General features: G+C 42.6%; 1 pseudogene; it reads right to left on the reverse strand.

The window, feature by feature from the left end:
- Positions 1 to 37,090: 37,090 nt before the first annotated feature.
- On the reverse strand, positions 37,091 to 49,425 carry LOC118089133 (acyl-CoA-binding protein-like; annotated as a pseudogene).
- Between the last annotated feature and the right edge of the window lie 22,664 nt (positions 49,426 to 72,089).

Here is a 72,089-nt window from a genome sequence, read left to right on the forward strand (position 1 = left end):
TAGGGTTGACATACGCAGGTTTCGGCCGTCGGAAACTGTGTTTGGGTGGGAATTGCTGAAATGTCTGGGAAAATCTGGATGTATTGCAACCCATGCTGCAAGTGTAGATTTTGGCGAACTTCCTTAAAAAATAGCTCTAAAACTTTTGTCCCCCCCCCCCTCAAATAATATTTATTGATTTTCAAACTTTACAAATTACAAAAATTCACACACAAAAACACACACACACACACACACACACACAAAACCAAGAATAAAAACATAAAAAACATATCAATTCTAACATTTTAATTAACATTGTAGACTTCCTCGATTCCCCTCGCATTGGGTCCATTTTTACGGTAACTCCAAATTATGCAATTTTCATTTATTGTCTTAAATCATCCTAACACATTTTTTTCATTATCTCACAACTATTTCTATTCTTAAAAGCATTGACTATCTTCCACCCATAATTCATCTTAGTCCAAATCTAAATTTATTTTCCCATCCATCTATCCTCTATTTCTCCCCTTAGCCTCAAATTTATACCCCAAAATTTTCCATACATTCAAATATTATTTCTTTTATCATAATAACATTTAAACACTTAAATCTAATTTAGGCCCCCCCCCCCCCCAGTTCCATAGGTCATTCAGCCAGTTCCATAGGTCATTCCAGTTTCGGTCAATAGCTCTAAAACTTTTGCATCCGGATTTTCACTTTTTGAAATATGGCAACCCTAAATATAATTCCCAGCAATTCTCAGCACCCTTAACAACTACATTTCACAGGATTTCTGGGTGGAAGCCTGCTTAAAGTGGCCCGATAACCTCTTTAAATGTTTAGTGCAGATGGGGCAGTAGAATGCCTCCCAGTTCCAACATAATAATTGAAAGTTAGTTTGATGCCAGCCAGGCATGTGTCTCTACCAGGGTCCTACTCGAGAGTAGGAGATCCTGACAGATAACTGGTGCTGATTTTGCTAGTCTGCATTTGAAAAAAAGGTAGGTTGCAATTCAATGCACACTTACCTGGGAGTAAGCCTCGTGTTGGGCACAGTGGGGCTTAATTCTGATTAAGCGTGCATAGGACTTTGCTGCGGAAAAGTGACGTTGGATGAATGCTGAAATAGGTAGAAACTTGATTTTAAAAAAGCTCATGAAAATGCACAAATAATTGATAACCACAAATAAATAAATCCAGTATATTTTTGTGAGGGATGGTTACTGTTGCTGCAGGTGACTAGAACGTGTCCCACAGGAATCTTCTATATTCATCTCTCCATTAAACAACCAGTGTTTGGAGATAAACTTTAAATCTGTTTCATTTTTCAAGACAACATATAAATTAATTACTCTGGTTCATGACACGTCCTGATGTGGCGGTGAATTCAGCTCAGTGAAGTCCTTAGGCATCTAGGGGCAGATTGTTTCTTCGGCTACATCTCTCCGAGTCCATTGATGGCAATACCAATGGACAGGTGTTAACTGAGGGGAGAATTTAGCTCTAGGCATTTTCTGTAAATGGGCTACCTGGTGAAATGCACTTAACACTGATCAACATGGGCTTATTCATTAGCATAAAGAAAAAAAGCACCCATGGATATTTGGTGCAACAAATAGGCATAATGCATGGACTGAGTTTTGGTTGATAACACATCAAACCCAAGGGCCCTGGTTATATGAGAAAGGAGGATTTATTTGTATAACTAACCTACTTTTAATGTGGCAACGCCATCTGGTGAAGAGGGCTGACCAATGGAATGTGTCTAAGCACATGTTAGAACCAGGAGTTGGCAAGTTGTAGATCAAAGACTTTACCATGCCACTAAAGGTCAACTCATGCTATGAAAAATGTGTGAACTGGCTCCCAGCCATGGGAGAAGGGGAAAAAATTCTTAATACAGCCATAATATATACTAAAATGACTTAGAAACCCAACCCTTCATCCCATATTCTCTTTTCTCTTTTACCTCCTATGTGTTCCTAGTAGTTGCTTCTCAGCTGCTTCCTGAATCATTGATCCGTTATGACAGTGGTTCCCAATTAGGGATCTGGGGACCCCTGGGGTCCACGGAACTCACCCAGGAGGTCCACAGCCCCATCCCTTGCCTCCCCCCAATGACTTTTTTTTGTCATTTTTGCATGGTAATATCACAAATTTTATGGTCTTTTTTTAGTGGACCTAAAATCATTTGCCTCTAAGGGGTTAAAGGTAAAGGTAAAGGGACCCCTGACCATTAGGTCCAGTCGTGACCAACTCTGGGGTTGCGGCGCTCATCTCACTTTATTGGCCGAGGGAGCCGGTGTACAGATTCCAGGTCATGTGGCCAGCATGACAAAGCCGCTTCTGGTGAACCAGAGCAGCACACGGAAACACCGTTTACCTTCCTATTTATCTACTTGCACTCTGACATGCTTTCGAACTGCTAGGTTGGCAGGAGCTGGGACCGAGCAACGAGAGCTCACCCCATCTCAGGGATTCGAACCACCGACCTTCTGATCGGCAAGCCCTAGGCGCAGTGGTTTAACCCACAGCACCACCCGCGCCCCCACATTTGGTTCAGAAAATTGCTTTGCAGAGGTAACCACCAAAGAGTTATCAAAATTTTCAAAAGTACGGGGTCCGTGGCTTGGCTTTTAAAAAATAGGGGGTCCTCAGTAATTAGCTAATTGGGAATTATGCATTATGTCATAGGTACACCTTGTTCCACCGTGTTCCTGAAGTCCTGAACCTCCGTTGCAGGCAGACATTTTAATGTGCCACTTCCGGGAGCACAGTAACAATGAAATCATTACACCCAGACCCGGAATTGGGCACATTTTGAAGCAATCAACTTGAATACGGGGTGAAGCAGTCACAAAAGCCATTCCACTGGATGGCCGCACTAAATCAGCATTCTTTAAAAACCACTTTGGTCTTGATTAGCAGGTCTTGTGGCTGACAATGAGAACCAGCTTGGGCCCTTTTGGAAAGTGCGGCATGCATTAAGCAGGAGGGAATAGAAAAGGTGTGAGAGAGGAAGAGCTTGGTATTGATTAAACCAGAACAAGCTTAGATAGGACAGGTGTTTAAAAATCCTTTAAACCAGGAATAAGGAAGTTGTTACCCCTAAGTCACATCCTCACCATACATTGAAAACACATGGCTTCCCCCCCAAAGAATCCTGGGAACTGTTGTTTAGCTCCCAAAGGGCTACAATTTCCAGTACGGTGTTGAGGTAATCCAGATGTTGTTGATGACTCATCTCCTCTCAGTTCCAGCCAGCATGGTGGATGGCCAGGAATGATCGGAGTTGTAGTCCAACAACTTTGGCAATGCCAAAGGTTCCACATCGCTTCTTTAAAGTGTGACATACTTAGGCTTTGTACACCCAACATTTTATTCTACAGTCGTACCTCGGGTTACGAACACCTCGGTTTGCGAACAGTTCGGGTTACGAACTGTGCAAACCCGGAAGTGTTTTCGCCGCGCACGCGGTCTGCGCATGTGCAAAGCGCGAAAATTGCGAAAATCGCGCATGCGCAAAATGGCGCTTCGGGTCGCGTTCGGTTTACAAACTTTTCGGGTTACGAACTGCGATCTGGAATGGATCGCGTTCGTAACCCGAGGTATTACTGTAGAATCAAAGGAGAGTGAGCAGTTGTTTTTCCTACATAGTCCACACACAGCCTAGATCGATTGCATATCTTTTGCCTCTGAAAAATGCTGATTGAGAAATTAGCTTCGTTCCAAAAATGAAAGCCAACTCCTTTTGAAAACAGATAAAAATAGATGTCGAAGGTCCAGGCAATGGCAGTGTGTGTGTTTATTCACACCTGCCCAATGACCACACTCACCACTCCCTCATTCATTCATTTGCAGGAAGGAAAAGACATGGGTAACCTAATCAAGATGAGAGTTTGCAAATGCATATTAGGTAACCACACACACCCTTGTGGATGGCAGGTTCTAGAATCAATCTAGATTGAAAGTAGCATGTTGAGGATAAGCATGAATAATTCTGGATTGAGAATAAGCCTAAGTTTTTGTGTAGGAGTGCCAACTTGGCCCTGCAACTATGGGTGCCCGGGGCTGTGGGTGCCGTGCAGCGTGCATGGCCCTGGAACTGAAATTTCTGGGTACCCAGCCCCTTCATGGGGAATTTTGTGGGTGCTCGGGCACCTGGGGCCCCAGGGAGTTGGCACCTATGTTTTTGTTTGTGCTGCAAGCAGGGGCGTGGGTATTCAGCCTGAATGGACGGTAACGCTGGCATAGCAGGGTCTCAATGCCATCGCATGAAAGGTTTTCCCCTCCCACTATGTGGAACATTCCTATGCTGTCCTAGATTGGCTGAAATTAAGAAGTGGCCCCCGGAGAGATGAGATGCTGATATGGGATGTTCCATGAGGCAGGAGCAAAGTGATATAATAAACAACATATGAATTCCTGGCAGCAGTGCGATGCCCCATCGCTACCTGCCTCAGTTGTGTTTGATGGCTGTCAGGGTATGGTCTGAAGATGAGGACTGGGGAATGCAGTCTATGGCAGACCAGCTTCTCTCCAATGGAGAGTTGGAGGGGGAAGAATCGCCCCCCCTTGTCTACAGTGTGATCAGAAGCAGAGAGAGACAGAAGCTGAACAGCTTAGGGGGGAGTTACCTAGTTATGAGTTAATGACGACAGAACCAGAAGAGAGGGGGCAGCTAGTTGAGACGTCTCTTGAGTGTGTCCCCGCGGACTTGGTTATCCAAATGTATCAGAGTACAAAGCAGAGGGACTGAGGAACTTCCCGTTGGTGCCCAAAATGCTGCAGAATCCGGAAGAATGATTAGACTAGGCAACTGCGCCCTTGCAGAGAGCTGTGTATTTGTGCTTGTAACATGACGCTGTAATAAAAGGACTATAAATCGATCAACTGCTCGTTAATTCTTATCTGTGAAGTTACCGAAGGGAGGGGAGGACTCTCCAAGCCTGACAATGGCAGTTACACACCTATATCTCAAGGAGATATAGATAGATAGATAGATAGATAGATAGATAGATAGATAGATAGATGATAGATACCGTAGATAGATAGATAGCCTGGGGTTCCTAAACTGTGATCTGTGGTCCACCATTGGTGCATGAGATTTACTCAGGTGCTCCACATCATATCCGTGACAAATGGTGGAAACAGTCACTGTGAATGATGGGCAGAGCAGCTGCTCCATTCTAAAAACCCAGCGATCTACCTGCCAGGCGAGCAGGATGGAGTAGAAATGATAGAGGGGTGGGCAGGGAAGGCATTTGAGAGGAACAGAGAGATCAGGAGCGTGAAAGACAGAGAGAGAAGAAGCCGATACATAAAAATAAGTTTTAAAATCAATAACAGATAGCAACCAGCACAGTGCATTATAATTGTCGCAAGAGGCAGAACAGTCATTAGGTGGGTCCACCAAGACTCTCGGCAACTTTCAGTTGGTCCATGGGAGGGGAGCACTGCATTAAGCCAAATCTCCTTTCCTTCTCCATCTCCCTTCCATTGCCAGCTACCCACAGCAGAGACTGCCGTTTACGTTTCAATAGCATGTGTAATTTATTTGAAGAACCAGGGCACCACTTTTTATTTACCTATGTGCCAGAAGCGGTTTAGTCATGCTAGCCACATGACCTGGAAAGCTGTCTGCGGACAAACGCCGGCTCCCTCGACCTGAAGCGAGATGAACGCCATACCCCATAGTCACCTTTGACTGCAATTAACTGTCCAGGGGTCCTTCACCTTTATATTACCTACCATAGGAACCCGCTTAATCCCAGGTCAGACTGTTTCTTCACCCGACACCCGATCTCCTCTGACCACCAGCAGGTCTCCAGTGTTAGAAACTGAGAGATGGAAGCTAAGAGATCAATGGCACCTTAAACCGAGTTTATGGGTGCAACAACAGAATGCCTGGGCATACTTTTTTTTCATAACAAGAATACAAAGCTGTAAATGAATGAACTGCAGCTAAATTATTATGTTCATTTCCCACATGGTCCAGCCCTTCCTGTGCCCACATCCCTAATATTCTTAAGAGGGTCCTTTCTCCAGTCTTCAGAGAGTAGGTGGAAGTGGGGAGGCAGAAAAAGGTCCTCCTCTCCTTCCACCCTGCAGTTTTAATTGGAAATCTTAGGCGTACCACTGTGCCCAGTGCTCAGAAATGGCTTGCACTAATGAAATTTCCTGTCGCAAAATGCGCCTAGAACAATGGGAGTTTTGGACACCACAGGTCTGCCAGGATCTTGAGCCACATCATCTGCTACCTGATCCTATTTAAAACAAATAAACCTGAAATATTCTGCATGCAAAGTTCCCGGCATCCACATTTGAAGCCTACATTGCTTGCCTAGCTTTATATAGTGACAGTAGCTAACTCTGGCTCTTAATAATGAATAGTGTTGTTTCATTAAAGGACTAAATGCCAAAACCACTCAACTTGGTGGCTCTGCCGCCAATATAGCTTGTTGAACTCTACTACCTTAAGAGTTTTTGGTGTTTTTTTAAAAGAACACACCTTATCTATGGGTACGCCTTTTCATTTATGATTTAAATCTGAGGTTACCAAGGTAACAGGCAGGTTAATTGTCTGTACCCACGGTTTCCTTAATTGAGGAAGAACACTTCATCTCTCCACTTCATCCAAGCGAGAACGGCCCTCATTTCAGCTGGCACTTTCTAGACAGTTTCAGATCCACTTGACTTAGGAACTGTCCCCCTCTCATGATGGGAAGCAACACCTTGCACGGTACAGTAATGACAAACGTGACTGAATTGCTGAACACCTGCCCAATCGGCTCTTGCTGATATACATTGTGCCAGAATGCGGTGGTGAATGGAGCAGGCTCAAAACTCGCAACTTTAGGCCGTGCCTGAGATGTCTGTGATATTACACTGGCTGTGTAAGGTGTCCACTAAGCTAGTCCAGCAGTCTGATCATTTCCCCGGGTACAGCAACCTGAGCACTCCCAGGAATAGAGCCATGTAGCCTGTTATGTTGGTCACAGTTCCTATTTCCTAGCAGTGACGAACAGGAGCACAGTATCTGAAAAATGTGCTGCCACACCCATGAAAATAGCAAAGCAGCAAATTCCACAGTAGGGGGATTCCGCTTAGATACCAGTACTCCCCAGCTTTCCTACCTAACAGCTCCTGAATAAGATGCCCTGGGAGCTTCACATCTTGCTAATAAGCATGTATTTCAATAGTAGCAGGAATTCATACATTCTTGTTCCACTTTATCTACTGTCAGGGACCATGCGGAGGAGGGCTGCATTGAGGAGGAATGGCGAGGGCCTCCCCCTCCCCCTGCTCCTGCTCCGGATCCTGAATCTTCCCAGAAGCAGGAGGACAGTATAGATTTGGAACAGTGGTTTGCAGAGGGACATAGTTCAGAAGGCAGAAACTAGGAAATACTGGATGGGGAACAGCTAGTAGAAGTGACGTGGATCAATAAGGACGTAAGGGGGTGGGATTCGTAATTGGGAACACCGCCATTTCTAGGAGATGGGTTCTTTGTTCTCTCGCTGTGATTATTAAAGTTTCTAACTGGTAAGAAGACTCCTTTTCCTTTGTTCTGCTTATCTACTGCCACGGGAGGCGGGGGCGGGGGGAGCCGATTCCCTGAAGCCTGACACCTACATACTTCAAGCCTAATGTCAGTGATTTAGACTTTGGACCAGTGTTCCCCAAACCTGGGCCTCCAATTGTTTTTGACCACTGGTCAGTCTGCTTGATTCCCAATGCTGCCCAGAGGTGGATCTACACACAGGGGAAAAACACGCTATAAATAAGTCAGAAATTAATCGTTATAACAAAAGAAGAAGAAAGCTGCTATGGAAAATCGCATAGAATTTTTTTCTTACTCTTCAGTGCCATCTGGTGTTGCATGTTTATAATGCATTCAAAACGTCGGTTTTTTACTAATGTAGCAGAGTCCCAGATTTCCTTCAAGTTCTGCTGCTGGTGTTCATTCCAAACCCTGGCCCTGTTCTGCTGTTATTATTTATTAAATTTGTCTAATGCCCTTCACCCACAGATCTCAGGGCAGTTCACAACATAAAGATAGGAAATAAACAAAAAAATACATAATAAAAACATGAACAAGAACAAAAGAAACCAATAACCCCCTTCCCACATTATAGGGCTGCCATATTTTGAAGAGCAAAAGAGAGGACACATTTGCTGACTTCTAACTACTTCTAACTAAGTTGTGACGCAGGTGGCGCTATGGGTTAAACCACAGAGCCTAGGGCTTACTGATCAGAAGGTCGGCAGTTCAAATCCCCATGACGGGGTGAGCTCCCGTTGGTCGGTCCGTGCTCCTGTCAACCTAGCAGTTCGAAAGCATGTCAAAGTGCAAGTAGATAAATAGGTAAGGTAAACGGCGTTTCAGTGTGCTGCTCTGGTTCACCAGAAGAGGCTTCGTCATGCTGGCCACATGACCTGGAAGCTGTACCCTGGCTCTCTCGGCCAATAACGCGAGATGAGCGCTGCAACCCCTGGACCTAATGGTCAGGGGTCCCTTTACCTTTTACCTTTACTTCTAATTATGGACTGCTATGATGACTCTCATTTTACATACCCATGAAAAAGAGGATGTGTCCTGGAAAAAGAGGACATATGGCAACCCTATATGTTAATCAACCAAAGGCCTGGTTGAAGAGGAACATTTTTGCCTCGTGCCTAAAGATGTATAATGAAGGTGCCAGACGAACTTCCCTGGGGAGAGCATTCCACAGACAGGGGGCCACTGCAGAGAAGACCCATTCTCGTGTTGCTACCCTTCAGACCTCTCATGTAGGAGGCACACAAAGAAGGGCCTCAGATGATGATTACAAGGTCTGGGTCGGTTCCTATGGGAAGAGGTCCTTGAGGTACTACAATGACCTAAATCTCCTACATCCTGTTTTTCTTGTCATCTCTGTCCAAAAATCACCCACAGGCCCCAAAAGGCAACTAACCCCTGGTATATACGATTTCTCTTTCAGAAATCAAACTTCTCAGACAAAGCTATCCCCTCCCTGAGATGCACTTTGCTCCTTCTGTAACTCCCTCCTCATATTTTCTGCTGCTGGCTGTCCTCCAGATTCCTTTATTATAGGATACGGCCCTGCTGCAGATATCTTTTTTTCCTGTGGCCCATCATCAAAGCCGGAAAGGCTCACCTTTTGTAACACAATCCGATAGCAGCAATTTGATTCAACGTGAGTGAGGAAATCACGGGACCTTTGAGGGGAGTATATGCCTGGAATGCCTCATATTTTTTAAGAGATACTCTCCTGACAACTATCCAATTCATTACTTATCAGTAAGAATTTCTGCCAAGTAAGGTAGGGACAGACTCCTTACTGAAGTGCAAACTCCAATCCCAGGTTGGTATTTTAGAAGCAGATTTTTGACCCCCCCCCCCGGCTAGGTTTCACATATTGCATAGAGGCCGAGGTCCACGGTATAACTAGTTCTTTGTGAATTTTCGGAACATCTCCCATTGCCTGCCTGTGAAATTGTGACCAAGCTAAGTGGCCCAGGAAGAGCTTGCTTCCTCCAGCATGTAAAATAAACGCGGAACACCTCACCACAACTCACAGATTTATAATATTATATCCTGCCCTCCTGGAAAAAAGAAAATCCTCAGTATATATTTGCTTTGGCTCTATGTGCCGCATAAAAAACAGCTCCTGGTGTTAAGATCATCCCTTTGTTACCAAACAGGAAGCTCATAATAGGCTTAATGCTGAAGTCTAGAGCAAAAAACGAAAATGAAAACAGAATAAGACAGGTCCCCTGTGTGAAGGACATGATGTGAACTTTTCTTTTAGATTTGCTCATATGATGCATTTAATCCTTACCGAGTCAGATCATTGGTCCATGTAGCTCAGTCCCATTTACACTGACTGGCAGCGGCAATCTAGAATTCTGATTTGTGGTGGCTTCACTGCTTCTAGTGAGAACCTGTAACCTCAAAAAGCCCTTCATGGCCTGAGACCAACAGCTCTAACTTCCATACACTCTTTCCACCACCCTAATTGTTACGATAAAAGAGAAAGGATCTACTTACAGTCCCTTCAACTTATAACTCCGCTATACAGCACACACACACACTCCTTTTTTTTCTGGGGGATGCAGGGGTAAGCATACCTCTAAACATTTTGTGAATCTAACGGGAGAAGAAACTATTTTTTTAAAAAAATAGTTTCTTCTCTAGCACGGTGAATCGTCAGTTCCGTTGCTACCCCCGGTGGTGGCTTCATTTCCTTTCCCAGTGTTTCCTGAGTCTCAGACAGAAGCGAGCGTTTAATGTGTGAAGCAGTGTGGAATGTGGATGTGTGGTGTTTTACTGATGGAAGTTTGGCCTCAATGAGGAGCAGTATTTCAATATGAGTAGGAAAATTACTAACTATTTTTCATCATCACAACCAGCAAAGAAGTGTAAAGTTAATGATGACTCTATAATAACAAAATATGGGACAACGGTGCATGTTCTTTGTACTTTTGTCCATTTACTGTATATTCCCCACCCCCTGTGATTTGAACTATAAAATGGTGATTTTCTTGAGTCAAAATGAGAGGACCCCTAAACATATTTTTTTAACAAAAAAACCCCTGTGTGTGTGTGTTCATTTTCAATAAAAGCAACATTTTTTTTCAGATCTAAGACTAATCTGGAAATGGGAATCACAATCATTTTTTAAAAGGTATGTTCTTTATTCTCCTTTTGCCTTTCTTTTTCCACTCTCCTCTTGCTTAACCCCCCTTCTCTCTCTCTCTCTCTCTCTCTCTCTCTCTCTCTCTCTCTCTCTCTCTCTCTCTCTCTCTCTCTCTCTCCTTATCAGCTGCTACTTTAGATGCCAGATGCCAGATGCCAGTGCTTGGGTCATGACTCACCAGTTGACAATCAGCATGGTAGAGTTTATCAAAATCATCACGGTATATATATATATATATATATGCTGCTATATGCTTCTGTTGTTTGATGCCTCTGCTATGGAAGCACAGGATACGAATTGAGATGAAATCAAGAGATTTTCATTACCTGGGATCCTTTTCACCTCTGCTGACCACTTGCTCACCTGCAGAAGATGGGAACAGCAATGCTTCTTTCACAATCTAAGGTGTAATGTTGACAATGGATTGTGTTGTGCCGTTTTAATACTCTTTCAGGCTGTTCTCTCGAAACTTCCAGACTGATGCCAAAGTACTGCATTGCAAGTGGGAAAACCGCCTTGGAGACTCAACCCTAATTTATGATTCTGTTCTAATTTCGACTTAGAATACCCCCAGTCTCTTTACATCTGTGTAAGGGGCAAGGAGTTGTTACCTCCTGTCTTCACAAAGTTGTCTTCATTTTATATAATCATATATATAATCTTTTAAAAGAGGAAGCTTTTATGGAGAAAAAAATCAGAAGAGTTATAAAAATAAACAAGGAATTAATATTTTAGATCTATGGGGTATGCACCAAAATACAATAATGAGCATCTGTGGGATGATGGATTTAGCCCACTTGTGACAAACACCTTCATCATTCATTCTGGTCTGAAGCAGCCTTTGAGTTATGAGATGTGTCGTTCACTCATGGGATAAATTACACAGTCCTTGGCTAACCATTATGTATCTGAAAATGTCTGTGTTGTTCATTGTAGCTTTGGGGAACAGTCAGAGGCTGTGCTTTCCTACTGCTAGAGCTGAACATGCTTGTCTGATGTTTATTGTGCACTGCTTGTTGCAGAGAGGAAATAACATCTAGCAGGGAACCAAATTTACATGATAAGTTGATTATGCTGCTCAGGAGTGAGCTTTTTGGTTTTTTTCTTTTTAATTTCAGAAGCATCTCTCTCAAAATGAAAGATTTTGAACAAGATTTAATCTCTCTCCTTCTCTCCCTCTCTCTGGCAACGTTTCATGTCCAAAGAACTGGCGTTTAATCTCTGTTTAACTGAAATTTAGTCGGCAGTGTTGACACCTCTGCATCTGAGCGCTGGGATTTCTTTGTGGGATGCAATCCTTTTCATTCTACTTAATATCCCATCTTGGTCTCTAAGGGAAAATAATTGAGTTTAGGCTAGTTTTAAATAGCGATAAGGACAGGGAACACAGATGGGTATTTCATTGATTAACACTAACACTGGCCTAAGGCCTCGGTGTCAGGCATTAGATTAGGACATTACAGAGAGAATGACAGAGTTTTGGCACTTTCTTCCTCCTCAATAACATTCTTTCACATATTAGGTTTATCCCACCCTAGGTAGCTACTTTATCATGCAGAAGGCCTTAATCCACTGATCTGACTCTATGTGCTCTCACTTTGATGCTGCCTCTGTTTACAAGAGTAATACAGCCAGTGTCAGACAAAGTACTCGTGACAAGAACAACTGAATAAGGCTTTTAGATGCACAGTGGCTTGACCTAAAAAAAGGGGGGAAGATGAAGAAGGAGAAGGAGAAGACGGAGGAGGGGGAGACCTGAAGTTTTTTTTTGTTAAAAAAAAATGAAGTTATGTTGTTTGCATCATGAAGAAACAGACACCAGTTTTTTCATCAAGAAGACTCAGCTTTGCTGATCTTCTTGTACGGCACTTTATTTCTTTCTTCACCTCTGACCTTCCTTTCAGTGCCTCCTCAAGGCATTGCAAACGTAAGCCTTGTGGTCTTCTTTCAGAAGCAGAAATGCTGCTCTCCCCTCCGGTGAATTTAAGGCAGCTGTTGGAGTCAGCGACAAGGTTGGCTTCGGAATCGGGCGGCTGGCTGGGAAAGAGATTATGGGTCAGTCCCCAGTGCCGGGAGACAAAAGATTCAAGCAGTTCAGGATTTTTTGGATATCCGAAAAAGATTTCATGATATTTGTAAAGATCTAACAGTGTATTGCAGGTTTCATGTGGCCTTAACAGCTTATAGCAAGTAAAACTCTAGGCAGTCAGTAAGTGGTGTTTTAGCTATGCCGTCCCGTCTCCCGTCTGTCCAGCATTGCCAGATCTTTTTTGGATAATGCAATTCCTTAAAACTGTGGCTGACTTGGAGAACAGGTGGCTTCTGGGCCTCGCAGGAATTACACATGGCTTCAGAGCCAAAACATGGTTTTAAATTTTTTACCTAGGCAATAAATAAATAAATAAATAGGGCTTGGTTAGGGCTACAGTCAATGAAGATGTGGCCCCAGCGGCACAGCATCCCCTTGTGCAGCAGAACCTACTGCCTTCTCCTCCCCCCAACCTGCCCCCCGACCTGCCCCCCCTCCAATCAGTTCTGGGGATTCCTCCAAACCTCTGGAGCAGAATTGGAGTGGTGAAGCAGGTGCAACAAAGGGTGGGCGATGGGAGAGGGAGGGGACGTTCCGTCGCATGCGTGGGAGCTGTTCTGCGTATGCAATGACTTCACCGGATTCAACCTCATCGACATTCTGTATGGAAAATGCTGGCCTGCCTTCAGAAACGTCAAAAAAGCACATCTCAAGTTTTGTTTCAACTCTCAATCAAAGCCATGAGCAACCGGGCCACACTCCTGCCTACATTCCTCATGAAAACAGGGGCGTTCTATTGCTTTAGAAGACAATATATAGTTTTAGTTTCTTCTCTAGCACGGTGAATCGTCAGTTCCATTGCTATCCCCGATGGCTTCATTTCCTGTCATGGTGTTTCCTGAGTCTCAGATGGAAGCGAGCGTTTAATGTGTGAAGTAGGAGTTGGAATCTAGTACAGTGATTGGTCAGTTTTGTTGTTACCACCTCCGATGGCGGCTTCGTTTCCTGAGTCTCAGACAACCTCATGCCCATGTGGAAGTTACTGTGAGCTATCAGCTGTGCAATATGAGGCAATGTATGTTCTTTGCACTTTTGCCCATTTACTGCATTTATTTTTCCCAATTTGAACTATAAAATGATGATTTTCTTGAGTCAAAGTGAGAGTACCCCTAAGCATTTTGTAAAGAAAAAAAAAGTAATGATTAAGGGTGATTACTTGCAAGAGTACCAGCTGATTTACAAAGGAGTTTAATGGAGTGCAGTTTAGGCTCTAAAACAAATTGATTCCAGGTTAAAGAAGGTGTAATTGTGGAACCTGTGTCTTCCTTTCTTCCTAGGGAGAAACAATGCAAACAGAAGCACTATGACTTTAAAAGCTCCACAGCATTGAGTTGAGTTAGTCATTCTCTTTATCTGATGCATTCTTTCTGCCAGAGAGAAATATTTGCAGTTGGGTACTCATGATGCCCAAAGCAGGGTGAAACTGCTTTGGAGTCTTTCCTGACTAAAGGGAGAAATGAACAAACCAGGGAAACAGATTCAAAGCATTCACTAATTCAGGTCCTGAGACAAAGAGCAGGATGTGTGGGAAGCATCTTACTACAATATTTTCTACTTTTAGGTTTGCTAACTTAATGCCAGTGTCGACACATTTAATCCCAGCAAATCATAGGTTTCGTGTGTTTCTAAAGATTTTGGCCGCACAGCATTTAATTTGCTCTCCCGCCCATGCTTAATTGCAAGTGTGTGAGAACCGCAAAGCTTGGTTGAGTAAAGGAAATGGGATTCTGTTCCCACTTGGAAGCGAAATGTGGACCAGGTACTACAAGCTGTGAAGAATCCTTGTCTCCCCAAGTCCCCAAGCAAGGGACTTAAGTCATCCTCTCTGGGTCAGAACTTTGCCTCCCATGATTTGGAAGGTGATGGAAGGGATGTGGAGCTAATATTCTCATTCCCACTGCCGCCCTTGCATTTTTACCTTACCCTAATTGTTATGCCTTAAGAGGATGCTGGAATCCAAAGAAGAGGTCCAGTCTCGAGATTCCCGTGTAACTGCTTTCTTTTGATTCTTTCTGAGCAACAGGTTAGACTTCTTTTTTAAAAATAAAAAAACTGCTTTTCATCTATCCTTTATCTCCTTTGATTGTTTAAATCTTGGCTTGAAACTGGTTGGAAGATGAAGAATGGCGATATGGTGGCCAATTTGGGGGAAGGGAGTCTCACCCTTTACACAGGAGGCAGTATTCCACCACCGCTACCACCACCCTGAAGGACTTAGGTTTGGGATCTCTGGTCTCCCAAGGAATGAAGATCAGGTTGGTAAATAATAATAATGATAAGACATTAAACTACAATGATTTATTAAACATTAAAAGCTTCCCTAAACAGGGCTGCCTTCAGATGTCTCCTAAAAGTCTGGTAGTTGTTTTTCTCTTTGACATCTGGTGGGAGGGCGTTCCACAGGGCAGGTGCCACTACTGAGAAGGCCCTCTGCTTGGTTCCCTGTAACCTGGCTTCTCGCAACGAAGGAACTGCCAGAAGGCCCTCGGTACTGGACTCAGTGTCCGGGAAGAATGATGGGGGTGGAGACGCTCCTTCAGGTATACTGGAACAAGGCCGTTTGGGGCTTTAAAGGTCAGCACCAACACTTTGAATTGTGCTCGGACACGTACTGGGAGCCAATGTAGGTCTTTCAAGACCGGTGTTACGTGGTCTCGGCGGCCGCTCCCAGTCACCAGTCTAGCTGCCACATTCTGAAAGGAGCTGGTTGTGCTTTGAAGTGCCAAGATAAGGACAGATAGAAGCTCAGGGAGCAATAAGACTCATTTGCATGCAGGGCTTCATGAGGTCATGTTATACCATCTTGCTCAGGATGTGACTGTCCCTGGAGAATGGAATGGTTAGAGCCATTTGGTTACATATGTAACCCATCTTTCTATAAAATGCTCAGAACATAGCTGCCAAGTTATCCCTTTTTAAAAGGGATTTTCCCTTATGCTGAATAGGCTTCCTCGCGAGAAAAGGGAAAACTTGGCAGATATGGCTCAGAATGGGGTGTTGAACACTGAACATCTGAACACAGCCCATTGCCCCTGCTGTGATTGACAAAAGAAGATGAAAATTCACATACCACACTTGCAGCTATACCCCGCCCCCCAATTTTAGGCGTTCCGCTGAAATGGACTATCTGAAAGCCCTATGAGAAAGGAGTTTGAAGAGGTGGTATAATGCCTACAGCCATTGCTTTGCACTGGAAGGAGTAACAAGCTACCATATTGGAGAACGTTAAAGAGGTTTTCCTGCTGGGTTTGAAGCATGGCTCATGCACTAAAACAACCCTGTTGCTGATCTGGAAAGCAATGCAAATTTGAAACGAGTAGGTATGCCGCATATATTCAAGTTTATCCAACTTGGCAGGACCTAGAGTAAGTGGTGGTGGTGTAATTTTTGCCGAAATGTATATCACATATACTGAATAATAAGAAAATTCCTTCAGTAGCACCTTAAAGACCAGCTAAGTTTTTATTTTGGTATGAGCTTTCGTGTGCATGCACACTTTGTCATACCAAAATAAAAACTTAGCTGGTCTTTAAGGTGCTACTGAAGGTTTTTTTTATTTTGCTTCGACTCAGACCAACACGGCTACCTACCTGTAACTTGAATAATAAGAGATAGGGTATGGAACCAAAATTGTCAGTTGCTTATCTCACTGACCTGGTTTGCACATAACACTAAACCATGGCTTACTAAACTATGGCTTGTTAAAACCTGCCTTGGCATTATTGCATTACCCATGCCAGCATCTTAACTATGGTTTGTTGACTTGAAGATTGCTTGTTAATCAAGATTTGTAGCTGGTTTATAAAACTTAGTCAACATTAATCACAGCTTAGCATTATGTGCAAACCCTGCTCAAAAAGGCTGTACAGCTGAGTGGCAAAATATCTGAACCACCCTCAAGGCTCAGCCGCTCTTGCTGGTGCTTTAAAGTATTCTGTGATGTCATAAACCAAGGCTTAAGTGATTGTTTGTCATATGCCCCAACTTTAACTGTGCATAATTAACTAAAGTTACCCTTAACCACGGTTTAGTGTTATGTGTGAACCAGCCAATGTGCTAAACTTTAATCAGAATACTATTCTTGGTCTTAATCAGGCCCTCATAGCAAATGGTTGTTTTTCTTTTTCTTTAAAGCTTTCACCTTACTTCTTAGAAGTGCTGTTGTCTGACATCAATTCTAAAAATAGCAGAAATGTCGGGATTTTCCATTTTTGGCTACCTGGCATGCGTTAACATATGGGTCAATTTTTGGGGGGCAGATCATGGGGAAAGGTTAAAGAGTAAAAAAACAGAAAAGGCCGCGATCCTAATGCAAATGGATGCCAGGGCTGATGGAATGGTTTGAGAATTGGGTTGACAGTTCCTTAATCTGATTGTACGTGCCTGTATAATTTGGACAAATTGGAGAACAATGTACCTGTATCTTAAAGTAGAAGAGCTGTTTTTGAAATTACAGTCCCCCTTTCGTGGTTTGTGATATGTTCCCTGCAACCGAATTAAACTCTAGGAAATCCCCGGGGCCTCTGTGTGGTGCTGACCGGTTAAATTCCCGGCAAGGGTACGATTTTAACAAACTCCTTTTTGATGCCTTTTGGCAATTGGCAGATGTTCTCTATATCGAGGGATAAGCTGGGACTATGACTTAGGCCACTTGCAAAGGGTGTGGGACACTCCCCTGTGGGTATCTTTAAAAGGCCATAAGCTTGAGTAGCAAAAATGAAAAGGTCCAGGGCTGGTGTTAATTACTCAGAAACCACACAGAAAGTGCTCACTGTCACGGAGTTGAGAGGTTGTGCATCTCTTCTTCCACAGATAAAAGACCTGGTATGAAAACATTTTGCAGTGGACAATGAAGACGGGATTAGCATAATCTTTTGCAGGATCCCTAGTAAGCTATCCAAGAGTGAGCTGCTTTTTTCTCATTGCTTTCCCCCTTCTCCCCCTCCACCCGCCTTCTTCTCTAATATCTGGATTTAAGGAACGGCATTGTAAGAATGGACTTTGTCCTGTTTGAAGCCGAACTGTTGTGTTTTCCCGCCTTCATCTGATCATTCCAGTTGCTCGTATGCTACTTTTCAGGGTGCCAACAAAGGAGGGAAAATGAAGTGTCAGTTCATTGACAGAACCATAGTCTTCTCCCCCACCCCATCCCTTTTTTGGGGGGGTCTTAATCCAGACTTATCAGGTCTCTCTCATCCCCATCTATTATTTCTTCTAAGGAAGAATTGAACAAGACACTTTGGGGGAGGGGGCGGCGCAAGCCTTTGTGAACTTTGAAATTCAGAATCCAGAAGTCTTCTTCCACCTCAAAATAAATTTCGTTACCTTGTGGTAAATTAAATATGCGGTACAAATCGGTATGACACATATGGGACATGTGGGGTGTGTAAAGGTGAAAAATGGTGGTCTTTTGCTCCAGACAATTTGCACATTGTATTGTCCTCACCATCATATGGATCTCCTCAAGTCACTGAGATTATGTGGAGAGGCCTTGTTCCGTGTTCCTCCTTTACTCCGGCTAGAAGAACTGAAGAACCAAGCACAGTTTCTCCTGCTTGACACCCACTTTTTGGGACTCCTCCACCCCCTCGGCAGAGTGGTTCCTTCTTTATATGGTTTTCACTTTCAGTTTGCAGAGACCTAGAAAGCCACATTATAGGTAAAGGTAAAGGACCCCTGGACGGTTAAGTCCAGTCAAAGGCGACTATGGGGTGTGGCGCTCATTTCGCTTTTCAGGCCGAGGGAGCTGGTGTTTGTCCACAGACAGCTTTCTGGGTCATGTGGCCAGCATGACTAAACCGCTTCTGGCACAATGGGACATGGTGACGGAAACCAAAGTGCATGGAAACGCCGTTTACCTTCCCGCCTTAGCGGTACCTATTTATCTGCTTGCACTGGTGTGCTTTTGAACTACTAGGTTGGCAGGAGCTGGGACAGAGCAACGGGAGCTCACCCTGTGCGGGGATTCGAACCGCCAACCTTTCGATCGGCAAGCCCAAGAGGCTCAGTAGTTTAGACCACAGCATCACCCGTGTCATTATACCTGATGGCAAAGGCACTCAGAAAATGCAGACAGAATTCAAAGAGAAAAATAAATCCTAATAACACTTCACTGAAGACAGGTGAGGGGGAAAACAGTGCATAATTAGAGGAGAAAGGAACAGAGAGGTTTGTCGTTCTTAGTTCAGGCCTTGTACACAGCAGGCAGACATTCAATCATATACACAGAGGAAAACTCCACCAGAACTGCATAGCCAATATTGGCATGTGCTGCCTCAGCATCTCTGATTGCTAAGCAACACTTCCACCCGCCCTACTCATGGCTGTTGGCTTCAACACTAACAGAAATAACCCTTAAGTTGCAAAGTGTGATATCCCTGCTGCTGCACTTCCAACAAGGCTATGTCAGACCACTGGTCCATGTAGCTTAGTATTGTCTACAGTGCCTGGTAGTAGTTCTCCAGAGTTTCAGGCAAGGGTGTCTCTTCCAATTCTACCTAGAGATGCCAGGGTTTGAACCTGGGATCTTTTGCATGAAAAAAAAAGGGTTCTACCACAGAACTATGGGCCCCTTCTAGCATTTGCTGGGCTTGATGGTACTGTGTTGCGGTGAATGTTTTGACTGGTTTTTAGCTTGTTGGGTTTAAAAGTTTATTTTTCTATTACTTTGGACATTTTTAACAGACAGGATATGCAACTCACATGCTGCTCATGTTCTCAGTTTGGTAGTTATAACCTCCAACCTTGTTGCACAGTTATTTGGGAAAAGGAGGCACGTTTCCTACCACTAGATGTTTAGAAATGTGTCCTGTGAATGGCAAGGCTGGTGTTGGCCCTGAAAGTGATAATAGTGGGAGGTGGAAAAGTACCCAGCCTTACAGAGGACCATCCTCTATTGGAAGTCACCTTCTGTTGGAAGTCATTTTTCCATTGTGATAGCTCAGTGGGCACAGCATGAAACCCTTAATCTCAGGGTTGTGGGTTTGAGCCCCACGTTGGGCAAAAGAGTCCTGCATTGCAGGAGGTTGGCCTAGATGACCCTCATGGTCCCTTCCAACTCTACAATTCTATGATTTTATTACCTACTTGAAATCTGGTTTAAGGATGAAAAACCTTAAGAAGGGAAGAAAGAGCAAGGACCCTGAAGTTGCCCGTGAGCACAGATAGTACCGGCATACATCTCACCTGGTTATTCTTTCACACCATGGTGAGGTGTGCAAATATATCTGTTTAAATTATAGTAACGAACTGTAAGTGTGAATGTGTGTTATGCACACGCAACACACATAAAAGTATGCAAATTACGTTAAATAAATAATAAAAATACAAACATTACGCAAAGCAATAACCCTCTTTTTCTTTGGCTAAGTATGGGATTACATCTATTTTCCCCTTCATATTATACCTAAACGCTGTTAAGTGGTGAATGTGTAGTTTTCCTCCTATTCTATCATGTGTTCCCATCCTTAGTGTTTTCTCCATACCTATTTCTGCTCCTGCTATTTCCCTGCAGTGTGGCTGGCCAGGGGACCAGCAAGGTCCAAAACCTGAAATGGTTGTGGGAGCAGTCAAATACAACATTCCTTGTTTTCCTAGAGTGGACATGGAGGGAGGTGTTGGTTCAGCTAGTCGAACTTCCTGTTACACTTGGCTGGAGCGTCCTTCCTTGCATGTGACTAGTGGGTGAGTGTGACCTTTCCAGACCTGGTGAAAGGCCAAGGCAAGCTGCCACACTTTCTCTTTTCCATCTTCCTTTCGTCCTGCGAACTTCCTGGACTGAACTGCTGGCTCGGAAACGTCCTGGGAGCCAATGTAGCCCATCATCCCTCAACATTGGCCATGCCGACTGAAGCTGATTGGGCATTGCGGTCCAGCAGAATCTGGAGGCCACTCCGTTGGCCACCCCTTCCTTAACCATTCTTATGGAGGTCGCCACATCAGCATCATTGCACGTGATGCTTCCCCTGGACACTGCAGCGGTCGCAAAATGACAGGCTACGAAAACGTCTCTAACATCTGGACAGGCCGCATTACAAAAGTATGCAACGGTGAGCCCGAGGACAGGCTGCATGGAGAAAAAGCTGCTCCCACGTAGAGGGAGAGTGACAATTGGCCCTGGGTCAAAAGGGTAAAAGCTCTGGAGGCAGCTCTGTAGAACAATTCAAAGGGGTTGAAGGCGGGGGGGGGGGGGACCCCCACCCATCCTTGCTGGAAGCTGTTCTGTATTTATCAATTCGGAACAGCCTCCTTTATTAACATTTTAAACAAGCCATCTTTTTTCAGCTGGGGTGAGGAGCGGGGAAGCCCTATAGGTTCAGTTATCTTGCTCCCAAAGAACCTGGATGTTTAGATCTGGTGTTTTGTTTTTGTTTTTAAAAAAGTGGGCGAACACTGCTATATTCCTGGTGCAGTTTAATGTGGCTCTCTCTGGGCTGACACAATGGCTAATGCTCTATTTTGTTAGGCACTTTGATCCTGAGTGCCCTGTTTTAAGTCTTGCTACTACCGGTTAAGCTAGTGCTTTGTTACCGCAGGGATAACTGGAGGATTCTGAAAGTTGGGCAGCTCCCTCCCCAAGATCAAAATATAAAAATAGGTCTGGGGTCAAGGAACTGTATAGACCCCCAGAAGCTTTCCAGTCTTACAGCTGGAGATTGTCTCTTATGTACATATAAATCGTCATTAGGATTCTGACAAAGAAGTACAGGATGAGATTGCTGTAGGGCAACTCTTTGAATCTTATTCCTGATTTATTTTTTTAAAGAACACTTCTGGCTGGCTCATAGAAGACGAGGCAAGTTCAAGGAAGGCATTAAAATCATTTAAAGTTTTTCTTTTTTAAAAAGTGGTCTTCCAGACTCTATAGTTGCATTTTATCTGATGCATTTTATTGTATTGTAATTATTTTGGCTTGTTCTTAACTTGTAAGCCATATAGGGAAAACCTATCACTTTTACAAACGAAGAAAAATATTGTCAATCGATTGATGGCAGCAGAAGCGTTGGGATGAATAGTTTGGCATTAAGGCAAAGACCTTTGAGCATAGCGCTGTGGTGCAAAGGATTGAGGACCTCCTACTATTTTATTTTTTAAAGGGCTATAAAGGAAAAATCCTTGGAGAGTATCACATGATAATTTACAAAACACTGCACAAAGGAGAACAGAACTATAGTTACAGGAAGGTACTGTTAAAAATTACACAGCTCGCTGTCATACTCTAGTCTGAAACAACATGCCTGGAACTGCATCCAGCCTCTCTAAACAAACAAACAAACAAACAAACAAACAAACACACAAACAAACAAATAAAGACTTGACTACAAGGGAGTTTAGGGTCAAGGTGCAAATGTAAATGTGTTTGTTAATTTATGCAAAATTAGCCTTTCCATTTTGGGAAGGTGAGCAGAAAGTGGGTGCAGTTCAGAATGAGAATCAGTGGCAGTTATTTGATGAAGCCAAATCAGTCCTGTTGGAACTGTTCAGTGTAGCAATGTGAAATTTAGGCTTTGTGGTTTCTTTCCCAGTCATTCTTTTCCCTATACTGTATCTAACCCTCTTCAGGCATCTAAAGCAGAAGGTCTCAAATAATGATCCACAACCTCTCTCTCTGTTTTTTTTTGGGGGGGGGAGGTGTTGTCCACAGGAAAGCTGTAGAACAGTTTAGATCATTTGGAGCTGGTCCTGCATTTGATTTCAACAATGCATACCCTCCAACATTTCTCCGATGAAAATAGGGACATCCTAAGGAAAAGAGGGACATTCCGGGATCAAATCAGAAACCAGGTGGCTTCTGTAAATCCGGGACTGTCCCTGGAAAATAGGGACACTTAGAGGGTTTTCCACTTTCTATGTTGTTGGTTTTGTGTTGCTGCAAACCATTATATTATTTTGCATTAAGCCCATGGGCTATGTAGAGCATGATTGCTGCCTTTAGATGTCTTCTAAAGGTTGTATAGTTACTTGTCTCCTTGGCTCTGGGGTCACATAACTCCACACCCACCATCTTTTCTCCAATGAAAATAGGAACGTTCTAAGGGTAAGCGGGACGTTCCAGGATCAAATCAGAAACTGGGACGGCTTCTGTAATTCTGGGACTTTCCCCTGGAAAATAGGGACACTTGGAGGGTCTATCAGAGCTGATATTTCAGGAGCTTGTTTTGCCATTTGCAGGGATAATGGGTGAACTGAAATGGCCACCTAAGATGAGGAATACGGTGTCCATAGGTCTTTCTGTCAGGAAACACATTCTGGGATTTCCAGGCAGGTGGTGAGGTTACACAGATTCATGAGAGGATCCTCTTTTTTTGAAATTAAAGGAAGAATATACACATTCCTCAGCCGTCTTATAATATTGCGGTAAGCACCACACCAAAGCCAAACAACCCTGAGATTTTCCCAGGATTTCCAGACACCCTTCCCTCTCTTTACAAAATAGGGAGAAAAACACCTGCCTCTTTTGTGGGCTGGGAGTGAAAAATGCCCTCTTCTGTCAGACATTGACTGTCAGTCTAGCAAGATTTCATATTTGGAATGAAGGTGGATGGTGGAGTCATCTTGTGCTTCAACGCAGACAGCAAAATGTCTTGAACCAGCGATGGGTCGGAAGACCACCATCTTCTCTCCTGTCTCATTCCTATCTCATGTCATTCTCCTGTACGTATTGATCCAGCTTAATACAGAGCCGGCCCTACCAATGGCAGAGTGAGACGACTAATCCCGCAAATTATTTTGGATGTTGGTTGTGATTCTGGCCTACTGCTATTGGACAGTGACACACTGAAGAGTATTTGTGGTAGGCGGCAGCAGTGCTGCAATCAGTGATAGGTGGCTGGGCACCGCCATTTAAATCCCCCACAATGCCCTGCTGTGACGCTATATCAGGGGCATGGTGGGAAGTTAAAATGGTTGCTCCAAGCTGCTTGCACAGGGGGCCCAGGGTAGAGGGCCTAGCTGCAGGTTTGAGAGGGCAGAGGTTGGTGTGGCAGTGGGCCTTGCCAATGTGCTGGATGATGCCCAAGAATGCCATGCACTAATTCTGGGCCAGATATGAGTGTGCAAAGGTATTTCTCCTTGTGCAATGAAACGTTCCCCTCCTCTCTCCAACCAAGTCCCCTAAATATATTCTAGAGTTTTTCCCAATCCTCCAGAGCAGATCTGAGAATTGTGCAGGGTATTTATGGGGGGGGGGAATAGGAAGGGAGGAAATCCGATTGTGCTAATCTTTGCACGAGTGCAATAATTACTGTATTTTAATATTTTGTTGGATGCCACCCAGAGTGGCTGGGGTATAAATAAATTATAATTATAATTATAATTATCATTATTATTAATCTGAATTCTGCCCTTAGTTTGCAGTCCTGAAACATACAGTCATCAACTGATAAACCCCAAAGCATCAACTCTGATGGGTTGACATATTTTTAAAAATTCATTTCTGGAGGGGATATTTTGAATCCCGCAGGCTGACTCCATTCTTACATTCCTGGCCAAAGGTCCCTGGTTCAGCCTGGTGACACAACAGTTTCATGTTCAAAGCGTTCTTCTGAGCAAAGAGAGACTGCCATCGGGCCTCTCGTGAAGGCACAAAAACAACAACACCATTTGTACTGGTTGAAAAAAGATGGCCCAACCTAATGTAAGTGGACAGGTTCAGCGCTACCTCAAATTAATTTGCCTAGTCAGTGGTCTGTAGCATTTGCCCACTTTAAAGCACTGCGGACACCTTATCCTCTGCTCTACTGCCAGCTGACAGAAAAAATTGAATCAGCTCCTCACTATATCTAAGTTGTTGTCAGATATCGGATACAAAAATAAATGTGTTTCCCCCCATTGTGCTTTAGCTATCATGTTGGCTTATGTCAGCTCTCCGCGAATCACATTATGGTTGATGGTGTCTTTCAGAGACAAGCACGAGCTGCCTGTAATTTATGCTCATATTAATGGAGGATGGAGCCGGCGCTAGGCAGGTAAGCCAAATCCTGTTTAGGCATTATTCTGTGCAAGCCACCCCTCTGCCCGCACGCCGCTGGATTTACATAATTGTTTAAGCCATTGAACGGAATTGTTACATTTAATTATGCCTTATTGTGGGAGATTTATTGCAATATTTGATTATATCCGAGAGAGTGTTAACTGAGGTACAAATGGCTGGACCTGCTGAGGAACGGGAAGAAGGGCCTCCCAAGAGCTCATTATACCCTGACTAAATAAAAACAATTATTTTCGCCCCCCTTCAGAAGCAGCTCATAATAAGGTGCACTTAAAGGGTCAGGAATAATGAACAGTCAAACCTCGCTAAAGGATATTAGGGAGTAAAGATTCGTGTTGGGCAAGGTAAGGAGAGTACGACAGAAATATCTGTAGCTAATCTCCCAGCTAGGTAGGGACTAGACCTGAAAGCAAGATGGTGGCTTTCGGATCATGCCTCCAAAGGAACCAGTGTAGTTACTTTCCAGATGCTATTGGACTCAGCCAGTGTACTAAAAGACAAAGGTGGCGGATGTTGAAATCAAACAAAAAATGGAAGGCATCATGATGGCTACGCCTGCCATATATGATGAATGTCATGTGGAGGAAGCAAGATGCAGTTTTGTTGGTATTCTGGTTGTTTTCTTTCCCTCCACACAAACTGACATTTAAACACAATTAGGGACATGATCTAGCAAGACTGAAAAACGTTTCTTTCTCTTTGCCAAGAGGTAGGCAGTGATGTGGATCAGGGGCAAGGAAACTCATCTGATCACATTACCATGATGACATAAAAGGTAAAGGACCCCTGACAGTTAAGGCCAGTCGCAAACGACTCTGGGGTTGCGGCGCTCATCTTGGTTTACAGGCCGAGGGAGTCAGCGTATTTCCACTTCTGCAGACAGTTTTTCTGGGTCATGTGGCCAGCATGACTAAGCTGCTTCTGGCGAACCAGAGCAGTGCACGGAAACGCCGTTTACCCTTCCGCCGGAGCGGTACCTATTTATCTATTTGCACTCTGATGTGCTTTCAAACTGCTAGGTTGGCAGGAGCTGGGACAGAGCAATGGGAGCTCACCCCATCGCGGAGATTCGAACCACCGACCTTTCGATCAGCAAGCCCAAGTGGCACAGTGGTTTAAACCACAGCACCACTCGTGTCCCTATGATGACATAAGGACTATGATATAATGAGATGCTCTTCACCAGGGATGCAAGAAAGCATCTTTGTCTGTTCCTCCCTGCATGCAGCCCTGTTTCTATTCTGCTGCAGTTTGTCTTCTGCCCAAAAGGATGCTAATCACCTTGCCGTCTGCTGTGGCGGAATTACTTAATTTATGTAAATTATGTGAATTGTGCAAATTGCACTGTCATTATGTTTTCCCACCCTACTAATTTCAGTGCAAAAGAAACAGTGCGGATGCTTCGTGGATATAAACAGTTAGATATCATTTGCAGGTTGGGAACAACAACATTCAGTACTGATCATAGTGATTTCCATTATCGACATGGGACAAGTAAGCAAACACTGGCAATTTCTGTTTTTGTCAGAATTCTCTAGCACTTAGGCTACATATACCAACCTTTCCCCTCTTAACATCCTATTGTGGGCAGGAGCTGCTGCTACTGCTCTCCAGCATCAGAACTGGAAAGTCCTCCTAAAAGATCTTTGAAAAGAATTCTAGAGATTAGGGCATCTGGCCAGTTTGTGTTTAGGAAGTGATATTCAAGGCTCTATTAAGGTTTATCCTCCATATCTACAAAGATGTGTGGCTTGTGGTCAACTTTGGCTTTCTATTATTATTATTATTATTATTATTATTATTATTATTATTATTATTAGAATTATTCATTTAACATGAGGTTCATAACTGTTTGAATGGGCTTTCCAGTATCAATACAAATATGATCCTCCAAGTATTCATCTTTCCAGTTCTGGGCACCACAATTTAAGAAGGATATTGACAAGCTGGACTGTGCAGAAGGCAACCAAGATTAGAAAGGCTCTAGAATAAGAGCTGTTTGACTGTGTAAGAGACTCCTATGAGAGGTGGTGGACTCTCCTTCCCTGGTGGTTTTTAAGTGGAGAATGGATGACCATCCGTCATGTATGATCTACATGAGATTCCTGCATTGTACGGGGTTGGACTAGATGACCCTCAGGGTCCCTTCCAACTCTATGATTCTGTTATTCTAATAAGGGTGATTAATTCAGGAGGTCAAGCTTTGTAATCCATTCTTAAATGGAACTCAGGTTGGACAGCTGGCCACGCAGGGACATATCTATGTACGTATTTTATGTATCAAATACAACAAGCAATCCCATCGCAATGCCAACAACAAACTGTTGACAAGCTAGCCAGCGAGGCGGAGCCTTCTCATCTAAATACATTGGCAAATATTCTCCAAGTAATGAACTGCACTTGCTGATGTTGGGAGCTGTTTCTGAATGATTCATGAACTGAAAAGGGGGCTCAATTAATTGGATAATTTATTCACAATGAATAATTTGCACACAGCTCTGTTCCTGAAAGCCTTCCTGCCCTTGAATAAAACTGATTTGCTAGTTTGGGCTGCCTCTTGTTCCGAATGTGGTTAAGGCTTCAATTAGACTTGGCTATGTTCAAACTTGACATTCCCAGCGTCTTCCTGCATATTTGTAGATGCAGAGGTGAGCCGGTGTTTGGGTTGAATTTGCGTGCGTATGCCTGGTTTGAAGTCAAAGGGCTCACAAAAAACAACAACCGGATGGCTAAGGACACGGGCTCCAGTTTATGTGCAAAATCAAAAACATGCAAAGTTTGGTAGTATCAGCGCCTCAGCTGATAAGGCATACATTAAGGAGCAGAAAAGAAAGGAAAGGCATGAGAGACCTGTCAGTCTGAATGTTATTTAAATAAGTACATAAGAAAAAACAGTTCAAGGAGGGTTATGTAGCTGAATTTTCAATCATGGCGCACCAAAGGCTGTCAGAACAACATCTTGCATTAGCCAGATTTGTTGCCCAAATAGGCAGGCAAGGGAACCAATCAGCCAGGTACTACTGCCGTGAAACCTGGTAGATTGCATTCAAGGCTTACATAGGGGACTCTCCTAGCCTGAAGATCTATTTTCAATGTATCCTGATAAATAAATACAATAGTCACTCCGTCACTGACTGAACTCTGCAGTTTGTTCCATACAGGGAGTCGCTGTCGCAGACCAAGGGGTGTGTGAATATTCTACTGCTGCTCAGACCTAGTTCTTGGGGTGAACCTTACAAATAATAACAATCAGTGCTTTTTTCGGGGGGGGGGGCATGCAGGGGCACGCATACCCCTAAACATTTTGTGAATCAAAGTTTGGCCTCATTGAGGGACAGTATTTCAATATGAGTAGGATAATGAGAGTACCCCTAAACATTCTTTTTCAGAAAAAAAGCAGTGATCATAATTATAATGATAGATTTTATTTTCATACTGTATCTTACTGTTCTAATTTTTACTTGTAGGTAAAGGTAAAGGACCCCTGGGTGATCGATTGGACTTTGGGGTGCAGTACTCACCTCGCTTTTCAGGCCGAGGGAGCCAGCACTTGTCCACAGACAGCTTTCTGTGTCATGTGGCCAGCATGACTAAACCGCTTCTGGCACAACAGCACACCATGACAGAAACCAGAGCGCATGGAAATGCGGTTTACCTTCCCACTGCAGTGGTACCTAGTTATCTTCTTGCGCTAGTATGCTTTTGAACCGCTAGGTTGTCAGGAGCTGGGAGAGAGCAACAGGAGCTCACCCCGCCACATGGATTCGAACCGCCAACCTTCCGATCGGCAAGCCCAAGAGCCTCGGTGGTTTACACCACAGTATCACACACATCCCTTGCAAACTTGTAAACTGCACTGAGAACCTGTGTTACTAGGTGGGATCATAGCTGCCAAGTTTTCCCTTTTCTCGCGAGGAAGCCTATTCAGCATAAGGGAAAATCCCTTAAAAAAAGGGATAACTTGGCAGCTATGGGTGGGATATAAAACATAGATAAATACTGTTGGCTGTCCTTAATGATCAGTAATGACTATACCTTCACACACGTGAATGACCATGGATAATGATAGGGGTGTGCCAAACATTTCCCAGTTTAAATTTTTGTCACTAAACTAGTAATTTTGGAGGGTGGGTTTTTTTGGGAAAATATTTCCTGAAAATCACACACACACACACACACACACACACACACACACACACACACACAATATTATGTATATGTATATGTATATGTATATGTATATGTATATGTATATGTAGTGCTTTTTCTGGGGGGACACAGGGGTACGCATACCCCTAAACATTTTGTGAATCTAAGTTTGGCCTCATTGAGGGGCAGTATTTCAACATGTGTAGTAAAATGAGATTACCCCAAAACATTTGTTTTAGAAAGAAAGCACTGTGATATATTTTTCGACATCGTTGTTTTCACTGTCAGCTACTGTTTCGACACTGTTCTCCACCCGGTTGCTGCTTCCTAGATTAGTATCCCATGTGATCCCAACCAATTAGGGATCACTTAGCGAGTGGGATGGCATCACCATGCTACACAGCCAATCAGATTTGCGATGACATTACAGAGAGCATATGAAAACAATTAAAAGAAAAAAATGGAGCGAGACAACAAGAGAAAGGCAAGATGAATGTGCAAGTGAGAAAGATGCCAAGAATTTATGGGAAACCCAAGCTAATCATGAGGCAAAAGGGAGAGAGCTTTCCCATCACCACTCATCAAGGGTGCTTCCAGACGGGTGTTTATTGTGGGGTGGTTGCTTCTCATCCATGCATATTTTCCCCCCATGCATCAAATTGTCGGCTTGTATTTCCATATTTTTATTTATTCCATCCAGATATTCCACTTCTGGGAAAAATCTGATAAAACAACATTTTAAAAAAACCCGTTGCCAATGACTCATTTTTGATATTTGAACGATTCATTGACAATATTAGTCCCTGTTTGGAAGCACCGGAACATTACCATAAGCAAAAGAGGACTCTGGTACCTCTAGCAAGTGTGTTGGGTAGAAGATGTTATTTTATCTCTCTCCTTCTTTCACCAGGGCATAAATTTGCCAGGGTAACATTTCTTCTCACTGTATGACAAGCTGCCCCTGTTCTGTCTTCTACACATGTATTAAAGATAAACCAAGAAAACCTCTAATAAAATAAATAAAATAAAAGATACAAGAGCCCTTTCCTAGTTTGCATCTAGGAACATAGCAAGCTGCCTGACATCAAATGAGGCCATTGTCCATCTAGCTCAATATTGTCTCCACTGACTGGCAGCAGCTTTCAGAATTTCATACAGGAATCTTTTGCAGTCCTATGTAGAGATGCTGGGGATTGAACCTAGGACCTGCTTGAAGGTGTCCTACCGCTGAGTTTTGGCCCTTACATCAACTATCTTACTAGCACCATTCCACAAGGTAAGCAAATGTTTTTGGCTCTTTCTCATGTATGCTTTGTTTGGAATATATCACACACACACACACACACACACACACAGAGAGAGAGAGAGAGAGGGTGAAAGGGAGGGGGGGAGGAGAGACATTTTCTCTGGTGCTAATGTATTTTTTTCCTGGGAAATGTGTAAATAGATATGAGCAAACTGTCTAAAAGTTATTCAGCTACTCAGTGAACCATGTAATCTGTTGGCTCATACAGACAACAGATAATAGAGTGAGATATTTCCTTTACATTGCCAGGGTGGAATCTCAGCACAAAGAGTCAATTTGTGTCCTGTCAGGGCATGTTACAACACACTATATTATCACTTCGGGAACAGGCAATTTGGATAATGAATATATGATTTAGAGAGCAAAAATGAAAAGACTATTTAGCAGATTAGATATCTGTGAAGTGGAAAGTTTGCATTATGATTTTTCTTCCATATATATGTGCTCCCTGCTTAATTTTGATTCCCTGGATCTACTTATTGCCCACAGTTTCTTTTCCTGCTTGCAATGCTCATCAGATATATATATAATTCTTTAATACATAATATAAGGACAGCTGCATTTTTTTTAAATGGTCCCATCTGTGAAGTCCCTTCCAATAATAAGATTCCCTACAATACCATTTCAATGTTAAAAATCTCCTTTTCTTTTCTTGGGACAGTATGTTACAATGCCTTTTTATGTTAATGATTAAATCTGTTCTTGTACACTGTCGTAAACAGGAAGGAGCATGGCAGAAAAAATTGATATTTCCCTGATACGCAACGGCATAAATAAATATGAGTTCATATCATTTGATATGTAAAATCAATTTAAAGTTAAATATATCCACCTGGCTTCACCTAGCTTAAAGATGTCAAACAACAACAACAACAACAACAACAACAACAACAACAACAATGCAGTTCCATGGGAATACTTTGTTCCCATTAAAATCAATGAGACCTAAATCAGTTACGATTACTTTGTTGCAATTGGACAAAAGCACAACTTACGCCCTCTGGATTCAACCCACTGCAGCTGTTTTCCATCTCAAACAAAAATAATATCAGTAATATCATTTGTTATACTGTAAATCTTGAGAAGTTGAAGAATTCATTCAACTCATAGTGTAAAAACCATGAAACCAGAACTACCACCAAACACAGCCACAGTTCCCCAACCTGATATAAGGAGTCAGGGCATTTTTCTATATTGTTCAGCCGTGCCAACTCTGATTGGCAGCATGTCTTCAAAGCCTTAGGCTGAATTCAATCTGTATGGGCAAGGGCACAGCACTTTGCAAGAACCAGCAATCAGTTGATTCACAGTGCTTACGAAGCACAGCACACAAAGTGTTGCAAGCCCCACTGTGCTCACTTCATTGTTGGTTCCTGCAGACCACTTTGTGGCCCAGCTACCTCTTGACCTGACCAACACCTGATGATGTCATATATGGGACTCAGCTATACAGCTGCAAATAAAACGTTTTAAGTGTGTTGCAAAGTGCAATATACAAATGTGACACTAGGTGGTGACAGTGAGCTATGCCAAATTCAATGTATTTCTCAAACCTTTTTATTTATTTATTTAAAAAAAATCATTTTCACAGTGTTTTTTAAATGTGTGTAGATTCCACCATGATGTCAGGTGGGGGTGGGTTGGCTGAAACAGCCTCACAGACCAAATGGGAAGGCCTGGTAGATTTAATTTATCCTGCAGGCCAGAGATTTACTTACTTACCTTATTTCACAAAAGTTATACCCCGCTTGGTTGATAACAACCACCACCACCACCCCCCAAGTGGTTTACAAAAGAGAAAACAGTAAAATCCAAAAAAATTCACAACCCTACTTTAAAAAATACAGAAGTTAAAATACTAAAATTGATTAAAACTACCTCAACTTTCTAAGCATCTGGGTAGGCTTGTCTAAATAAGACCATGTTTAGCAGGTGCCCCAAAGACTGCAGTGAAGGCCCCTTCTTGATTTCAATAGGCAGGGAGTGCCAAAGTATAAGCTCTGCCACACTAATTACAAAGTTCTTACAAATACGGAACAGGTATTATGTGGCAGCTATAGTAGTTGTGCCAATTCCACCAATCAAAGTGATCAAGTGGGCACATGTGGGGTAAGGTGATCCTGTTGGTAAGCCAGGAGGTGGATGCTCACCACTGCTTTAGATTCTCTCATATATCCCTCATCCAGTACTGCTTTCCTACGTAACTGGATCCTATTTTCCATTTTTTTCCACGGACAGCTCAGACTTACCTTGTTGTAGCTAAGTTGTAGAGCTACCCCTAACAGTGATACAGACGTAAGAGCAGATTCCAGCTTAGTCCAAAGCTGCTTCTTTTTTTAGAAACCATTCTGTCCAGTGAAACTCTTTTTGCTAAAACCTTACCATACATTTGCTAATTTATTTATTTTTTGGAGGGGCGGACTATTAAGGATGGACAAACCCCCACTGAAATCCCCCCCCCCATCTTACTGAAATTCTTACAGCTTCTCTTGGATGTTAGGGATGTACAGAACACTCACAAGAAATTTCACTTTTGACAAATCAGATGTTTTGCCATAGTTGCAAAAGTGGGCCTTGCAGGTCGAAATGATACAAGAGTCGGACACGACTAAACGACTAAACAACAACGACAACACAAATTTCAGGATGCTGCCCTGCGCTTTTGACAGCAATTATTATTTCAGATTCCCCTTTGTTCGGTACAGACAGGAAACCCTGGATCGTGGTATAAAATACTGTTGTTGTTTCACACCGCCTCTTGTGCGCATCTTCCATCCCTGTGTCTGGAGGTAGTTTAGCCCTTGTGACTGGACTGCACAGAAAAGAGCATGAATACATTCCTATAAGTACTGGGACCCGTATGGAAGCAAAGGGGCCCTTAGTGACCTCCGTCGTCTTCTGCTGATCACTTGCGTTTGTTGTAGTAGGAAGGCAAACACAAGCATAGAAGTGTCATTGAACAGAAAACCCTTCAAAAATTTCACCAGTCTTTTGTATTCAAGTTACAGAGCGGTAGGGGGTGCCCCTTTTCAGAGAGACATACTTATGCAAGTATTAAGAACTGGCTGAGATAAGAAGTGAAGCTTAAGAGACCTTCATCATTAGCTGCTAGTGGCAGAGATTAGTGATCCTACTATGGGATTACGGAGGGAAAGGGTGCTGCTGCTGGCTAATTGTTCATTAATGCTTGTAAAATAAGATAGTGGTAGTCAAAACTCGCCATTGTCTGCTCCTTCAAAGTAAACCAGAAATTGGATATGGCCATCAGTAACGGTGCTAGTGTTTGAAAGGAATGCGTTTAATGGATCGTTTACAGTGCAAATGGTTTGCTTGGATGTGCTTCAAACATTTAATTGGATGACTTTGGTTCTAAAAAGAAGCATTTCGCTTCTAGCTGCCAATGGTAAGGAGCCAACCCATCACACTTTTAATACTTCACCGTTAAAAATATATATACTTCACAATAGAGGTGTGCCTGTCGGTTGAGAAAAATACCCCAGAAACGTAAGGTTATAGATTACTCAAAGTAGACCTATTGAAATTAATGAACACGACTGACTTGGGGCCATCAGTGGGTTTGCTCTGAGAAGACTTTTGTCGGATACAACCCCTAGAGTGGAATTTGATGGGAGACCAGGGTTCAAATCCCCACTCAGCAATGGACCCTGGAACATTCATCAACTGTTAGCCTAATCTACCTCTCAGAGTTGCTGTGGGGATTAAATAAAGAAGGGGAAAGAAACATGTATGCTAACTTGAGCTCCTTGGAGGAAAAGTGGAATAGAAAAAGCAACAATAAATTAAGAAATAAAGAAATAACAGAAGAAACTGTGCATGCATTAGGGATGAAGTAGAAATCCATTTTGTTCACATGTTCATGTGACCTTACCTAATCTGGTCTTCCTGAACCAATGCATAAACTGAAACTCGGTTTCACATAAAAAAATTCACACTGCACTGAATTTTGCAATGCAGTTCTCCATCCAAAGAATGCCTACAAAAATGCATGTTGGCAAAACGTGCTTACTAAAATGTGTATATTCATGAAAACCACAAATAAAAAAAATACTCTATTAAGGGAAAATAGCTCACAAAAATGCATTTACTAGGCTTACAAAATTGCATACATAATTTTCATGTATTAGGAAAACTGCAGGTGAAAATACTTATGAGTTTTCATGAGGACATTTTTGAAAACCTGTAAAACATATGTGGAAATGGGATAAACAAACTTTAGTTTTGAAAAAGGAGAAACTAGCATGCACAAGACCGATCACTCCTCAGTTTATGTACTTGCTTTATTTAGTATGTATATCAGGGCTGTTTACCTGATTCTTTTCATCCCACTTTCCATCTTCATAACAACCCTGTGAGGTTGAGATGCTGGTTGAGCATGCTCCTTTAGCACTGTTTAGAGCATGATCACTGAGGGAGAAGCATGTGCTGCACACACTTCAGGGTCTACAGCCCAAAGGTCATCATGCTGCTTTTAAATTGTGAGGATATATAGCATATATCCTTCATGCTATACCTGAAGGAGTGTCTCCACCCCCATCATTCTGCCCGGACACTGAGGTCCAGCGCCGATGGCCTTCTGGCGGTTCGCTCACTGTGAGAAGCAAAGCTACAGGGAAGCAGGCAGAGGGCCTTCTTGGTAGTGGCACCCACCCTGTGGAACACCCTCCCATCAGAGGTCAGAGAGATAAACAACTACCTGACATTTAGAAAATACCTAAAGGCAGCCCTGTTTAGTTTTTAATCTGTGATATTTGATGTATTTTAATGTTTGTTGGAAGCAGCCTAGAGTGGCAGGGGAAGCCCAGCCAGATGGGTGGGGGGTTGTTGTTGTTGTTGTTGTTGTTGTTGTTATAATATCATGCTGTAGGCTGTAGCCAAAGTGTTGTAATCATATTCTGTGATCACAGATGAACACAGTTCAAAGGCAGATCCCCCTGGATACCCCTAAATTATTATAGAGGTGATTAGGATTGGGTGGGTGGGTGAATCTGTCCATTTCAGTACTTTCGGTTTCTATTTTTTCCAGTTTTAAATTGAGTTCTCCATGTTCCTTCAGAAACTTGCAGATTTGCTTCTTAAATGCCGTCATGAAAATTAATAAGCATTCCAATGTGAATCTTTCATAATAGACATGTCATTACACAATGTTGCCTAACAGACAATTGCAAGACTATTTCCCCTAAAAGAATCTTTTCTATGTTACGTTCACCAATAAATGTATTTTTTATTGATATTTCTGCCCAGCATATATGTATTGATTCACACATTATTTGAATGGAGAACCGCACCACAAAATTCAGAGAAGGAAGCGTCTTGAAGGATGGCTGTGTTTCAGTCAACATAACGTTTCAAAAGAGTGCGAACTCCTCATTGAAAGGGAAACAGAAATGAATTTATCTCCCAACCCCTAGTGGGAATCCATCTCCAATAAAACGCATGTCCTCATCTTGCTTTTTACATGGCAGCAAATTCTGCAAGCTAAATTTTAGAGCGAATTTCAGGGAAATAGCTTGAACTGTCTCTTAGGTTTTGCTTTCCCCCGACACCGAATGATTCCTAATCCTTGCAGTCCTTTTACTGGTTTTTAAAATGTTTATGACGAGTCTTTGCTGGTGCACAAGGTGATCTGCTTCCCTTTGTTTCCCCCAAGGGAGACCGCGTGCCAAATGCAAGGGCAAGCTCAGCACAAAAAGAGGCACTTTGAGCTCAAAAGAGCAAAACATCTGCATCCCATGAAAAGACACGCTGGTGTTTTAAGCTAACAATCAGTGACAGGTCTAATATTTTCTTTGGCTGTTTATGTAGACTCTTATTCGAAACCTTTCACTGAGCTAGGGAGTTAACCATGGAACCTACCTATGGGAAACCCAGCCCGATGGGTTATTATTATTATTATTAAACCACAGAGCACCTTCAGTGGTTCTCTTACAGCAGTGGTAGATTGGGTTCTACTGATAGATCTCTGTGTGATTTGTTGTAGATCTGGGATGGTTTACAACTCCCAGTGATAATGCTTGTTATATAGAAGGGAATTTCCATCATATGTGGTGGACTTGCCCCAAGGTGAAAGCATACTGGTATATGATTTATAATGAACTTAACAAAGTGTTTAAGAAGACTTTTCATAAGAAACCAGAAGCTTTCCTGCTAGGTATTCTAGGAGAAGAGATTCCCAAGAAAGACTAGACCTTATTTTTATATGCTACAACAGCGGCGAGGGTTATTTTAGCCCAGAGATGGAACCAGCAAGAAATTCCAACAGTAGAAGATTGGCAAAACAAGATGATTGAATACGTAGAACTGGCAAAAATGTCAGGGAAGATCCGAGACCAGCGAGACCAACTGTTTGAAAAAGACTGGAGTGATTTTATTCCGTATTTGAAAGAACATTGTAAACGTTTAACAACACTAACAGGACTGATTTAAAGGTTTGCTAGTCAAAATTATAAGCTTATTTACAATTATAAGGAATATGAAAGTAAAAAGAAAGGTAGACAGGGGGAATGAGAAATGCGGATGAAACTACAAATTGAAGTTAGAAAGTCAGTTTGGAGGGTTGGAGGGAACTTGATGACTCAGGAGAGTTACCGGTAAAACATAGGTGATGATAAGAAATGTAAAAACTGTATGGTGTTTTTGTTTTTGTGTTGTTGTTTTTGAAAATGAAAATGCTAATAATAATAATAATAAAGATAATGCTTGCTATATAAACCATCAGATGTAAATTTACACAGCTATTAATTATAGAAAGTGGCACCAAGTCTACTGCCATACTGTGTAACATAGTTTTAGTTATCCACAGCATTAATACAGTAAGATATGTTTCTATTTAAAGGCACGCAGGAAGGAGTTTATTGCACTCTGTATTTTTCCTTCAGTTCTCCTGCTTTTTAAGTATGTGCTTTCACTGCATCTTCTTTGGACATTCTTTTGAAATCAAGCACCCCAGGACATTCCGTATTCACATCTCCGACTGGCCTGCTTGTAATGGCTGTAGATAACCAGCGTTTCTGGATTGGTTGGTTGGGTCTTCAGCTTCTTGACTTCTTCTGCAGTTTTACCAAACTGTGCTTGTGTCGTGGTTGCAGAAGCACTCAGCAACTTCCTCCTGGTGCTAATGCAGAGAAAACAAAGCAGGAAGAGGAAGAGGAAGAGAAGGAGGAGGAGGAGGAGGAGGAGGAGGAAGAAGAAGAAGAAGAAGAAGAAGAAGAAGAAGAAGAAGAAGAAGAAGAAGAAGAAGAAGAAGAAGAAGAAGAGTTTGGATTTGATATCCCGCTTTATCACTATCCTAAGGAGTCTCAAAGCAGCAAACATTCTCCTTTCCCTTCCTCCCCCACAACAAACACTCTGTGAGGTGAGTGAGGCTGAGAGATTCAGAGAAGTGTGATCAGCCCAAGGTCACCCAGCAGCTGCATGTGGAGGAGTGGGTAAGCGAACCCGGTTCGCCAGATTACGAGGCCACCACAGATTTAGAAAAGCTGTTCCTGTTTCTGATTTGTTCCCGGAATGTCCCACTTTTACTTAGGGCGTCCCAATTTTCCTTGGAGAAATGTTGGAGGGTAAGGAGTTATCCAACCCCCCAAGCTGTCTGAAGGCAATCCTCTATAGGGAAGGTTTTTCTTAATGTTTAATGTTTTGTTGTGTTCTTATATATGTTGGAAGGTGCGCAGAGTGGCAGGGACAACCCATTAAGATGTGTGGGGTATAAATAGTATAATTATGATTCTGGAATGGGACGTCCCTATTTTTATCTGAAAACCGTTGGAAGCTATGCTGCTGTATATTGCCAAGTGAATATCTTGGCCAGTGCCAGATTTACGTATAAGCTAAACAGGCTATAGCTTAGGGCCCCACTCTCTTGCCCCCCCCCCCAAAAAAAAACTAAAGGAAAACAACTGGATGCACATTTCCAAAATTTAAGATAAAAAACAAATAAAATAAAACCAACATACTATAACAGTGTTTTGTGTTGTGTATGGACCTATTAGGTCCATAAATTACTCTAGAGCATATATTCAACACAAAAAAACCAGCAACAATTTGTTTTTGACAAAGGACAGCTGGACATAGAAAGGGCCCCATTACCTTCAGAAGCTTAGGGCTTCATCAAACCTAAATCCGGCCCTGATCTTGGCCTGCATCTTAAACCCAGAATGAATTACTGATCTGATTGATTCAGAAATTGCAAGTCTTGCAAGAAATGTAATGAGAGCTGAACTAAAAAAATATGCTGTGATTTATAATTATTAACAGGTTTAAGCTGTATTTTTTAAAAGAAGACTGCAGGAAAATATGGGAATGAAAACATTTTTAAAGCCAGTTAAATCTTTAGTACACTGTTTCTAAACACGCTCCATAATAATAGGCCCCACTGATTCCAGTGGCTTTTAATTAGTTCCATGTAAATCTGCTTAGGACTGTAGTGTAAGTGTGATCAAATGTAGCATTTCTTTCCCCTTAGCATCATAAAGAATTGAGTTCAACATGGGAAGTGGTGTGAACAAGTCAGCATTAAACCGCACACAAACTTTTCTCACAATGGATCGTAGGAGCACCACCCCCACCTCCTCAAAAGTACAGCTTCGTATCTCCATGGGCAAATAATTTGTTGTGTTGTGATGAGCATATTTAAGAGAGGGAAGAAAAAAATCAACAAGGTTATTAAGAGAATAAAACAAAGATGGTGTTCGTTTAGGATAAATGGGCCAGGCTCGTCAGCTTCAGTTTGAGAAATCAAAGCTGCTTCCACAAGCTAGTTGTTTTGCTTAGAATGGCCAAGTATTAACTCTTTTGTCCATCCGGTATGGTTTTTCCTTTTTAAACGACTTTGCGTTAGGTGTAAGTTACTGTATTGATGAATCAAATATTTTTAGCTGGGGTCCCCCACCCTTGTTTTTAACCCATACCCAGATTCACCTGGCTTCATCAGCTGACTAGATAAAATCCATCAGGCTTTGCCTTCTGAGCCACTCAAACTCATTAGATTCTGTTTCTTGACCAATTAATTTAAAGTCTACCTCTGGCTCTTCCCACTGACCCACACTGTCTCTTACTCACTGGTCAGGTGCTTTTTTTTAAAAAAATGGCACGCTGCTAACTCTGACTTTAGTAGGGATGGTTAGCATTCTGCTGCCTCTTGAAGACATACCTGTTTAGTCAAGCCTTCCCCTGAATTTGAACTTCTTTATTATCCAACTTCTTTATTATTACAGTGGACACTCGGGTTGCGAACGTGATCCGTGCGGGCGGCATATTTGCAATCCGCAGCACCATGTCTGCGCACGCACGGGTTGTGGTTTGGCGCTTCTGCGCATCCGCAAAGTGCGATTTAGTGTTTCTGTGCATGCACGAGTGCTGAAACCCAGAAGTAACCTGTTCCGGGACTTCTGGGTACGGCGGGGTGCACAACCCAAAAACATGCAACCTGAATTGCCTGTAACCCGAAGTATGACTGTATTTGTAACTTTAATTGTTATTCTTTGATGGGCTTGTTTCGTTGTATTTTTAAAATATGGGTGGGTTTTTTTTTACTGTTTTGATGGAATTGTTTTACTGTGAATGTAATTACGTATGAATTTTATAGTTAATTTTTTTTGCTTGTAAACCACCTTCTCAGCGTTGCAGCTCATTTGCAACAGAAGCCTCTGATATTAACTAAAATGTTGATACTGTATACGTAACTGGCATTGTGAAGACTAATTAGTATGGTCAGGTAAATTTTATCATTCTAAACTTTGTGTTTCATTTCATGTAATCAGCTCACCAAGTGGCTATTACATGGGTAAGATGGTGTTCATCACTCCCACAAAGGTACTTTTGGGCCAATATAGTCGTACTTCGAAGTCGATGAGAATCTGTTCCGGAAGTCCATTCAACTTCGAAATGCTCGACTTCCAGAGCTCTGCTTCTGATTGGCTGCAGGAAGCTCCTGCAGCCAATCAGAAGCCACAGAAGCCCCATCGAACGTTTGGCTTCCAAAAGAACGTTAGATTTCGATTGTTTGGGAGCCAGAACATTCGACTCCCAAGGTGTTCAGGAGCCCAGGTACGACTGTACATAGTACAAAATGCCTTGCTGCTGTCTGTTGCGTGTTACCCATAATCCATCTATTTGTCATACCGCTGATAACTTTGAAATCTTATCTGAGGTTAGAAACATAAAGAATGACAATATTGCCTTAAACTGGCTTGCGATCAAAATCTTCCCCAAGAGAGGTGTAAAGTTGGGAGGATACACAGCTGGATTTGTGGAGTGAAATAGCAAGAGGGTCCTTTGAAAAGATGCCACAGCGGAACCTTCAAAATTCTGTGGAAAAATTGCTCCTGGTGGACAAGATACTATATCCCCTCCATCACTGCCACCAAAAAACAAAGCTTTTTTAACTGACAGAGCTTAGGGTGGTAGGAAAGTGAGCACATCCAAGATGCTTCCCAGAGCAGTTATTTTTTGATTACGGCATCCCACCTGAGAGTACTTTCAAATCCAAAACATCACAGTTGGGGAGCACTATCTAGGATGTCTTTTAGATGCATGTTCCTTCCTTGATCACTGCAGATATTGCAGCCAGCTTCCACCCCTGACATGTTTAAGGACAATCACCCTTGAAAGGTAAGTGATGGGCAAACTCCACTTGGCTTTTGACTTATCTCGGAGAAAATTCAAGGGGAGCTTCAGTTTTCTTACCATTTTCTCCCGGCACTTAATGCCATGCAAGAATATTGATGCTACTGCCAAACATACTCGTAACTGCACTTCCTCTTGGGAACTGTAGTTTTCGTTTCATTTGCCCTGCACTGTCTTCAGTGGCTCCCAAGTTATTACGTTGCCGAGTTCTCTATGCGTCCCCTGAACATTTAGTTGCACAAATATTTGCTTGAGCACATGCACAGGCAATGTGTTGGATTTAGAAGCCCCCTTGACATCCAGACCCACCCACCAAGTTCAGTCTGTTTGGTGCTTCTGGTGCACTGTCCAGAGTAGAAGCACAATAGACTCCCTGGCAGAAGTGTGTGCTCTTATGCACCCTGACCACACACATGAAATAGACATCACAATGCTGGTTCATAACACCATTCATCCATTTGCTGTGGAGCCTCCCTATTCTCAACTGTTTTCTTATTCATTTGTATGGAGAAATCTAGCCCACATACCACACACTGGGACTTGCTGGTGATTTTTAATGGAAACCCTACACAGGAGCTAGATTTTATACACAGGTGTATGCTCTGAGTCAAATTAATTTGCTATAAACTCTTTTTTTTCAGTTGTGCTTCTACTTTTACATTATGATCCACATGGCCTAGCTGAAACTGTCCGGACTGTTCTCTAAATCCTGCATGTTAGCAAAGCAGGTTCTCCCCATAGAGGAGAACATGGGTTGCGGAAGGGTTAACAAGACATCCCAGGGTTGGAGAGGCGGCAGGGCTGGCTCTACATAGACCCCCGGTGGCACAGTGCACCACAGCGGGGGGCTGGTAAGCTGGGCGCCAGCCTGGCAAGGAGGGCGGTGCGCGGCGAAGGCGTGCGGAAACCAATTGCGCCCTGCGAGGGCGGGGCGGGCGGCAGAGCGATCTCCGCCCCTCAGCACCAGGGCGCGTGATCTGCTCAAGACAGCCCTGAGAGGCGGGTCAGTTTGGATGGCCACATGTGTGATTGGTGGGTGTGCTGTTGCTGGGGAAATTTGCTTGTAGCAAGTGATTGATTGACAGCCTTACCCTATATATGCTTAGCGAGCAGCTTTCAGTTCCACTTTTGCTGCTCGCAACGAATCTCCCGCCCGCCCTCCTCTAATTTTAGGCGTTCTTGCATTGACCTTGCTGCGCCTCTCATGGGGTCGCCTGCTTTGGATCAGGGACCTGGTAGGAATTTTGCCACTTGGCTGATTGGCTGGTGCCAGGTGGTTTTTGCCTACTACGCTGCAATAAATCAGAACTTGTAAGGTTGCGGTTAGGCATTGGTTCAAATTGGATGGTGGAGCGGTACGGATTTTGGTTGGGCCTGCCCCTCATAGTTGCTGCTGCCTTTAGGGGTATTCCGTTAAAGGAATCCTGGGGCTCTACATGTTTGCCCGTTTATCCCCGTTAGGGGCCAGGGCCGCGCATGAGCCTTGGGGAGCATCTGAGGGATGAGGTCAAGGGCGTGGCCCCTGCCCCGATCTCTCCCAGAGGGTGCTTACCTACTGGCTCCCCTACTAGGATAGGGGAGTCAGATCTGTCCCAGGTGGGGGACAGATGGCAAGAACCAATGCCTAAGCAACCACTCACATGCAGTTGTATTTTAAATAAAGTTGTGGCCAAATTAATGCCCAAAACCTTAAACTTAAAATATTCTGTGAAGTGCGAGTTATTGGGGGGGATGTCTTGGAACCTCGGCACGCAAGTGACAGAACTTGGCAGATCCCGTGCAGAAAAGTGAAAATACCTCTAAAATGAGACAGCCAATGCGGCGCGTGCCTCACAATGAGGATCTGAAGTCATCATACATAGGAGCTCCCATCCTGAAGATGAAAGACTTGACCATAATAATGGAGGCAACTTTTAATTGCCAATGCCGGGGCCAAAATTCAGGTCATTTTTCACTTCACAGCGTGAGCTATTGTAGCCCTTTTAAAATGAAGATTAGGGCATCAGTTGGAATCCCTCCAGTTTTCTGAAGCTAAACCCAATATAATAATCACCAGAGGTGATCCATAGCCCTACCATGGCACCTTTCATGGTTTCAACTTGTAAGAGTCCTACTATGGGAAGTCTAGATAGTGACAGAAAATGGCAAAATATAGTATAGCCTTTGCTACTCAACTGTCAACAAAAAACATGATGACTCTCAGATCATTCTCCAATATTTATTTGAGATGTTGAAAGGTCTATTAGACATACACATATTTCATTTGCTTGTTTCAAAATCAGCCTCATGAAACCCCAGTGACCTGAATTTACTGCCAGCACTTCTGTTTTTCCTCAGAGTCTCATTGTAGAAAAATATCCCAAGGAGTGTCTCACCTTCCTCGAGAATCCACTTAGGACTGCAGATTTTCTGTGATGTCCCCACTCTTTCCCTTGCTCTAGGAGCCCAGGACTAGCTTTGCGGCAGTTCTGTGAAGACACTGATAATTCTACATGCTTTGTTCGCTATCTTTAAAATCAACATGACAAAGAAGATGATTTTTAAAAAATTCTCTGGATCGTGCAAGGTGGCTTTTTTAAAAACAACCCAAACATGTAAAATAATCAGTTATAGGCTGCTGAACCTTTAAAGGGGATTAATTCAGTGGGATAAACTGCAGTTAAGTAACTTTTATCAAGCAAACTGGGTTAGATGGTTAAAAGCGAGTACAAAAAAAATCCTAAAAACATACAGTAGGTAGCAGTTTATATGTCAAGAAAAACTGAGCGAAATTTTGACACTCTGATGTCTAGCAGATAGTACTTAAATCATTTTTCTCCAAACTTCAGTCATAAAATCTTCAAAGAGTTTTAGCCATAATACAAATTTTTAGACTAAGAAGTGGTGTTTGAAGTTATTTTATAGGATTTTGCTGTAAGGGCTCCAATTGATTTGTAGTAAGATAAAAGAGGAAAACTTTATTTTCGAAGCTTTGTCGGAAAAAGCTTAGCTTCCATTGGTCGTTTTGCCAATATGCCTGGAGGGGAGGATGATGTCGACATGGATATTATATGCCTTTCCGAACTGAACTGAGTTTACACCTCCTGCTGTTTGTGTTATGGTTAAAATCTGTCACAAAACTGGCAGTGATTTATTAAATGTTTAATGAAGTAAGACAAAAACTTCAGGAACTACAAACAGAAAAGTAGAACATCGCATTAAAGTATAATAATATAGGTTATATATCTGATTTTTTTGGTATTTCTTTTGCTAAAAATGTGCAAAACACAATTAGAAATCAAGGAAGTATCAAAAGATAATAGGGAGCCACACATCATTCTAACCAACACTTGCTTTTTAAAAAATGCTTTCGTTTCCTTTCCCCAAATGGAGCAGAAGGAAAGGAAAGAAAAACAGAAATGAAATAAAATACCTGCATTCTCTAAAGAAGGTGCCTTAAAAAGATATCTGATAGGTTTTTATTTTGTAGTAAGACTTTGCTAGATTGGTTACCACCGTTATTCACTTCAGAATATTTCCCCTTTAGCAGGTGCACATTCTGGTCTAATTTTCAGCTAATTAATCGAATATTTCATGCCATTTGGATTTAAATACTCAAATCTGAAATCTACAAGCAACACGAAAATTTTCCCAGAAAAGCACCACTTAATTCAATGGGTGTGGTAGTTTGGTTTCATTTCCTATAGGGCTTACAGAGATGTTTTCTTGAAGGATTGTCTTTCCACTGTTGTTTGTTAATTTCCCCTCCTGATTCTGAGCATACCGGTGTGTAAATATATGGGTAAAGATATGCATATAGATGCCACAGTTTCGAGGATATTTCACAAGATACAAATAACATTGGTATAAAAAAATTTATACCAATAAATCAAGTCAAGATCAAACATAAAGGAAATGATAAATTCAAACATCAAAGTGAAACAATTAAAACCTAAAAGAACTTTGGAAGTTCTTTTCCTGGCATCAAAAAACCTTTGCAATGTTGGCACCAGGAATTCTGTGAAAGGAGGGAATTCCATCCATGTGGGGGCAGATTCCATAAATGGAGAACTACCACCTGAAAGACTTTCTCCCCCCCCCCATTTTTTAAAATTCATTTTATAGTAACAACATATAAAATCATACACAAAAAATACATAACACAACCAAAACAAAACAAAACAAACAATACATAAAATTATTATCATTTCATCATTTTCTTTAACCTCTTTAAGTGACTTCCTCGAATCCCACCTCACTGAATTTCAATTTTAATCATCTTTAGCAGTTACCTAAATTAAAAAATTAAACCATATTCAACATTATATCCTTATCAAAACTTTCTCTCAGTTTAACCCTCCTAATATACTATAATACTAAATAAAATTCCTACTTCTACACTGAAAGCCTATGACAACTTCCAAAAATATTCCAAAATGTCAAATATTACTACTGTATATTTTTTCAAATATAATTTGAATTTCTTCCAAACTTCTTCCACCATCTCTTCTTTTTGTTCGTGGATTCTTCCAGTCAGTTCGGCAAGTCCATCATCTTCATTTCCCATTCTTCTATGGTTGGTATCTCTCGGGTCTTCCAATTCTTGGCAAGTAAAAGTCTCGCTGCTGTTGTGGCATACAGAAAGAATATAACATCTTTTTTGGAAATTTCTCCCCCAACTATTCCAAGTAAAAAGGCTTCTGGTTTCTTAATAAAGGTGTTTTTCAACACTTTTTTCAACTCATTATAAATCTTTTCCCAGAAGTCTTTCACCTTGGGGCATGTCCACCACATATGATAAAATGTTCCTTCTTTTTCTTTACATTTCCAGCATTTATTGCCATATGTATGGTAAATTTTAGCGAGCTTAACAGGTGTTAAATACCATCTATACATCATTTTCATCATATTTTCTCTCAGTACATTATATGCTGTAAACTTAATTCCATTTTTCCACATCCTCTCCCAATCCTCCAACAGGATGTTGTGCCCCACATCTTTAGCCCAACCAATCATTACTGATTTAACTTGTTTGTCTTTCGTATGCCATTCCAGCAATAAATTAGACATCTTAGAAAGATCCTTGGTTTTTGTATCTAACAATTCCATTTCCAATTTGGATTTCTCTGATTAAAAACCTGTATTTTTCTTATCCATCCTAAACACTTCATTAATCTGGTGATACCGTAACCAATCGTTTAATTTCTCCTTAAGCTGATCAAATGTCATTAACTTAAAATTATTCTCCTCTTCCATCAACAAATCACTATACTTCAACCACTTGGTTTCCATATCCTGAAAGACCTTCTCTTCATTTGCCACCCAATACACCTCAGAAGATGGTGGCGCCTGGTTGAGACTAAGCAAGCTTTTGTTCTGATCTAGCAGGGCTCTGTTCTTACATTCTAATGTCCTTTAGCAGACCAACCTTCAGTTCTCTGTTCTTGTCAAGACTTGGCTTCCATCGGTAGGCCAATCACTAACTCTAGACTTGGGTCTGCCTTCTGCAAATCCCCAGATCTCCCCTCCTAGTGGTTTCCTGTAAAAGAATATGGGAGAACAAGATGGAAACACAGAAAATAATGTCACAGGGCTGAGCTGAAATCCCCGAGAATTGCACTCATGGTCTCACTGAGTATGGACACTCTGCTGAAAAGTTTGCAGATGCAGTAAGATATCCAATGTAAATTTCTGGTTTCTAAAATTTTTTTACTCCAGGTCTTTTAAAAAAGTGTCAGCATGGGATTCGCCCCCACCTTTTTCTAAAGTATAAAAACAGATGTTATCAACTTGTACGTATAAACAACTCAAATTCTTATAGAATTTTGAATGGAATTTGCCAAAACTTGTAGACTGGGTGAACAGTTGCATTTCAGCTTGGGACATAAAGTACGGTTGCCATATGTCCTCTTTTTCCAGGACATGTCTTCTTTTTCATGGGTAGAGTCGTCATAGCGATCCATACTTAAAAGTAGAAGTCGGCAAATGTGTCCTCTTTTTTGCTCTTCAAAATATGACAGCCCGAAAGTAACTTGACTCTATTTTCTCTCGGTGTCTAGAGATATTTTAGACTCACATTTGCATCTCTTGGGGAAAGCTGGAAAATGCCCCTAGTATTTAAGTTTCTATTCTGTCTTGTTTTCCTGAAATGTTTGTCTGAATATTTTACTTCTTAAATGTTGTGCACAACATATTAACCACAGAATGCCAGGAAAATGAGATCATTGGAGGGGATGGAAGTTGGTGAAGTGGAGAATGTACCTTTCTACCAATATCTCTGTTGAAAGAAATGTCACTGGTCTAAAATTTACAGCGTGCTGTTCGTTGAAAGAAAATTGTATGAAAATGATGTATAGGTGGTATTTAACACCAGTTAAATTGGCAATGATGTATAGAACTGTTTTTAATGCATGCTGGAAATGTAAATAAAAAGAAGGCACGTTCTACCACATGTAGTGGACGTGCAAAGTAATGAAAGCATTCTGGGAAATGATATATAATGAGCTGAAAAAAATGTTTAAAATAACATTCGTGAAAAAACCAGAAGCTTTTTTGTTAGGCATTATAGGTATAGAGATTACAAAAGAGCAGAAAAGAGTATTTATGTGTGTGATGTATGCAATGACAGCAACAAAGTTCCAACTAGAGAAGAATGGCTGATGAAAATGATGGACTATACCGAAATGGTGAAATTGACTGGGAGAATCAGAGACCAGAATGACAAGAAGTTTAGGAGAGAATGGGGGGGGGGAATAGTTTACTTAAGAGAACATTGTAAACAGTTAAAAACTTTGGCAGGATAAGAATAATACTTGTAAAAGACAAAATATAATGGAAAAGTAAATAATAGATATAACAAATGGGGGGGGGGAGGATAAGCTGAATGAAAAGGGATGGACAATGGAAACCAGAGAAGGGTGGAGGGAAGTCAAGGGCTTCTGAGAATCCTAAATGTAAAGGTGATTGATATGTTTAAATAAAAATATGTTAAGTAAAATTTGAATAAATAATATTTTTTTAGAAAAAGAAAAAGAAAGAAATTTCACTGAGCTGTTGTTATTGGAGTAATGAACAACTGGTATGAGCAAACTCATTCCCTAGGGTATTCAAGGGTATTTCAAAAAGCCCACTCTACATTCGTCTAACAGAACACTTAGACCCGAAATATAATTTATCATTATCTAGTTTCAGCTACTACAGGTTTCAGAATTCCAGAACTTAATGAGCTGGTTCACACAATTGTTGTTATGCTACACACAAACCACCCTAACCTATTCTTGGGCACATATCAGTGTAGAAAAACATATTGTGATAACCAGCAGATATGGCTGATAACAATTTCTAGCCATCACAGAGCTGCTTTTTACTGACATCCCAATTTTGAGAATCACACCTGGCCATATCTATGATTGGCCAATTCACACAATAATTTTTGCCCTGCAAGTACTTGCCCAGAGAGAGTTCACATCTGTTGTGTGAACAAGCCCGATATGCACTAACAATATTGTTCAGTCGGTACTCATTGAAAAAAAGCTGGCAATCTAGCAGCCCAGTTGGGCCATTTGAGGATGTGATATTTTATTTGGTACGGATTTAGTACATGTTAGCAACCGGTACACATGGTGATAAATTGGATGTGATACCTATTCACAAGGTATAGCTAGATGGGGAAAAGAAAGAGTGTTACCTATGGATCTGGAGAACTTTTCTTCAAATGGTTGCTCTGATAAAGTTCACTGGATGATCTCGGATGAATCACTATCTTTCTGTTGTTGTTGTTGTTGTTGTTGTTGTTGTTGTTGTTGTTGTTGTTGTTGTTGTGAATCAAATTCATGGTGATGTCGGTAGTCAGCTATTTTTGTTTATTCACATCTGCCACATTCAAGTGAAAACCAAGTGGCCAGGCCCTTCCTTTTTATAGCAAAATGCAAATGAGGATTTACTTCACAACTTCTGTTGTTTAGTCACTTTACTCCCAGGCTGTCTCACTTCTGATCTCAGGACTGCCTTGTGAGAAAAATGAGAGCACACAATAAGGGCTAGAGCTGGGTGTTCAGCTCCCCTCAGCAACAACGCACATTTTCTTGAAGATGTTAGACTCCATCCCTCTGTTTTATACTTGAATGGGACTAACAGCAAATATTGGGGCTCCATATGGGAAAATATAGGGGGCCCTTAATGAATTCTACCTGTGACTCTCCGAAAATAACGCTCCCAGTCCATCTACTTCTAAATACAGTAGTTAAGGGGACCATAAAAGAAGATAACTTGGAGAAGGGGTTGGGCTCTGTGCTTCCACAACATCTAGTTACTCCCTGGCTGAAAGAGCGAGGTATTTATAGCTAGATGAAGGGCTTTGCATGTGTAGACCAACCTGTACTGTGTCCTGTCCCTGGAGTTAAAAACGAAGACCTGCTCTCAGTGTATAGGAAGCCACTGCTGCATGTTACCGCATACAGGCAAACTGAGCAGTGATTTTGGCAGAACTGTGGGTCCATTGGATTGTATGGGCATGAATATAGCCATGCCAGTTGAAGTCTTGAAGGGCAGTGCCAGCATATGTAAAGGCAATCAGGGGTGTCATCACGCGTGGCGCTGTGGTCTAAACCACTGAGCCTCTTGGGCTTGCCAATTGGAAAGTCGGCAGTTCAAATCCCCACAATGGGGTGAGCTCCCGTTGATCTGTCCCAGCTCCTGCTAACCTAGCAGTTCGAAAGCACACTAGTGCAAGTAGATAAATAGGTACCACTATGGCAGGAAGGTAAATGGGGTTTCCGTGCGCTCTGGCACTTGTCACGGTGCCCCGTTGTACCAGAAGTGGTTTAGTCCTGCTGGCCACATGACCCGGAAAAGCTGTCTGCAGACAAATGCTGGATCCCTCAACCTGAAAAGCAAGATGAGCTGTGTACAAACCATAAGAGCCAACTCCTAGGGGCTGAGGCCCCTTTGCCCCCCCCCAAAAATATATTTGAGAGGGCCAGGCACCCCAAACTTGATGAACAGTGCATACAAGTGGTACATCTTGTGATCGATTACGTGGGGTGGGGCTTACCTGCCCCCCCGCAATATTTTATTCATGTTGGCACCTCTGGTACACACGATACATTTAAAGCACATTTGAAGCACATCCCCTGCAAAGAATTCTGGGCACTGTAGTTCCCACCTCACAAAGTTACAATTCCCAGCAGCCCTTCACAAACTACAGTTCCCAGAATTCTTTGAGGGAGGAAATGTGTTTTGATTGTGCTTTGCTGATGCAGTGTATACGCAGCCAGAGTGGGATATAAGGACCCGGGCATCCCTTATGGTATCCTGATATTGCATTAAAAGCATTTAAATGGTTGAATTTTATGCATAGGTAGAGGGTTCAACTAGATGACCTGCGAGGTGCCTGCCAACTCTATTGATCTATGATTCTTTAATAGACACACCCCAGTCCTGAAATTTATCATACAAATACATTTGGGACCTTTCTCCCTTCCGCTCTGTTGCATTTTCCCATAGTTTAAGACATATCATTAAGACGTTTGGTTTGAGTTTTCCTTTCCCCCCTTTTATTCTTGCAGTGTAGAAGCATTTTAAATATGTCCAATTTTTTAGCCCTACTTTTCTCTCCTTGAGGACAGGAGGAAGCAAAGAGCATCAAGTCTGATTAAAAGTAACAGTAGATCTGCAAAGTCCTCTTGGAGGGGGGGGGGAAGTTAACTCTTCAGGTGCCACCATTGCCTTTTCTTCTGCTTTGCTGGTTAAAGAATCGTGGTAGGAGATTGCCCACAAGTGCCCGTGGCAGCCTGAGGGTTATTCTTTTGCTAAAGAAGAAGCATTTCTTGAGATACTTATCAGTTAAGTTTAGAAGCAATGTGAAAAGCTTACACTTGATCATTTCTGCCCTCCTTGGTATATGACACTGCCTGTAGCTATTGCAGAGATATTCAAGGGTGCCTTAACTCAGCAAACCAAGATGGCAAATGACATTGGAGATATCCTTAATCCTTGGCCTCATATAAACTAATGGTTATTTTAACAGGGGCGATTTCTCCCCTCTCCCCCCCACAATATTTGATCACATATGAAGCATGCTATCTCAAAGAGTATAAAGAGATTATTTTATGCTTAAGGACTTAAGGGGTGCATTTGTGATGTCTTAACACAGTTGCTCATGTTGAAGGGTCCCTCCCCCTTTTGCACCTATGTGATCTCCTCTTACTATACAATGTACTATTTTGTATTTTTAATATAAGCAACCGGCTGTGTTCACACATGCTTTTTTCATGGAGGGAAATTTTTCTCTGGAATTAGATGGATTAATTAGTTTTCCTGCAGCCCACAAGGCAGAAGTTGCAGAACTGATGAGCCCTAGGTTCTTCTGTACCCCAAATTTTGGGTCAGCAGAGAGAGAAGGGATTTTTTTAAAGGGCTCCCTAGCTACACATTTATGTCCTGGATGACTTTAACTAGCTCATCCATGCGGACTCAGAGACCATTCATCTTAGAATTGTAGAGTTGGAGAACACCTCGAGGATCATCTAGTCCAATCCCCTGCAATGCAGGAATTTCAATACATGGTCTCCCATCCAATTTGAAACCAAACCAGACCCAGCTTAGCTTTTCAAATGTGCTAGCAGTTTTATTGCTACACCACTAGGAAGGATTTTTTTTTTTGGAGTGGGTGGGTAAAAAATAAACTTCTTTGTTAATTCTGAAGCATCTCAAGAGAGGATAACTAGTGTGACATTTTCATCACTAGTTAAAATGGCAATTTCATATGTTTGGAAATGAGCATGTCTGAATTCCTCAGGACAAATGGAATTTTTAAATGTAGCATTAAAAGCAACTTAGTTGTGATGGGCAGCCATTTGCGTGTATATTAGGCAAAACTGCAAACAAAACTGTGTTTATTTGGATAAATTCACACTGAGGGTAATAATGATGTTGTTGTTGGTGGTGGTGGTGATGATGATGATGATAATAATATGTACGCACTACACAATAAAATGCAACCCAACTACCGGTAGGGAGACATACAAATTTTCTCAATCGATACAAAATCAAAATAGAGAGACATAATGATATATAAAGCATTCACACAATGCATTTTTCATGCGGACTTTAAATCAATCAATCAATCAATCAATCAATCACAAACTGATTGTGAAATTTGGAGGACTGAGCTACATACTTGGGATACCCACCCACCAACTCACACATTTTATTTTACTGTGTTCTGTTGGTTAAAGCAATTTCCCCCCTCCTGTCCAGTTCACTTCGGTAGCAGAGCAGGGATGGGATAGGGCTGCCATATACAGTATGTATCTGGATATTACCAGGATTTCAAAGGCATGGGGGATTGCCGCAATGGGGTGCTTTGTCCTGGATCTAAGGCAAGGCAATTGAAAAATTGTGTTTTTGTCCAGCACACCTGCCTTATTTGTGACCTTCCTTTTACATACAAACAGGATGGATACACGTTGCATGGCTGCCCTCCTTGTTGGACCCCAAGAGATGGGAGCAAATGCTCCGTTTGTAAGCCAAAAAGCTGCCCTTGGCTTGCCATTTTCCATTGTTCCGGCAGCCAGAGCTCCCGCCTCCATGGGATAATGGTTCAATGCCACCGAGAGCGCTCCTAGCATCTTCTATTTTCATTCTAAACCGAAACCTGAATGCTTTCTTTTTGCATCAACAGATGTCAAGCGTTTTCTCCTTGTTCCTTTTTCTTCTTCTGACTTTGTGAAAAGTGCTTGGAGACACTTCAGCGGAAGAAGCACTCTCAAAATTTAAGTTGCTGTTTCTCTTCAGGGACATCGCCGTCGAAAAACGAATTCAGGAATCCCAAGGTGCAGCTTTTTTTCTGAAAGGCAAAAATTTCAAGAAGACACTTGCTAGCACCGTACTTTTTTTTTTTTTTTAAGTGCAGGATTCATGCTGGATTCTGCAGCTCGAGACACTTAAGTAAAAGTCAATTGTGATTTGTCATTGTACTCACAAAGCTTGAGGGCAGCAGGTATATTTAAAGTATTTTCAATAGGATTCCACTAAAAAATTGCGGAGGTCCTTAGTATTTGTAGGCTACATTCCCTCCCACATCACACTTTTATTTCACCTGGGTGGAGTTGGAGGGATAAAGTACCCCACCAGGCATATTCCAATTTTCTCTGTTCTACTCTAATGGAAAGGACACTAGCATAAAAGATAATTTTATTCGATCCACATTTTCAGGTATATTTAATTCAAAGCTTCTTGACTAATACACAGATCAAAACATTACTGTCCTCTGGATTGTGCATTTCTCCATATTTTTCAAAAATCCAGGTCTATTTTTTAAATTACATATGTTGGGATTAAAATACATTGTATATAAAATACACCTTTCAATACACACTTTTTTTGATAAAATACTATTTAAATGTATTTCTGTAGATGAATTTTTTAAATAAAAAAATGCATGGATCAATGCAAAAATGGGATGGAATGCACTTATGAATGAGTGCATGGAAAATAGCCACAGACCTGAAGTAGACTGATCTGCCTGCCCCTAAGGGATAGATTCCTCCCACAGCAAAACCACCTTTGGTCTCCTTTAGAGAAGACAATTTGGTTCTATCAACCTCTATCCATGTCAGAATTGTCAAAGGTCAGCACCGGGACACACACACACGCAAACACACTTTTGTGCTGACCAAGAGGCAAAGGTTCTGCTCTTCCTTATGCATGAAAGAGAGATGGAGTTTAGATTGCTTCATTTTTGTTGTCCTATTTAACGAATGCTTGTTCTACAATAATATTTAATTAAAGAACTATCAGCTATAGTACATGCTTATTTAAACAGTTTCTTTGGAATAGGGTTGCCATATTTCAAAAATCTGGACCCAAAAGGTTTTTGTTTTTTTAAAAAAATAATTATCACATCTTTCCCCCAAAATGAAGTTTCTGAGCTAGTTTTTAGAGGAAAAACACTAAAAAAAGATACACTTTCCCCAGACACTATTTACAGACGTATGGCAGCCCTATTTGGGAGGCATGTTCAAATATCTGCTTCATCATACTCTATAGATATGATCACCATGTGCTTTTATCTTTGATAACATGGAATGTTTTGCACCAGTGCTTGCTAAGTGTGAGTCTGTATGCTAGCTGGAAAACATTTCTGGGCTTATACTGAAATGCAAATGTATTCATTCAGATTTTCTGGCTTACTCCACAGGACATCTAGTGGCGAAGTTTCCAATTGCACTTTCATTCACAGTCCATTTAAATTCAAATTACTTGCATTTACGTTGCCTTAAACCCCAATACAGTGGTACCTTGGTTTACAACCATAATCCGTTCCAGAGGTCTGGTTGTAAACCAGAACAGGTTGTAACCCAAGGCGTGCTTTCGCCAATGGTGCCTCACCCCCCCCCCAAAATGGGTTGTAATCCAAAAAATAAAATAAAATGGGTTGTAATCCCCCCCAAATAAAAATAAAATGGGTTGTAATCCAAAAAAAAAGGGACATGCACTTCCGGGTTTGATGTGGTTGTAATCCAAAACGGTTGTAATCCAAAGCGGTTGCAAACCAAAGTACCACTGTATTTCCATTTAAATTGTGGTGAATTGGTGGTCAGCACTGTGGGTTAAACCACTGAGCCTAGGGCTTGCTGATCAGAAGGTCGGCGGTTCGAATCCCTGTGACGGGGTGAGCTCCCTTTGCTTGGTCCCAGCTCCTGCCAACCTAGCAGTTCGAAAGCATGTCAAAATGCAAGTAGATAAATAGGAACTGCTACAGCGGGAAGGTAAACAGCGTTTCCATGTGCTGGTTTGCCAGAAGCGGCTTTGTCATGCTGGCCACATGACCTGGAAGCTATACGCCGGCTCCCTCGGCCAATAATGCGAGATGAGCGCTGTAGCGATCAGTAAAAATTAGCCAGGCTGTAGAGGGTTAATCCTAATAGAACTCTAAGAACCCAGGGGGGAGGGCTCTGGGGGAGTATAAAAACCCCACCCCTGGAGTCAGTAGGGGTTGTTGAAGGGAGTTGTTGGTTGAAGTCAGTCAGGTTAGAGTTGGTGTGAAGATAAGAGCTGGTTAATATTGAGGTGGTTGTTAAACAGGGAGATAGACAGACAGGATACAGTGTGATGAGATTAGTGATAAATATTAGTAGTTATATTTAGAGGTAATAGGCCGGTAATTCAGATTTAGAGGTATTAGGCCGGTATAGGAACCATCTGTTATTTGAAACCGTTTAAGCTTTGTACAGTAGCCAATACGCTTAAGAACATTCAAATAAACTATCTTGTTTTATTTTTACGATATCCTGGTCTGAGGTGTGTGAGTGACTGAACGTATTTGTTTGTCATAGGCACATCACCAATAGACCGTCAAACGTCCGGGGGTGATGTGCAGGTCAGAGTGACCGCGACAAGCGCGTAACCCCAGAGTCGGTCACGACTGGACCTAATGGTCAGGGGTCCCTTTACCCTTTACCTTTAGCACTCATAGAGGTTTGGTTCATGGCTGCTTTGGTCTCTTTTTTTGGTGTGTGTGGCGAGTAGTCATTGCACCTTCCGGCAAAATGCTAACACCCAAAGTCTTGTTGTACAAGCTGTTCCATGCATTCCGAAGAATGACATGAAGGGGTGCGGGCAACAAGCACCCATGGGGTGAAAGAATGTGTAAGAATGGATTGTGGACACTAGACCTGTCCTCAGTGACGTACCCAGGAACACACACAGCAGGGGGGAGGCTAACCTGACCAGGGTGGGGTTTAGTAATAATAATAATAATAATAATAATAATAATAATAATAATAATAATAATAATATCAAATTTGTATACTGCCCTATACCCACAGGGGGCGGTTCACAAGATAAAATCACAATTAATCTGGGGCTAATGTAACACACACACACACCAGCTGTGGATTAAGTATTAGAATTCTATGCTGTATCACTTGATGGCAGATAAGGGACACCATTTGTGGTGAAGCTTGTAGACAGAGGCGCTGTGATTACATCCGCAAAGCTCCTTTAGCACCCTTGCGTGCAGCTCATCAGCCCCCGGAGATCTGAATTCATTTAAAGTAGCTAGGTGTTCCCTTACCACATTTTTTCCTATTGTGAGCTGCAGCATTATATATTCTATTATCCTTGCTTTATATATTCTATTATCACCAGGTTGGCCACTGCTTTTTATTTTGGGGTGAAGTAGGGTTGCCAAATTCCAAAAAAGTAAAAACCAGGACACCCCAAAAGTTGAGCTTTTTTTTTTCTTTTTGTCTAAGATCCAGGCCAAAGCGCCACCTTTGAGAAATTCCCCGCAGACATCGATTCCACCTTTGAAATCCCGGCAATGTATGGGAAAATCCGGACGTGTTGGGCAGCCCTAAGTAAAGACGGAGGCAAATGCACGGTCTGGGTGGGTTTAAGTGGAGAGAGGTGGTTCTTGAGGTATTGGGATCCTGAGCAGCTTACGGCTTTGTAGGTCAAAACCAGCATTTTGAATTGGGCCTGGAAAATAATTTGTAGTCAGTTGCTGAACTTTCTTCTTCTTCTTCTTCTTCTTCTTCTTCTTCTTCTTCTTCTTCTTCTTCTTCTTCTTCTTCTTCTTCTTCTTCGCAAAATCTCCCCAAAAAACCAACAACCCCAAAGTTTTTGAGCTATTTTTTAAAATGAAATTTGACAAGAAGAGTTTGGATTTGATATCCCACCTTATCACTACGCGAAGGAGTCTCAAAGCGGCTAACAATCTCCTTTCCCCTCCTCCCCCACAACAGACACCCTGTGAGGTGGGTGGGGCTGAGAGACTTCAAAGAAGTGTGACTAGCCCAAGGTCACCCAGCAGCTGCATGTGGAGGAGCGGGGACGCGAACCCGGTTCCCCAGATTACGAGTCTACTGCTCATAACCACTACACCACACTGGCAACATGGGTTGCCATACACCTGGGTTTCCCGGCACATTTTGCCGATTTTCACCCTACGGAGGAGGAGATGAAATTTTACATTGTGCTAAGGAGATGGTTGTTTCGGTGCAAGCATTTTTGCTCACCAGATGGAACAATCTCCTTTCTCTCCCTCCATGCTGTTCTGGTGGCTCACCTGTTCTGGTGGCATGCAATAGAGAAGGGGGGGGGGAACCCCATTGTGTCAGTGGGATTTGTGTTGGATTCAACTAGCACAACAACTTAATTTATTCCAGCCCACAGTCTTTTTCTTTTTTATGCAAATCACCTAGTTTTTGTAGGCAATAATACATCAACAAGTAATAAAATGGTTCTTCGGTGGGAATTTTGGACTATTAAAGACTTCCACCTTAGCAATTTTGTTTCTCGGTGTGTAAAAACACCCAAATATTTTTTAGGCTGCAATCCTATGCCCACTTGCCTGCGAGTAAGTTCCAGATGAACTCATGGCGGCTGATTTCTGAGTAGAGAGGTCTGCATTGCTAGCCTTCTATCCAAGATTCGTGATGCATCTCAAAGCTAACCTGGAATCTGCAGTATATGTTTACATGGCAAATTAGAAGCCAATGCAAAGAGCATTCTCTTTAAAAAAAAGCAAAGCTCAGGAAAAAAATATGTCATCTTTAATCATGTCCACATTCCTTTCACTTCTTTAAAGCAACGCATCTGAGGTAATTACAGCCATGAGACCATTCATGGCTACATTATCACATTAACTAGGTAATAATGAGAGAGATGCCATAGGTTATCACAGACTCAGTGCAATAGGATTTGCTTCAGCATGAAATGAAGTTGAGTGTTAAGAGGAAATCTTCACATGCCAGATTACATGGGCTCACCTTATTAATTACTGCTTCAACCCACCCCCATCTGTTCCTCCATGTTAACAATCAGATACTTTGGGGAAAGACTTTGGTCTGTAAGTGTCCACACAAATTAAGGGGATGAAATCTGCACAATGCATGAAGAAATTGCTCAGAATCACTAAAGACTGTGTGAGCCAACAAACACTAATAATTTAGGCTTATTTAAATACCACTTAAGCCTGCTCCAGGTGTCCCCTTCTCGCACTAACTCCATCCTCTGAAAACCCAACACTATCCACAAGTTGGGGGGTTGCCTGCAATGGGGAAGGTTGCTAAATAATGCATTTAGGATCTCCCATAATCCAGAACCGTGTGTGATTGTCTTGCAACCCACAGTTCTCTAAAGACCGCTCCCCACATCAAATGGGGGGGGTGCCTTTTGCATGTTCGCGTGCAGCCCCCTGGATCCCAGTGTGGCTCCTGGTAGTACGGGCTGGCTTCACCTTCCCCAGGCTGGATACCTGGAGGTCTCCGCCTACCTCAGCCAATCGCCCAATCCTGCCTGGGGAGGCGTTGCCAGGGGATCAGCCAGGTAGGGGGAGGGACCGCCCTGCCCACACAACGAAAGGTGAATCTTACCTGTGAAGTGTCAGTTGGTTCCAGAGCTTCTCCCACCTTGCCCTCCCTCAGTTAAGCCTTCTTTTGCAGGTTAACCTCTTCTCCACAGGTACGCGGGTGCTGCTACGTCAGGGTCGCTGTTGAAGGGCCGGAAAGGAATTTTCCTGCATTGGCAGGTTTTGCCCTTTCCGTAGCAAAATGTCACAACTTTGGCGGTTTCAGGCTTTGGGCGGAATCCTTTAGTCTATCTTCCTAAATGGGTGTGTGTGTGAAGCAGTGACCCACACCCCCTTGCGGCGGTGATACCAGGGTACCCCATTTAAAAAGTCTTGAGGGGAGGCATTGGTCATACGCCAAGAGGTTGTCATTGCTCTCCCCTCCAACGGCGGTGGAACGGGGGGGGCGGGCTCTCTGCTTGAACATATGTTCTCCAGAGCCAGCCCAATCCCCACACATTCTGGATAACCCTGAAGTCTCCCAGATCCCCGGCTGGAGACTCGGAAGGATAAATGCCCAAAGGTCTCCCTACATCTGAAACTTAATAAAGCTGTGGCCAATTTTAATCCCATAGCACGTTGTCTTGAGTCATTATTCCGCTCAGGGGTTGCCTGGGGTTGGGGGGACTCAGCCTGTCCATGCAAATCAGAGGTGGGGAGCCTATGACCCTTTGCATGTTGCTGAATCATAACTCCCATCATACGAGACCATTGGCCATGCCGGCTGAAACTGACAATATATCAGGTGCTTGCATGCATCTCCAGACTGATGTGATATACTTCCCAGTGTCGGCCTTTCCTAGTTCATTTCTCCCTTACGAATTGTATTTTAAAAGCCACTGATTTCTGTGGCTGTTGCATTTCTACGGTACTTTTGAAGGTCGCTCCTGAGCGTTTTTTTCTAAGAAGAGAGACACAAATTTCAAGAGGAGAAAAAGCCAACAAGATGGTTACAGAAGAAGCAAGTTAGATTGACTTTCCTGATCTTGCTCTACCTTGAAATCACTGGATTTTACGTAAATGGTTGTGACCAAATTCTAACGCCCAATTTCCAAGTCCTGATTTGCAACTGGAATCTCTGGAATGAATGGATGGTTTGATGACGACCAAAAATGCATCTTATCTAACTTCATGGGACCTTAGGCTTAGTGATTGCCCCTAACACCCTACAGACCAGACCCAAGTCCCTAACTAACGCTCCATAGATCAGACCCCAATCCACCAAAGAACTACACAGTTACATATACAAAAGATACTTCCATAGAAAGAGCGTCAGATAACCCAAGCAAAGCAAAGTCACATCACAACCCCAGAAGACTTGGGCCCAATTATCTGAGAGAATGCCTTAAGAAGGAACATAGAAAACTGCAGTTGATCCATCTAGTTCTGTATGGTCCACGCTGACTGACTATGGCTTGCTGGGGTTTCAGGCAAGATTCCCTTCCAGACCTATCCTCAGCCCTACCTGGGACTTTCTGCAGGCAATTCCACCCATACCAGCCTGCTAATAATAATAATAATAATAATAATAATAATAATAATAATAATTTATTATTTATACCCCGCCCATCTGGCCGGGTTCCCCCAGCCACTCTGGGTGGCTTCCAACAAAATATTAAAATACAGAAATCCATCAAACATTAAAAAGCTTCCCTAAACAGGGCTGCCTTGAGATGCCTTCTAAAGGTCTGGTAATTGTTGTTCTCTTTGACCTCTGGTGGGAGGGCATTCCACAGGGCGGGTGCCACTACCGAGAAGGCCCTCTGCCTGGTTCCCTGTAACTTGGCTTCTCGTAGCGAGGGAACCGCCAGAAGGCCCCCGGCGCTGGACCTCAGTGTCCGGGCAGAACGATGGGGGAGGATACGCTCCTTCAGGTATACTGGACCGAGGTTGTGAATTAAGAACTTGCAGTGCTGCCGCCAAGTGAGGTTCATGGGGTGCCAACAGGTATAAACGTTCCTCTTGTCCCAGTTCTTTGGGTAGGATAAAATCTAACAGTATCTGTGGATGTGTGACTTGCTTCCTGCTGCCCTGCATTTTTCATTGAGATTATATTGGCGATCAATTTACTCTGCTCTTAGCTGAGATATTATTAGAATGGTTTTAATCTAAATGTGCTCCCCATCCAGTGACCTTCAGGTCACAAGTATCTTAAATAAACAAATAAGCAAACAAACAAGTGAGTAAGAACACCATCAGAACATTTTGCAATAGGGAAAGCCACAAAATATATGAAAGTACTCTGTGGGACACTTGGGGCATTCCTATCAAATATTCAAACAGATACAGTGTTGAATAAGGGGTTATCCAGACACTCTAGATGCTACTGTTTAGATGAAATATAACTGAGACAAAACTTGAAGTTAATTTTCTGTCCCGCTTAGCATGAAAAACGAATGACCGTCCACCAGTGAATAGAGACGGATTCGGGAGACTTCTGTTTACCCATTTTTGCACTACTAGCAAGACCTCCGCAAAGCGCAATAACTAAAATCACCTTCACCTTCTTGTCCGTGAAGCCATTAAGTCTAGAGGCATGCTGGTTTTGGCAACAGAGGAATCAAAGTGCTAGCGCAGCGCTGAAGATCTGTGTTAAAGAACAAAAATCCACAGGCTGCTTCAAATATCAACAAGGAACCCTGAAATTTTCTATCAATTTCTTTTCACGGCCTCCTGACATTTTCAACTTAAAACTATATTGCTTAACATCAAGGCACTTTGAGCAAGCTGCAGTTGGGAAAGGTAATTTTGGAGGGAGATTCAGCAGGGAAAGGTAATTTTTCAGAGAGGTTCACTGGAAAAAGGTAATTTCAGAACCAATTGCCACATTCTTTTTTGCTGTTCTTTTGTGTCTTTTCTAAATAGCCCTAATGTCATTCATGGCCACACTGTGTCAATACATCAGTCCTGGCTAAGTCGTTTGTGCAAAGTAAGTTTACAGAAACTGTAGCTTTAGGCTATGTTATTCCAGGACTGTGAAGATCAAACAATGCAATTTCACTTGGAAGTTTCATCAATTTTGCATCAATGTTGATACTAGAGCAAGAGGGCCACATACAGAATCATAATTTCATCGGACTAAAATTTGGTTTTTGATAGGAGACCGTCATCTCGTATGATAATGCATCCTGAAGCAAGCTTTTCTCTCCATAATGTAACTCGGCCAGCACTAGGCCACCTTGCTTCAAATTAACGTGAAAGCAACTTTGAATGGCTGATCTGCAGTGCATCTGTTGATACTGTTTTAAGGTACTAAGGGCAAAATAACTACCTTTCAAATGAATCTTATTATATGTTATTTGTTCTGCAGAAGAGCAAGAACAGAGCTTTCATCTGCTTATTTTCCTGAGAGCTTTCGGAAGGGAATGATGTTTTTCTTTCTTCTTTTTAATGGTCTCAAATAAAGTCTCCGAAAATTACCAGCCATCTTCTGTTTGTAGCCTTTGATTGTGACTCCACAGAGAAAATAGGTGGTTTTGAGAGGCTCCTGCAAAGTGCAAGCAAAAGTTGAAGTAGAAATAAATAAATCCTTGAACTCTAATACAATGCCATGGAATTGTTGCCTTTAAAAAACAGAATATACACTTTGCAGGCAGCAGGTCTGAGCTCCATCCCTGGGTCATCTCTAGATAGTGCTGGAAAATGCAGGTGGCTCTGTGGTCTAAACCACTGAACCTCTTGGGCTTGCCGATTGGAAGGTCAGCGGTTCAAATCCCCACAATGGAGTGAGCTCCTGTTGCTCTGTCCCAGCTCCTGCCAACCTAGCAGTTTGAAAGCACACCAGTGCAAGTAGATAAACAGGTACTGCTGTGGTAGGAAGGTAAACGGTGTTTCTGTGCACTCTGGTTTCTGTTACAGTGTTCCGTTGTGGGCCAGAAGCAGTTCAGTCATGCTGGCCACATGACCTGGAAAGCTGTCTGTGGACCAGCGCCGTCTTAAGCGCTCCTGTCGCTATGGTGTGCCGGATCTCTCCAGCGCCCTTCCGCCCCGTTTCCCAGCACGGTGGGCGGGTGGGCGGGGCGCTGCTGTGTGGCGGGCGGGCGGGCAGACACAGCGCGGTCTCTCCGGCGCCCTCCCGCCCCATTTCACAGCGCGGTGGGCAGGTGGGCGCCGCGCGCAGCTGCGCAGCGGGCCAGCGGACCGGCCGGCCAGCGGGCGGGCGCAGCTCGCAGTGCCCTCCTGGCGGGCCGGCGCCATGGTGCCCTGCGCCACCGGGGGTCTATGATGAGCCGGCCCTGCTGTGGACAAACACCGGCTTCCTTGGCCTGAAAGAGAAATGAGCGCTGCAACCCCAAAGCCAGTCGCCTTTGACTGGACTTAACAGCCAACACAGTGATGCCAGTGGATGGGCAGGTGGTCATGGTTTGGGAGAAATGGCCTTATGGGCCACATTGGGCCTCTTGCAGGCCAAGATTGGCCCATGGGCAGTAGGTCTTGCTTTTCCTGCTGACATGGAATAGCATGAAGTTTTTACTTTTATCCCTGAGCGTGTGGAAGAAGGGTGCTCTTTTTCTTTATATCCCAGATGGAAAAATGAATAAAGCTCGCATGACGCTACCCTTTCTCAAGAATATTGCATCAGATTAGCTTGGAAGAAAACGATTTTAAAATGCAGACATCAGAACTATTGTGATAACACTAATTATTCTCCGTGACAAGACTCTTTGTGTAACTGCATAGCAAATTTCACTCCAATTCTGATCGGGGATTTAGTAGTAGTAGTAGTAGTAGTAGTAGTAGTAGTAGTAGTAGTAGTAGTATAAATAATATATTTATACCCCGAACATTTGGCTGGGTTTCCCCAGCCACTCTGGGTGGCTTCCAACAAAATATTACAAATACATTGAAACATCAGTCATTAAAAACTTCCCTAAACAGGGCTGCCTTCAGATGTCTTCTAAAAGTCAGATAGTTGTTTATCTCCTTGACATCTGATAGGAGGATGTTCCACAGGGCGGGCGCCACCACCAAGAAGGCTCTCTGCCTGGTTCCCTGTAACCTCACTTCTTGCAGTGAAGGAACTGCCAGAAGGCCCTCGGTGCTGGACCTCAGTGTCCGGGCAGAACAATTTGGGGGGTGGGGAGATGCTCCTTCAGGTATGTGAAGGGAGGGATCATATTCTTTGCTGCAGCTAGAAAAACAAGTGTATGATATAAGTTGAAATCCTGAAAGGGCTGTTGTTCAGTAGGAGGAGAACTCATGCTTTGCATACAAAAGGTGCCAGGTTCAATCCTCAGTATCTCTAAGGAGATACTTCCTGAAACTGCGGAAAGCTTCTGCTGATCCTTGTAGACAATGCTGAGCTAGATGAACCCAAGACCTGACATGACAAAATGCACCTTCCTCATTCTGTGCACATTTATCACTGAATACAGCAGGCCTTATTTCTGAGTAAACATGCATGGGGGTTGCATGGCTTAGGTTTAATCGTCTACAGAGTGAAACAACTTTGCTGGAAAGCGTGGTCCTCTGAATGCAGATAAATCCCCCAAATATATATGTTTCCGGGTTTGAGCATTCTGGCTAATTAACAGCACTTGATTTTACAATTCAACCCCTTATTCAAATGGATCTCGTTTAGATATGGCCGTCAATTTTTCAATGTAATTTTTGCAGTCTTAGCGTAGCCCCTGGCTTTCTGAGGGAGGGATGTAAAGCACATATGGATTTAAAAAACCCAACAGTGCTGGTGCTTTCCTGTCCCCCCCCCCCTTGAAAAACTCTCACCCTTGTGCTGGTTTCTTCTGGTTTTCCTTTTCTTCCCCCCTTCCTTTCTAGGATTCTTCTGTCTTGGAATTCCAAGGCTTTATATGTTAACAACAAGACCTTGATGGGAGCCAGTGCAGCTCCCTCAGCGCAGGTGTAATATGTGCACATCCATCACAAAGTCTCTGGATAGGCAGAGATTTCTGACCGGCTCCTCTTTCCGGGTCCCAGGATGAAATGCATTCATTTTACGTTGGGATTTGGGTGCAGACTTCCATACACTCCACAACCAGGGCTCTTCTGATTTTTATGCATTCTAGTAATTGCTCAGTAATTGTGTGTGTGTGTGTGTGTGTGTGTGTGTGTGTTTTGGCAGTGTCAAAACACGGTTGCACTGTTGACCAACCAAGATCAAGACTTCTTTCAGGTGGAGTTCTTCATACTCACCTTAGCTTTGGTTTTGGAACCTTTCTCAAGGTATGGAAGGAATCCTAGGAATGTCATTTCAAGTGGTGAAATCAGCTCGAGTTGGCTACAATGTGCGGGCCCAACTTCACGCAGCATTGCCTTTTTCTGGGTTATACTCCTCCCTGCTCACTGGAAGGACAGATCGTGAAGCTGAGGCTCCTATACTATGGCCACCTCATTAGAAGAGAAGACTCTTTGGAAAAGACCCTGATGTTGGGAAAGATAGAGGGCACTAGGAGAAGGGGACGACAGAGGACGAGATGGTTGGACAGTGTTCTCGAAGCTACGAAGATGAGTTTGACCAAACTGCGGGAGGCAGTGCAAGACAGGAGTGCCTGGCGTGCTCTGGTCCATGGGGTCACGAAGAGTCGGACACGACTAAACGACTAAACAACAACTCCTCCCAGTGTTCCCTCTCCATACTTGACTCTGCATTTGAGGCTACTGTGCCATTTGTGGTCTATCTACAGATTTCTCTGGATGCCAATTGCTTGATTGAGAATGATGGGGGATCTGATCGATAAATGGGACAGGGAGGAGGGAGAGTCTGCAGCACAGACTTAGGGCATTTTCTTTTCTGCTTGCTGTTCCCTTTTTAACTCTCCTTTTTATGTAGCTGACTGTTTTCCCTTTATGCGATTCTTGTGGTGCTGAATGCTGATGACATGTTGGTGCATGCAACCCCAGGCGGGAGCTTTTAGATAATAAATTCAGGGAGCTACCATTAGAACCTGTCTGATAAGGAGGTGGGTCTGGGCTCTGGCACCCAGAGGACTGTTGAAGACTATTTGAATTTTTCAAAATCCCTACCATGTGCAAAATCATTCTAATGGGATATTTTGGTAGAAATGAAGTGTGGAGAGTCTATTCAAAAGGAGAATTATATATAACCTGCATGTTTATTGCATTCTAGGCTAGATAATGGGTTGTATCAAATCCTGCAGACTTCCACTTGTGAAATGGGGTTGCCTCACCTGTCCTTTGACTTGCATCCCCCACAATCATCCCCAAAATCTGCTACAAAGCATTTGAGGAATCGTTGCAAGCTGATTTTGGGGGAATACAAGGAGTGGAAGGGAAGATAAAGGCCTGTTGTGAAAGTAGAACTAAACTTCTGGAGAACCCTGAAACCCTAAAATCACTTGCTTATGACTGAGTAGATTCAGTCAAGTTATTGGGAGTCTTCCCTCCATCCCAAGTATCTTGCAGCACACTCCTATAATGTCTACTCAGAAGTAAGTCCCATTGAATTCAGTCCCAGGAAACTTGGCAATGGATCGCAACCTTACACAGCCACTGCTGTTCTTTTATTTGCTCATATCTGTCTTAAGAAAAAGTACCGTATTTTTCTGTGTATAAGACGCCCCCAATGTATAAGATGACGCCTATTTTGGAGCCCAGAATTAAGAAATAAATATTTTAAACACCAAATAGAACAACTTTGACATTTTATTAAATATTCAAAACACCAGTATATTTAGCACCGTATATTTAAACATCAAACAGAACAACTTTACCAATATATTTAGTACAGTAATTATGGTAGGTATTTTTATTATTATTTTGGGGGGCTAGTCAGCATTATTATATTATGGGGGGCACAGTTTTTCTGCAGCTTTAGATGAGGATTCCCCAGCGCTGTTGAGGTTTTTTGGGGGGGGTTCCCCAAAGTTGTTGAGCTTTTCGGGGGGTCACAGTTGTTGAGCTTTCTTTAGGGGGGGGAGTGGTGAACTTTATATGTGAAGTTTACAGTAAATTTTATTGATATATGACATTGTGGTACTGTGACTGTCTAATGGTGGCAGCTCCGCTTTGCCTTCCCCCTTCATTTACAGAATTTGCATAGGTGGAGGAGGCTACGGAATAGCGGGCGGGCGCTATACAAGAGGAGCCGTGCAAAAAAATATTCCATAGCTTCCCCCACCCATGCAAACTCTGCAAACTAAGAGGGATGGGTGGAAGGCTGCCTGCAAAGTGGAGCTGCTGATCAAGATATTTCTCCCATCTGTGCCTTTCCTCTGTGCGAAAGGCACAGGAAAAGCACAGAGGGGAGAAATATCTTCGATTGGCAGCTCCGCTTTGCAGGCGGCCTTCAACCCTTCCCCCTTAGTTTACAGAGTTTGCAGAGCCGCGCAAAGACGCTGCACGGCAAAAGCGAACTGCCTACAGCCTCCCTCCCAGCTGTAGGGCGGGCTGAGTGTGGGGAGGCAAGCAGACTAGGGAGGCCCCGTGGCTCGCCACTGCAAGGAAGGAGCTGCAACTGCCAGAGCAAGTACAGTATTCATTTATATATTTAATTGCTATATTCCATGTATAAGATGACCCATGTTTTATAGGGTTAAAAAAAAACCTTATCTTATACATGGAAAAAATATGGTAGTTATAATCCACCCACCCCAGCAATAGTCTCACTAGTCACATTTATTATCAACAGAGACTAAATGGGAATTTCCCTGTAGCTGACTCCCCTTGATTGTTGTGATTTTGGCCCATTTGAAATAAAATACGATCAAATTCCATCAAACTTTTGCTGCAATTTTTGGTAGTTTTAAAAAATTGCTTTGAGAGCTGGAAATGCTTAAACAGTGATGAGATGAGTTTAATGAAAGAAAACTGATATGCCAGTGGTGTTTTGGGGGTATCTCACGAAGAAGATCAGAAATGTCAGGCAAACTTGGGGTTGGGGTTGGGGAAGTAGTTTGACCACTATTACCAAACCTCCTCTGCAATGCTGAGTCAAAGGAGAATGTTGGTGGAGTCAGGTACATTCTCAGTTCACAGGCAATGACCTTGTGGCCAATCTGAATTCAGTGTGCACCTTAGACAATGTCCCAGGATTGTCAGCAATGCAATTGTTCTGTAGCAGGCAAGTCAATCTAGAAAGGGTTTCCTGAAAACAGAAAGTATGGCAACCATGACGACAAATCCAGGCATATTCCTGTCAAATATGCATCTCTTGGGTGGGTGATTCTTCCATGTATCAACAGTCTGATATCTAACACTTGGTGTGTGTGTGTGTGTGCTAGATATAGATATTAAATATTTGGTGAATTAGAATATGGGGCACCAGCGTGTTCAGAGCAGGAATTCTGGAGGTGAAATGTATGCCGGCTTTAAATTATATGTTTAGTATTGAATTCTACAGTTAATGATTTAATTATTATAAGTCTTATTTGTTGAGTCCATATTTAAAATATTTTATAAATAATGTGTTCGAAAAGCATTGGTCTGTTATGCCTAATAAAGGTTACTGAACTGAATTGAAATAAATTATATGTGTTTTCTTTCAGCTGCCTTGGCAGGGCTTGCAAGCTTCAGTTGGCTGGCCTTCTACCCACAGACAACCAAGGGGGCCATTCATTTGCCACATCCATTGCCCTTTCACAAATTAAAAACGCAAAATTATTTTTAAATCACCCTTTACCCCCACCCCCACCCTTCATATTACAGAACAATGGCATGGCCAAGAGAGATAGTCCCCCGGATTGTGGTTCCCATGAAATGCCTGTTCTATTAACATTTATGTATATAATTATCCTGCAGTTTTAGCTGGGTTCATTTGAACATAGGCAAAACATGGCACTTTTCTCACAGATCCAAGCAGCTGATGGGCAAAGGTTAATTTGTCAGTACATGGACACATTAGCTTGTCACATCTGCTATTAATTGCAAACAGATATATTAGTCTAATTAAACATTGCAAGGAACTGACCTAAATTGTGCATTGGTCTGCTGCTACATATAGTCTGCTATTAACACACTTCATGTTTCATGTTTGCCTTTTGTATACTGATGAGAAGTTACATTCTTAATTGTAAAGCTAGTTACGTGCCTTGCAAATCACCACTTACTGCTGGTACATTTAATGTGTTCCAAATGTAAAAATAAAGCACATGTGACGCAGCCATGTGAATTTTCTGTCAAATTTGCAGCCATTCCTTCTCTGTTGTCTTCATTGGTCCTGTAGCGAAATGATTATTTTTCTTGGCAGCTGTCTAAATGGCTCGCTGCAGTCTAATATCAAAACTCATTATTAGGACAAACTGTTGCAGTGCATCAATGGCCCATCAGGATTAATTAAACTGGGAATCAGCAGCTGACTGCTAATCAGATCATTTGCAATTGATCACTGCAGAGACTGTCGTTGGGATATTACTGGAATCAAGTTTTTATTGTGTATCTAGAATTTGCAATGAACTGAATCAGGGCATTCATTACGCTAACTGGGCATGCACTTGGTGACGGCAACAATTATTCCAGGAACTGTCTCCTCGAAATAGAAATCAAGTGTTCCTGCGAATGTACGTTATTGGGGGTCAGAAGTGGGGAGAGTGATGTTGCATGCAAGTTCTATTTGAGGGCTTCCCACTGGCATCCGGTTGGCTGCAGTGAGAACAGGTTGCTAGACTAGATGGGCCTTCAGTCTGATCCAGCAGGAGTCTTCCTGTGCTCTTATGTCAAGTGGAAAAAGTTGTGGCAGGGCAAACATGCTTGTGGGAAGTGAGACAGCAAGGGGGTGCAAAGGAGGATGCCTTCAATATTGCTTGCTATCTGATTGGATAGCACAGGGCCCGAATCTGCCTACAAGAGATTAAAAGAAGTATCTGGGTGGGTGAACAAAGAAATGGCATGGCATAATCTTAAATCAAAACATAAAAAACCAATGTCAACAGCTCATCAGATCACATGAGCAACTGGAACTGACTTCAAGGGATTTAAGAAGCAAGCAACATTCTTCACATGGTGGTAAACTAATGATATGAAAGGGATGATTTGTCGAACCACATTATCTCACCATGAAGCAGTCTTTGTGGTTTTCTTGTGAAAACCTCATTTCCACATGCAAAAGATGACTAGAGTGGCAACTCAACAACAACAACAACAACAACAACATTTGTACCCTGCCCATCTGACTAGGTTGCGCAGCCAATCTGTGTGGCTTTCAGCATATACAAAAACATAATAATGTTGGGTTTCTTGAATAATCAAAGTTGCTTTTGAGCCGGTCTAATGTCAATACTGTCTAAGAAAAACAGATGCTGGTAATTTCTGTTTAATTGCTCACAGGTATGGGTTCTACTCCATGTATATAAGGCTCTGTTGGAAAGCATTTTGTGTGGTAGTTGTGTAGGAGTATGGTGGGAGGTTTGAAGGGTTGGAAAGTGGGTATGTAAAGTTGCCGGGAGAGGGAGCGTTTATCTTTAGTTTAAAGTCTCTTCCGAGTCAGTTTGTTTTTCTGTTAAAAAAAAGCCAACCTTTTGTTTTTCTTCTGTATACTTTAAACAGGTGTACTGCTAGTCAGGGGTTTCATGCTAGGTTGGTCTTTAAACTCTTGGTGGTGTATTTTAGCCAAGTCAACTTCTGTTTGCGTATTTTGTTTTTCTATAAACTCTGCGTGAAGCGTACTTTGAAGGGCCACTGGGAAACTAGGGTATATGATTTATGTTAGCACTCTTAATACCCAGTGTTCCCCAATATTATTTCCTAATAAATAAAACATCAAACATAAAAACTCCCCTATACAGGGTTTCCTTCAGATGTCTTCTAAAGGTTGTATAGTTACTTATCTCCTTGACATCGGATGGAAGGGTGTTCCACAGAGTGGGCTCCACTACCCAGAAGGCCCTCTGCCTGGTTCCCAGTAACTTCACTTCTCACGGTGAGGGAACTGCCAGAAGGCCGTCAGAGCTGGACCTCCGTGTCTGGGCTGAACAATGGGGGTGGAGACGCTCCATAGATAGTGGTAGCCAATGTAGGTCTTTCTTCAGTACAGGAAAACAGATGGGGAGCTGCCCTTTCTGCCCCACCCTCCCAGCATTTTCTACCTGATGCAGTTGCTTCCCTGTGCATAACAGTAAGGCATAAGAAACATTTTGTGATGATTACTTTACATTTAATGAGCTACTAAATTCCATTCAAACTCCTGAAACAAAATGGAAAATGGATAGCACATGGTACAAGATGCAGGCCCACCTGGGCTTTTCATGGTATGGTCAATTGCAAATTGTACAACAGATGTCTGCTGCAGACACACCCTAGTCATTAAGAGTCACCTATACATTTATATTATTTAACATGTACAGATGCTCATCAAATGGAGCTGGGATGCAAGGGGGTTAGCAACTATGGCAGCCTGTTGAGTTGATGGGTCCTCACTCCAGTGCCATGTCTCCAAATCCCATCACTTTCATCAAACTTGTCCGTTGAGCCACTGTCCGTCACATGCAAAACATTGCCCATCTCCTGGGCACGTGTTGATAGACCAGATATGCTACGTAGGCTTTTATATATGAAATGAACAAACATGCATTCCTCTGATCTAGGGCTGCCATATGTCAGGAATTTCTGGGACGTAGCTGGGATTCGTCCATCAAAAATGCTGTCTAGGAGGAATTTTTGAAAAGATCAGAAGTGTTGAATTTTTGGCGATTTTCCAAAATAAAATAGGTAAATTTTCTTGAGATTTTGCAAAAAAAGAAAAGAAAAAAAGAGCTCAACAACTTTTGTGTCTGGATTTTCTCTTTTTGAAATATGCCAACCCTACTCTGGTCCAAGGACATAAAGCCCAGTCAGACTTACTTCCAAGTAGACACATGCAGGAATTCACTTACCTAACTTTTCTTAATGTACTTCACACCTATGTCAGCTAAATGGCATAATGGTTGCATTTTATTACAAAGAAAGAAGAAATGTTCAGAATAGGAATGGGGCCAGACCAATTTGGCACGGCAGCTTCCTGTTTCAATTATATGAAGAGGTCTCAATAAAATGGCATATTTTACTTTGTTTAGCCAAGAGAAAAATGCCCCACGGGAACAGAAGGGGGATGAGGGATGTGTCATCACTTAATGACATCAAGGGAGAAAAGGGAATCTGGTTCAAATAAGAGAGGAATCTAGGCTTTTCTTCTTTTTGCCACCCTACCCATCTTGTAGCCTTGGGCACATGAATGGTCTGTCTGTACGGTAGGACTGGCCTGAACTAAATGGTTATGAAAGAGACCTCAGCACATCCCTTGGGCTTTATAGTTTTACAGCGATGACTGGGTCTGTTTCTAAAGCCATGTGATGGGTTGCTTAAGCTCTACTCCCCCTCACCCCCCCTCCCAAATGTGTCTTACTGGGCTTCAGTTGAGATGCACAAAAGAAGATGCTTGACAAAATGTGCTTCATCCTTTAAAATATACGACACACATCTTCTCCTTAATGATAATTGCTGGAGGATCTGTGGAGGCTGAGCTACGGTGACTAACGTTTTTGCCCATATGCTCTTGATTTGCCCAGCAGTGCAATGGTTTTGGTATAGAAGGCTCTGATAAGCATTTGATGCTGATGAAATGGAAATTAAATTTTGCATGCTCTAATGGCATTGGGTGGATATACAAGCAGAGAAGAGTAGCAAGGACGCTCTGGCCACAAAGCCTATGCTAAATGCATATTTTTTTTACTGCCTGAAAACCAACATGACTGGTAAAGTATTTTTTTTTTTAAGGAAGGCATTTCTGAACCCACATTCCAGTATCCTTGTCATTGGATACTGAATCTATTTGAAAGTCCATGGATCCAAACATGTTAGATGGCCCTGTTCTCCTAAGGCCTTCCAGATGAAATCTGTTGTGGGATTTGTTTCAGGAATGTCAGCACGGCAGAATAGGTGGGTCTCCCTATCTGTTTTGCACCCAATGGCTTTGCAAGTATTGCCCAACCAATAATGGT

This window comes from Zootoca vivipara, chromosome 7 (genome assembly GCF_963506605.1).
Source record: "Zootoca vivipara chromosome 7, rZooViv1.1, whole genome shotgun sequence".
NCBI lineage: Eukaryota > Metazoa > Chordata > Lepidosauria > Squamata > Lacertidae > Zootoca > Zootoca vivipara.